This window comes from Pelophylax lessonae, assembly GCF_965119305.1.
Source record: "Pelophylax lessonae genome assembly, chromosome: 1".
NCBI classification, from domain to species: domain Eukaryota; kingdom Metazoa; phylum Chordata; class Amphibia; order Anura; family Ranidae; genus Pelophylax; species Pelophylax lessonae.
In genome coordinates this window covers 744,801,076-744,862,023 of record NC_138768.1, presented here as the reverse complement: position 1 = coordinate 744,862,023, position 60,948 = coordinate 744,801,076, and the positions used below count along the sequence as shown (strand labels likewise).

At 43.3% G+C, this 60,948-nt stretch overlaps 1 protein-coding gene across 1 annotated transcript; it reads right to left on the bottom strand.

The window, feature by feature from the left end:
* Positions 1-641: 641 nt before the first annotated feature.
* Positions 642-30,016, bottom strand: CNGA1 (cyclic nucleotide gated channel subunit alpha 1; the record flags this gene model as incomplete). Its single annotated transcript, XM_082243369.1, has 8 exons — positions 642-2,047; positions 8,928-9,034; positions 12,602-12,709; positions 20,919-21,116; positions 22,270-22,305; positions 24,009-24,071; positions 25,379-25,495; positions 29,913-30,016. 8 exons carry the CDS (start codon positions 30,014-30,016, stop codon positions 642-644), a joined length of 2,139 nt encoding a protein of 712 aa, XP_082099495.1.
* Between the last annotated feature and the right edge of the window lie 30,932 nt (positions 30,017-60,948).

Below are 60,948 nucleotides of genomic sequence, written 5' to 3'. Positions count from 1 at the left end.
CAAATGTATACTGTGAAAAGTGATATTGACAGATTACTGTCCACCATTGATCATCATGCATAACCCCTATTTGGTAGGAATAACCTACAACTGTTATATGCTGCCATCCGATACTGTGTTGACTGCATTCTGTTTCCCTCAAAGTTGTGTGAAGGTATCCAATGATGTTTCTGGAAATCTCAATAAAAGAACATGATTAGATTCTAACTTTTTGTTTAAATACAACTGTTTATTGACCATTTTTCATGTGTATTAAATATTCCCGATGATTACTATAGTGTGTGATGCTAAAGTATTAATTGAGATCATCATGCTAAAGTACCAGAAAATAAATTATGCAATTGTACACCAAATAATCATCCAAATATATCAGTTCAGTTCTATGTAACGTTTCCATTGCCAAAAAAACAATCTCAGCTGAGATGCTGATTAACTTAAAGATCACTGCTTGTCCATATTATACATATCCTAATATACTGTAGGATATATATTTTTTTGCAAACAAAAGCAGCCTTCTCCATTTCTATGTGACAGGTTGGTATTGTCTTTATGTGCCTCTTATAAACAAAGGATTGATAACAATCCACTATCAGATACCAGCAGAGTCAATAAGCTCAACTCCAAAATGTTAGTAAATTACTTTATTCTTTTGGCTCAGTTTCTTGCCTTGCTGCTTCTGGATCTGCAGCCTCCATAACTTCAGGCTCAGGCTTTAACGTGTTCTCAATTTTGGTAACTCTCTGTTTAAGTTTCTGTTGTGCAGAGTCATACTCTGCCAACAGTCTAGCAAATTTGGTTTGCAAGTTATCTACCAAACCTTCCATGTGGGCTACCTTCTCCTCGATGTCTTTGGGGTCAATGCCAGAGTTAGCAACATCTAAATCGAGAAGGCCATCCTTCATTAAAATTTGCCTTCCTTTTTCCTCTAGCAAGGCTTTTGCATCAGGATATTCTGTCAGAGCTTCCATAAGGTCATCTTTGGACAGGCAGAAGAGATCAGAATATCCAATACTTTTGATATTTGCTGTTCTTCTGTTACCAGCTTTGCTGCCTTTTATGTTAAGAATACTAATTTCTCCAAAGTAGCTGCCATCACTTAAAACCACAAATTGTGTAATACCATCATCTGCTACAACAGCAAGTTTACCCTCTTTGATGATGTACATTTCCCTCCCGATATCACCTTTCCTACAAATGTAATCTCCGGGGCTATATACTTGAGGTTGCAGCTTCAAGACCAATTCAATCAAGAGTCCAGCTTCACAATCTGCAAAGATACGTACTTTTTTCAATGTATCTAAATGGACATTGATGGCAATCTCTGCCCTTAATTTGTCTGGTAGGTATTTCAACACATCTCTTTCATCAACAGCTTTTTTGTTTGTCCACAAGTAGTCAAACCACTTAATTACTCTTTTTTCCAAATCTTTACTGACTTTACGGAAATGCATGTACTGTTTGATGGCATCAATTCTGCCTTGGAATTCTGCTCTGGCAGCATTCATGTTTGAAATCATAGAACCAACGTTACCGACAATAGTAGCGAAAATCAGTACTCCCACTAAGAAGTCAGCAACCACAAACCAGAATTCAGAATCTTGCACAGGTGGTGGTGTTTCACCGATTGTTGTTAGGGTTAGTGTTGACCAGTAGAGACTGTACACATATTTTCTAGCCAAGCGGCCATATTCTGGGTCTGAGGTGTTAGGGTAGACCCATGTGTCTTCTCCAAACCCTATAGCTTTTGAAATTGAGTAGTATACACAAGCATTCCAGTGGATAATGATTACGATGTACATGATGAGGTTAGATATTCTAAAGATGTTTGGATAATTGGTCCGTGTCTCAGTTCGTTGGAAAAACTCAAACATTCGAGCAATTCTGAGTAATTTATTCAGCCTGAGTTCTGGGTAGTTTAATCCAACTTTAAGATACAGTATGTCTGTTGGTATGATGGACAAAACATCCAGTTTAAATTGTAACGTCTTTTTGTATTTGTCTCTTAGTTTGCTTTCATCTTTTACCAATAGACCTTGTTCCAAATAACCTTAAAATAAAAAGAAAAAAATTAGATTAGTGAAAGTTTATGTGTAAATCGTCAGATATTATTGTGTTACAATATACCCTTAATATGCACAGAGCATTGCACTTATTTTTATTATATATTTGTGTGGATTGCTTCCCAGCACTGGAAAACATTTATGAAATCACCACTTCTTTCTTTAACCCAATTCCTCTAAATCCTCCTCACTGGGCTTAAAGTGTAAGACAAGGCTAATTGCAAAGTTTCTTAAAAGTATTGCCTCCCTTCATCCTACCTATGTTGTATAGCCTATATAAAAAAATCTGTGTAAATAATTTTTTTTTTCATTCCTCTCCAGTCCGGACATGTGATCCAGAAGCTCTGGCTTACCTGTGTCAGAGAGCAGCTCTGCTGAGTGCTGCCTGTGTGGGGGATGTAAACATTTAGCAGCAGACTTGGAAAACCTGCCTGCAACTTCTTTCATAGAACCTCTCATTGAACTTGAAGAGTGCAACAGAGTTGCAGCACCAGTGAGTAGAAGGAAAAGGGTTGCCATTTGGAGTGTAAAGGTGAACAGTGGAGAGTTAGGGTGCAAGGTTCAGCAAAGTAGGGGTGCTGAAGTAAACAGAGGGGAGGCTATCCTTTGGGGGGGAGTGAGCAAGGGGAATGGAATGCAAAGGTGAAAAAGTGGAGGGTGCACATATATGTAGAGAAGAGATTAACATTTGTGGTGTGAAGGTGATCAAAGAGGGTTTGTGCAGAGGTAATAAAGGGATGGGGTGCAAAAGTGAGTAGGGGGGGTTGGCATGTAAAGTTGAGCAAAGGGGCATGTGCAGTGGTAATTGGGGTTAGGGTGCAAAGTGAGCAGAGGGGGCATGAACAAGTAAGTGGGGGGGGGGGGGTTCGGATGCAGGGGTTAGCAGAGAGATTTAGAATGCAAAGGTGAACTGAGAGGAGGTGGATAAGATTGCAGAGATTAACGGGGGGGGGGGGACTGGAAGAAGGGGAGTCACTGTAAATACCCCTTTCACATTGTTGACCTGTGTAAATATCTAATTTACACAGGTGTTTCGTGTAAATACACCAATTATGTTGGGATCAGTGTAAATCTTCTCATTAGTGTAGAGTCCTTATAGTATACCAGTGGTCAGTGTTAATCCCCCCTTACATTGGTGGTTATTGGAGAAATCACCCCTTATACTAGTGGTCAGTGTAAATACCCCCTTACAATGGTGATCGGCATAAATGCCTTACTACACAGGCTGACAGTGTAAATTCCCCCTTACACTGGTGATTAGTGTAAACTCCTCCTTACTTTAGTGGTCAGCGTAAATTCCCCTCTTACTTTGGTGGTCACTGTAGAGATCCCTCTTATATTAGTGGTTGGGGTAAAATTTCTCATTACATGGTGGTCAGTGTAAATCCCCCATCGCATCGGTGGTCAGTAAAAAATTATTCATTACGTTTGTGGTCATTGTATACTCCCCATCACATTAGTGGTCAGCCTAGAATCCCTCATTACATGATTTTGGAATATGCCACAATGTAACTCCTAGTTAGTTTTATTACACAGGATTTTTACCACCTACAAAAACCTACCGCCTATCAGCAATCACAACAGGGGTCATAATAATACTCAGTATAAAGGTTAGTGGGGAAATGTTTCTGTAGTGCCATTAATGGTTGTCAATGTATTCTCTGAAACAGCTGTTGGATTGCAGCACTGGAAATAGATTGTACAGACTAAGGCTCCTTTCACACATATAGTCCGTCAAACGGACTCCGCTTTTCTCAGCGTGGGATCGATCCGCCGATCCCCTGCTGAGCAGGAGAATGACAGCTGTTCTCCGCGCTGTGTGCGGAGACACAGCTGTCACAGCCCCATAGATCTCTATGGGGGAATCGGATGAGAACGGACCGTCGGTCCGTTCTCATCCGATCCCATCCGATCCGCTGGACGGGTTGGAAAATAGGGTTTCCATCCATCCAGATTTGACGGATCGGATCGGGTGTCAGCGGACATGTCCCCGCTGACATCCGATGCCCCATAGAGATGCATGGGGGGACTGTTCAGATCCGCCAAAAAAACGGACAGGCGGATCTGAACGGTCCGCCTGTGTGAAAGGGGCCTTAGGCTAGCTATACACATGAAAATCTCTCTTTTCCAGCCCCAGATCAGAGAAATCACTTGATTCTGTTTAACATGGATGGGGGAATCTACTATGGTGGCTATTGTATTTAGACTGCCATGGCTGTCTGCATACCCAAACAATGACTGTATCTGATAGGATGCATTCACAGTTCAGCCAATAACTTTCCACCCAGTTCCTTTGACTAAAGCTGGCTTTTGTTGAGCTGGTTGGTGCTGACAGGACAACCCATGGCTCAACCTTTGGGTGATTTGACATGGGCGCTGTGTATGAGCAATTTAAAAGTTGTAGTTAGCTAAAGTAGTGAAATTCACAAACCCTTTTTACTAATGAAAAATAGCTTCTTAGCTGTTTCTGTCCCTATTATGATGAATCTTTCTCTATATACAGTGTTTGCTAGATGCACAGCAAAAACAAGGTGTTTCTGGAATTTGATTTGAAATGTTGGCAACTACAGTGCATTTGGAAAGTATTCACAGGGCTTCAGCCTTGTTCCAAAATGGATTAAATTCATTATTTTCCTCATAATTCTACAAACAATACCCCATAATGACAATGTGAAAGAAATTTGTTTGAAATCTTTGCAAATTCATTAAAAATATAAAATGAAAAAAATCTCATGTGCATAAGTATTCACAGACTTTGCTCAATACTTTGTTGAAGCACCTTTGGCACCAATTACAGCCTCAAGTCTTTTTGAATATGATGCTACAAGCTTGGCACATCTATTTTTGGGCAGTTTCTTTCATTCTTTGCAGGACCTCTCAAGCTCCTACAGGTTTGATGGGGAGAGTCAGTGCACAGCCATTTCCTGATCTCGCCAGAGATGTTAAATCGGGTTCAAGTCTGGGATCTGGCTGGGCCACTCAAGGACATTCACAGAGTTGTCCCGTAGCCACTCCTTTGTTATTGCTGCTGTGTGCTTAGGGTGTTGCCCTGTTGGAAGATGAACCTTTGCCCCAGTTTGAGGTCAAGGGTGCTCTGGAGCAGGTTTTTATCGAGGATGTCTCCGTACATTGCTGCATTCATTTTTCCCTCAATCCTGACTAGTCTTCCAGTTCCTGCCACTGAAAAACATCCCCACAGCATGATGCTGCCACCACCATGCCTTACTGTTGGGATGGTATTGGCCAGGTGATGAGCGGTTCCTGGTTTCTTCCAGACATAACACTTGCCATTCAGGCCAAGGAGTTCAATCTTTGTTTCATCAGACCAGATAATTTTGTTTCTCATGGTCTGAAAGTCCTTCAGATGCCTTCTGGCAAACTCCAGATGGGCTGTCATGTGCCTTTTACTGAGGAGTGGCTTCCGTCTGGCCACTCTACCATACAGCCCTGATTGGTGGAGTGTTCAAGAGATGGTTGTTCTTCTGGAAGGTCCTCTCTCCAAAGAGAAATGCTGGAGCTCTGTCAGAGTGACCATGAGGGGCTTGATCCCTGACTAAGGCCCTTCTCCACCAATCGCTAAGTTTGGCCCACTCTAGGAATAGTCCTGGTGAATCCAAACTTCTTCCATTTAGGGAGGATGGAGGCCACTGTGCTCATTGGGACCTTCAATGCTGCAGACATTTTTCTGTACCCTTCCCCAGATATGTGCCTTGATAGAACCCTTAAAACAATTCCTTGGACCTCATGGCTTGGTTTGTGCTCTGACATGCACTGTTAACTGTGGAATCTTATATAGACAGCTGTGTGCCTGTCCAAATCATGTCAAATCAACTAATTTTACCACAGATGGACTCCAAACAAGTTGTAGAAACATTTCAAGGATGATCAGTGGAAACAGGATGCACCTGAGCTCAATTTTGAGTGTCATGGCAATGGCTGTGAATACTTATGTACATATGTATGTGTGATTTTTTATTTTTAATGCATTTGCAAAGATTTCAAACAAACTCATTATGGGGTATTGTTTGTAGAATTTTGAGGAAAATAATGAAGTTAATCCATTTTGAAATAAGGCTGTAACATATCAAAATGTGGAAAAAGTGAAGCACTGTGAATACTTTCTGGATGCACTGTATGTCAGCAATGTATACAGTTTTCTTAAGCAAATAGTTTTTTTTTCTCAATCTGTTGCAATGTTTGGTATTGCAAATCCTGCCAATAACAGCACTTCCTGTTGTAGGCTGACAACACTAAAGCACTGCCTCACATTAAGCAGCAAAATTGTCAGCCTGCCATGTGGGCTCCTTTATTTGGTTGTTTGGCTTCCTATCTGATTGAGTTTAGATCTATAAAATGGGCATCTCAAAAGTCAACTGAAGAAGTGTGAGCGGCATGCTAACAAGGCTGCTGCTAATTGTGAGACAATGGATTAGAGTTGTCAGCCTGCAAGAGAAAATGATGTTAACGGAAGGATCCTCAGAAGAGAAGCTTTGAAACAGATTCACAAAAAATGGTTTGCTTAAGAAAACGTTATACAGTAAGGGCTCGTTTACACTTGCTTTGATTTTAACACACATTAAAGTGCCTACCGCTTCAACATGAATATTTAATGTGTTTTTGATGCTGATGTGATGCTTTTTTGAAGCTTTAATGAAGCCCATATTTTTTCAAACTGTGTATGTTGATTTTGTATTTGTTTTAAAGGGGCTTAATAGAATCCCAGCTCAGTAGTATCCCCAGTTCTGTAATACCCCTGCCCAGCAGATCACCAGCTCATTGGTACCCCTTTCAACAGGTATCCAGCTCATTAGTACACTTATTCAACAGATCCCTCACTCAGTATTACCCAGGGCTCTGCTGATCCCCCACTCAATAGTACCCTCAGCTTTGTAATACCCCTGCTGTGCTAATCGCCAGCTCATTAGTACCCCATTTAGCAGATACCCAGCTCATCTGTACCTTTTGTTCAACAGATCTCTCGCTCAGTAGTACTCACAGCCCTGCTGATGCCCCACTCAGTAGTACACTTAACTCTGCTGATTCCCCCACTCAGTAGCAACCCCCAGCTCTGCTGATCCTCTGGTTTGCTGATCCTCCTCTCTGTTCGGTACCTGCTCACTTTGCGTTATATTGCTCCAATGCTGCACATCAACATATGACATCTGCTAGTTTCCCCTGCTCAGGTCCCCCATCCCTGCAGATCCTCCGCTGCTCAGTCCTCTCTTTTTGGTCGCCACTCACCTTCCGCTATAGCGTTCACATGATTCAGAAGTGACTGCTGATGACATCTTTATGGTTTGCGTTTTGTTTCCCAGTGCATCCTGGGATATCTTTTACCTCCAATACCTCAAAAACAAAACAAAGCTACCTCTAAATAAATGCCCCTTAAATGCTGCAGGTGCTGTTAGTAAGCATTGTGTTAGACTTCTATGGAGGCTTTAACCTCCCTGGCGGTATGATTATGTCAGGAATTACATACCAAAAGCGGTACAATTCTTTTCATGGAAATTTGGCGTTATGTATTATAGGCCTACAAGTCTTAGTAATTACTGACTTAAACCTGACCAAAACAAGACTCTAGTAGACATCCCAGATGTGATAAATTTGAAACACAAACACGTGAATTATAATCGAATCAATAATATTATTTTATTATTTAATATATAATATATATAATAAAATTATATTATTGATTAGATTATAATTCATGCATTATATATTATATATAGATATATGTGTGTATATATATATATATATATATATATATATATATATATATATATATATAATATATAACGCATGAATTATAATTGAATCAATAATATAATTTTATATATATATATGTGTGTGTGTGCATATATATATATATATATATATATATATATATATATATATATATATATATATATATATATACGCATATATATATATATATATATATATATATATGTATATATATATATATATATATATATATATACCGGTATATATATATATGCGCATATATATATATATATATATATATATATATATATATATATGCATATATATATATATATATATATATATATATATATATACCGGTATATATATATGCGCATATATATATATATATATATATATATATATATATATATATATATATATATATATGCATATATATATGTATATGCATATATATATATATGCATATATGCATATATGCATATATATATATATATATATATATATAGTATAAAATGTGCTTTGTGCAACTTTTTTTTTTTTTTTTTTTTAATTTCCCTCCCTAGTTCCGCTCCCATGCAGCATTGCTGCTGCAGGGAATGGAACTAGGAAGTGATCATACCGACGGAGGGACGGAGGAGCGGCGGGACTTTCGGCTGGCGATCTCAGCAATGAGAGATCATCGCTGGATCGCCAGAATAAGGTAAGAGAACACCGCTGCGCTCTCTGCAATCCACCCCAAGCGTGACTCGGGGTTACCGTTCCTGATATGAAAAATCAACCCCGAGTCACGCTCGGGATTACCGCCAAGGAGGTTAAGGACACTTTGAAGCACCAAGAATGCAGTATGGGGTATAATTTTTAAAGCAAAGCAAACACAACCGTGTGAATAGGACTGTACGTTAATCATTTTATTTAGTGACAAGGGCTTTGATTGTCATTCAGAGTGCCTATAAAATGGATGTCAAATGCCACATTTTGAATGAAGTGTAAACGAGGCCTAAGTCGTGATGCCATACTGAAAAATGGTTTTAGGGTCTACATACACACTGCAAAAAACGTGTGTTTCTACCGATATCAAAGGCTACGTTACCGCAGTTAACTTCAAGTACTGTGCTTCATAGATTAACATAAAAAAAGTACCTGTTCTTGTTCTTACAAACATGTCTGCTATGTAGATAAAATCAGACAGGTAGTCTAGCACGAACCACACTTCCAAATAGTCTTGCTGAAGTTCATCAAAACATGCCCTGCAAAAAAAATAAAAAATGAGTGTTTAATACCTGGTTACTCTATATTGTGATCCTACAGCATTTCATACTAGTGCATCATAGATTAAAATTCAACATTATTGGGGCTGTAATTATATCATACAGATTGCTACTGAACACCCTTATACTAAACAAAGGGACTATGCTTCAGGAGGTTGTACTTACAGCATAAGACGATTGGCTAGGTCTATCTCAAAGGATATGATGCCACTTTTATCATTCTGTCAGTTAATATGCATTTCTTTCCAAAAAGTTTAATGAGGAAATGTGAAAGGTTTGTTTATGAGGTTAAAAAAAAGACACAGATGCATCCAGTTTAACCTATGCGTGTGTATGTGTGTGCAATGTTCATTCTCTAACAGTGCCCATAGTCCTGTATGTTCTGCTTCCTGAGGAAGTAAGGCTGGGTTCACACTATTGCAAAGTGAATGCGGGTTTCTCTCTCTCTCTCTCTGTTGCCGGTTCACATATCTCGGGGGCAAATTGCACAGGAGTCCTGTGCATCTTCTGATCCATTTCAGGTCCGAATTCAGCCAAAGGTTCGAACTGAAACCGAACCTGCAATGGTGAACAGGGAGGCACTGGACCCCTGCTGTGAGCCTTTCCATGGGGCAGTGTGAAACCAGCCTTAAGGTTTTTTGAAGTTGTCGGCACTCTCTAAGGTTAAACCCCCTTTCCTCTAACCTCAATTTGTGGCTTTGTGTCCTCTCCAGGGACCTTAGTGTAAACAGTTTAAATATAGAGTTCAGAAGTGTAATTATGTCCTGAAAGCCACTGGATTTAAGAGAGCTATTAAAGTGGTCATTTTTAAAAAATTATGACAAGTATATTTTTTTATGACAGAAGAGACCCTAGTAGTCTCTTCTTCCCTAAATGCTTCTCCCTGCCTGTCAGCTGTAATGTACATTATATTGAATAAAAATAATAATCTATATATGTGCAGCTCATTCTGAATTTACGGCACAGTTTGGTGCCATGATGTTGTACGTGCGTGGGAGTGACGTTATGGCAGCCCAGCCATTTGTTTAGCTGCAGAGAGTGAGCCCAGAAGGAAGACTGGGCAAAGATTGAAGTGCCTGTGCATACTAGCACATTATGGCATAAACCATCTGGGGGCCCATTTAAAGCAAAACTCCATGCTGCTTATCTCTGTATCCCCAACACCATTCCTGTCTTTGGGTGTCAATGGAAAAGCTCTATAGATACAGTCAGTGAGCATTGAGACCCTTTGACAGGAAGTGCATACTTCCCAACTTTTTGAGATTGGAGCATGGGACACCTATTAGCATGTATGTAGGCATAGGACACACCCCCTGTCATGGCCCTTAAAATATAATTATACAAAATGATTAGTTAAAACCACAAGTGCTTTTTTTACCACTACTATTCCTTTATACTGGCTTCTGAAATTCATAAATGCAGAAATTTAGAAATGTGATGAAAGGTTTAGCACTGGGAAACACTTTTTGAAAGATAAATAATGCATTTTATATACAACTATTCAGATCAGACCAAAATGAGGGACAAATGAGGACAGAGGGACTTTGTTCCAAATCAGAGACAGTCCCTCAAAATCAGGGACAGTTGGGAGCAATGAAAGTGTGTTGCTGGCATAATCACACGGTTAAAAGAGAATAAAAAATCCTATAAAAAATAAAACAAATGCCCCTTTAGTTTGAGTAAGCGCTGACTTTACCATAAAACGCGTTACCTTTTGTCAGGGAAATGGCCGTAGGAGAACTGGCAACATTGCCAGTAATAGCAATGGACATTCCTGACTCAACTGACACAACCCTCTGCTGGCCTGTGAGGGAAATGGCCTATAAAAGGTGGCCATAGGATCAGACTCATTGCTGGATTATCTCTCAGCTTCCTATGTTCCTGTGCTTCCTGTTTGCTGTTTGGATTTCCCATTGTGACCTCGAATTGTTCCTGATTGCGTTTGATCTCCTGCTCCTGGTTTGACCCTTGGTTTCTCCCACTGACCTTGCTTCCGTTACCTACCTGTATGACCCCGGCTTGCTTCAAGACCTCGGCTATTCTGGTTGTCTCCTGTGCATGACCTCGGCTTGTACCAAGGTTCCCGCTGCCTGCTCCAGTCCCAGACCTCGGCCAGTACCTGTCTCCGCTACTAGAGACTATTCCTCGGCACAAGGTAGCCCGGCTGCTTCAGAGCCCTTGAAAGACTCATACCCTGCTGTGATTCCAGCCTGTTCCAGTTCGCTCTCAGATTGCTCTTGGTTCTACCTACCTGCCTGCAGCTGGTAACCCGTGCCACTTGGGGCGCCATACCCTCTGTACCATCTCCAGGGGTGTGCCGCACTGAGCTGCAAGGGGAGCCCTCTCAGCACCTCGGCCTCGGATCAGGTAACCCTGACACCTTTTATGTTCCTGTCATACCTCTGATGTGATTTTAATACTTCAATAAAGTGTCACATTCCTGGTGTACAGGACTCCGGGAATGTGTCGTGGATGGCAGGTACGTTCCCCCGAGATTTGAATTGCGATCCCTTTATTGGGGACAGGTGCAGAGCTCAAGTGGTACTCAGGGGTTCTCCCCCATACAGGATGAGGTGTCCCAGGTTAAGTTTGGCTGGAGAGGACTGACTTCCAGGACTCTCTGGATTGCTACATTTATATCAGGGACCCGGGATTTTGAAGGTTAAAAGAGACTTTGGCGGGGGGGGACCCTTCAAAGCCTGACTACCAGGACTTTGGTCCCAAAGGGGTTAAGTCCCAGGTGAGGGAGGCTTGAAAGGCAACAGAGGGAAATCAGCACCAGAGCACGAGTGTCAATGAAGTGAGTGGAAGAGAGAGAGACTCCCAAACTGTGTAGCAAGTTGAAGCTCTCAGACAAGCTGAGACACAGGCTACTACCCCCCTGTGTGTCCTGCCTGGCACTCTTACTTTGGAGGAGCCTGACCACTGTATGGGACCAAACACTAGCGGTGAGCCTGCTGCTTTATTACCAATACCAGGATTTGGACTGTTTATATACTTCGGCTGAAGTAAGCTGTCTTTTTTGTTTTGCTGCGATTAAAATAAATGAAATCTTTTGATTTTACCAAACTGGCTGGCGGTCATTCCAGAGCTACCCCAGGTTACACATCTTTCATTCAAAAGTAGCTCAGATGTTAAGATGAGGGTCAAGGACCAGGAAAATTGTGCCCTAGGGTTTTGTAACCTACTTTGTAGTCCAGCTATAGGATTTTTGAAAATCATTTTATCTGAGGATATAACCAAAAGTAATTATGTGGGTTATATGTCCATATGTCCTGCCCCTGTAGGAAGTATGTAGTAAGGGGCCACCAATCGGCATAGTGAACCTAAAGATGTACTATTTTTTATGTATCTGCCCAGTGTTTTAAGGGTACATAGCAGAGTGTACAGATTATTTACAAAGGCTGACTGATACAAAGACATTTGAGAAAATTATTTTAACAGGAAATGTGCTTTGCAGATAAACTTAGGGTTTCCGATAAAAAGCATGGAATCTATTTTCTTAGCAGTGAGTAGAAAAGATTGAATAGAAAACTAGAAGGTCACCTTGCAATAACCATGGTCCAGTTGTACATTACTGGCATTGTAATGCAAAATAGCCAATTGTAATAAGCATTCCCTGATGGGTCAATAACATAGATTTCTTTCTTTGGTCTGGAGAGAAAAGAGAGAATTGATACAATTATTAAACATCCAAATATCTTCTGATCTTACCGTAAGTGAGCAAACAGGAAGTGGCGCATATTTTGTTAAAACTAAAAATGTAATTAACCCTAAAACTGACATTCAATCTGCTCATTTTATACTTTCTCTAGCTGTTCCCTCCCCCCTCATCTACATGCTAAATTGTTAAATACAATTTTTTTTATTTTTATTACATACCTTAGCTTAGACTCGTTTAGAGGCATAATCTCTGTGCTTCTCTATGCTTTAGAGCATATCTTCAGTACTGTTCTAAAGAGCCTTCAGCCCCCAGCCCTCATGCAAACAGTGGGCTGGCTTTTTAGGTTTTATGCAAATATCAGAAAGCATTAATTGATGGGTGTCAGTTTGGAGGAGTCACCATTCCTAGGTTGGCTTTATGTGCATGCTGAAAGCCGATAGGCATGCAGAAGGGTGTGCCAGGTGTGCCTGGGTAATTACTCTGTGAGGTGCCGATTCCCCCTACTCCCCCCCCTGTTGCGTGTACCCCCCCCCCCCCCCCACACCGCAGTGCTACTTGCTGCTAGCCTCTCTCCTTTTCCCCTGGCTACTGCAGGGGATATTTCAGGATAGAGAGTAGGGGAAGGGGCAAATTAATATGTAAACTATATATGTATGTATGTATGTATAAATATGGAACTGAAATCCAATAAATGCAAGGAGTGGGCCAGAAACAATAATGGTGGGGAAGAAAGTGCTGGATGATTCCTCCAGCCATAATGTGAGAAGCTTTTTCAGTAAAGAAACAGGAACCTGTGCAATTTGGCAAGACTGACAGTAAGGTCAGAGTTCAGCTTTACATTTTTCCTGAATCTGCAAAGCCTATACATGGTATTTAAATTAATATTTGTGGAAACAAAGAAACAGGTGCATCTAAAAAAAACTAGAACATCATCAAAAAGTTTATTTCAGTCATTTGATTAAAAAAGGGAAACTAATATATTATATAGATTCATTCCACACAGAGTGATACATTTCAAGCATTTCTTTCTTTTAATTGTGGGGTTTAGGTCAGACGAGTTTGCTGGCCAAACAAGCACAGTGATACCACAGTATCAAGCACAGTGATACATTGATCATTAAACCAGGTATTGGTACTTTTGGCAGTGTGGGCAGGTGCCAAGTCCTGCTGGAAAATTAAATTAACATCTCCATAAAGCTGGTCATCAGAGAGGAGCATGAAGTGCTCTAGAATTTCCTGATAGAGGGTTGCACTGACTTTGGACTTGATAAAACACAGTAGACCAACACCAGCAGATGACGTGGCTCCACAAATCATCATTGACTGTGGAAACTTCACAATGGACCTCATTCAACTTCTGTACCTCTCCACTCTTTCTCTGGACTCTGGGACCTTGATTTACAATTGAAATGCAAAATTTAGAGGAAAAGAGGATTTTGGACCACTGGCCAACAGTCCAGTCCTTTTTTTCCTTAGCCCAGGTAAGGCGCTTCTGACATTGTCTCAGGTTCAGGACTGGCTTGACACAAAGAATGTGACAGTTGTAGCCCATGTCCTGGATACATTTGTGTGTGGTGGCTCTTGAAGCATTGACACCAGCCTTAGTCCACTCCTTGTGAATCTCCCCCATATTCTTGAATAGCCTTTGCTTCATAATCCTCTCAAGGCTGCGGCTATCCCTGTTGCTTGTGCACCTTTTTCTACCACACTTTTTCCTTCCACTCAACTTTCCATGAGTATTCTTGGATACAGCACTCTGTGAACAGCCAGCTTCCTTTAGCAAAGACCTTTTGTAAATTACCCTACTTGTGGAGAGTGTCAAGTCAGCAGTCTTCCCCATGATTGTGTAAACTATTGAACAAGACTGAGAAACCATTTAAGGCTCAGGAAACCTTTAAAGGTATTTTGAGTTAATTAGCTTATTAGAGTGTGACACAATGAGTCTACAATATTGAACTTTTTCATAATATTCTAATTTTCTGAGATACTGCATTTTGGGTTTTAACTAGCTGTAAGCCATAATCATCAAAGTTAAAAAAAAGAAATGCGTGAAATATATCATTATGTGTGTAATGAATATATTTAATATACAAGCTTCACTTTTTGAATTGAATTACTGAAATAAATACATTTTTTGATGATATTGTAATTTTTGTAGATGCACCTGCATGTGGCTGGCAAAACAAGATCACACTGTCCATTAAAGCTGCACTCATTTACTGTATTTTATGTTTTTTTTGTTTGTTACTGTATATATATCTTTTATATACCCTCTACTCCCCTCCATTTTTGCCCCAGCTGATCCCATAACTGCTTTGAAGGAGACAGCTGATCAGTGGCGTCACTAGGGGGGGCCATGGCCCCACCAACATTATACTGTGCCCCCCAACAGGATCCCGGCCACCTCCTGCTCTGGGATCAGGGCCGGACTGACCATAGGGCAGACCGGGCAGATGCCCGGTGGGCCGGGGCCTCCGCTCTCAGTCCGTCAGACAGTGTCACTGTCTGTGTCCCGATGCCGGCCGCTGCTGGCCTCTCCGCGGCCGATTCCGCGGAGACTGAGGGCCGCCCGCCGCTGTCCCTGACTCCCCGCCAGTGGCCGCCACTCACTCTGAGTCCTAGCACTGCCTGGGCTCAGCTGGCAGCCGGCTGATGCTGAGCTGAGCCCAGCGCCGCTCACTGCGGCCGCCGGCCACTGTCACGTCGGATTGCAGCGGCATCCAATGTAGGCGCTCTGGACTGGAGGGGTGGACCGGCGTCAGGTGACTGAAGGCGAAGGGGTGGAGCTAGAGGCCGGGGACCGTCACCCCCTGGCCCCTGCTTGATTCAGGAAGAAGCGGGAATGAAGTCGCCGGCGCCGCACCGCAGACAGCTGAGCAGAGTGAGAGACAGGACGACGAGCCAAGGGCTGACTGCTGCAACAAGGTAAGGAAAGGGCAGCCGCAGGCAGCACAAAAACAGCAACAACAGCTGGGATTTGTGGTTCTGAGCTGGCCTCCATTGGCAGAGCAGTGTTCTGGTCAGACTGGTCTGGAACTGTCACTGCTAGAAAACATGTGCCATCATGCCAGTTTGCTTGTTACATGTGATGTGACAGCCAGGTGCACATTTTCAACTTGAAAATGTGCACCTGGCTGTCACATCACATGTAACAAGCAAACTGGCATGATGGCACATGTTTTCTAGCAGTGACAGTGTGTAGCTGACTGTTATCTGTTTTTTACGCCTGCCTGCTGCTAAGCCAGAAGTGAGCAATGCTCTGCCGGAGGCCAGAACCACAAATCCCAGCAGTGTTGTGTTTGTTTTTGTGCCCTTTCCTTACATGACACATGTTCTAGCAGTGAGTGTGTAGTTGTTTTGAAAACAGCTACACACACACTGTCAGAGCCGGTTCACACTGGGGCGACCTGTCAGGCGACCTGGTCGCCGTAGGTCGCCTGCCATAGAGAAGCTGCGGACCCGTTCTAATAGGAGCGACACAAGTCGCTCCGACTTAGAAAAAGGGTCCGGAGCTTCTTTGGGGCGACCTGGAGCGACCTGCATTGACTTCAATGATATGAAGTCTGTGTCGGCCGCTCCGAGGTCGCGGTGTGAGCTGCGCACCGTGACCTGTGAGGTCGCCCCGGCAAGTAGCGTCGCCCCAGTGTGAACGGAGTCTCACTGCTGCTAGAAAACATGTGCCATGTAAGGAAAGGGCACAAAAACAAACACAACACTGCTGGGATTTGTGGTTCTTGCCTCCGGCAGAGCATTGTTCACTTCTGGCTTAGCAGCAGGCAGGCCGCAGGCGTAAAAAACAGAAAACAGCTACACACTGTCACTGCTGCTAGAAAACATGTGCCATGCCAGTTTGCTTGATACATGTGATGTGACAGCCAGGTGCACATTTTCAAGTTGAAAATGTGCACCTGGCTGTCACATCACATGTAACAAGCAAACTGGCATGCCGCATGGCACATGTTTTCTAGCAGCAGTGATAGTGAGTGTGTAGCTGTTTTCAAAACAGCTACACACTTAGGGCTCTTTCACACGGTCCGCCTGCGTAGGATCCGCGATCCCCGCTGAGCCGGCGGATGACAGCTCCGTCTCCGCTTGCAGAGCGGAGAGGGAGGTGTCTCAGCCCCCGCTGCCCTCTATGGGGGATCAGATGAGAGCGGACCGCCTGTCCGCTCTCATCAGATCCCATCCGATCCGATTACTGAACGGATGGAAAAATAGGGTTTCCATCCGTCCAGATTTAACGGACAGGATCGGATACGGATGGCAGCGGGTGTCAGCGGAGGTGTCTCCGCTGACATCCACTGCCCCATAGAGCTGCATGGAGGATCCGATCAGATCCGCCTAAAAAACTGACAGGAACTGGATCTGATCGGATCGCCCGTGTGAAAGAGCCCTTACTGCTAGAACATGGGTCATGTAAGGAAAGGGCACAAAAACAAACACAACACTGCTGGGATTTGTGGTTCTGGCCTCCGGCAGAGCATTGCTCACTTCTGGCTTAGCAGCAGGCAGGCGTAAAAAACAGAAAACAGCTACACTCTGTCACTAGTGCTAGAAAACATGTGCCATGCCAGTTTGCTTGTTACATGTGATGTGACAGCCAGGTGCACATTTTCAACTTGGAAATGTGCACCTGGCTGTCACATCACATGTAACAAGCAAACTGGCATGCCGCATGGCACATGTTTTCTAGCAGTGACTGATCTGAAGTGTAACAGTGCAGGAATTGGGGTGATCTGAGGTGAGAAAGTGCAGCAATTGGGGTGATCTGAGGTGTGAAGGTGCAGGAATTGGGGTGATCTGAGGTGTGAAGGTGCAGGAATTGGGGTGATCTGAGGTGTGAAGGTGCAGGAATTGGGGTGATCTGAGGTGCGAAGGTGCAGGAATTGGGGTGATCTGAGGTGTGAAGGTGCAGGAATTGGGGTGATCTGAGGTGTGATAGTGCAGGAATTGGGGTGATCTGAGCTGTCAAGGTGCAGGAATTGGGGTGATCTGAGGTGTGATAGTGCAGGAATTGGGGTGATCTGAGGTGTGATAGTGCAGGAATTGGGGTGATCTGAGGTGTGAAGGTGCAGGAATTGGGGTGATCTGAGGTGTGATGGTGCAGGAATTGGGGTGATCTGAGGGGTGAAGGTGCAGGAATTGGGGTGATCTGAGGGGTGAAGGTGCAAAGCTCACTTGATTTCTTACTATTATTCAAGCGGTTTACAGCAGTTACTTTATATGAAGCTGTTTTTTATGTATCTGGCACTCCCAATTTCTTTGAAAACATTTTTCGGCACACTGTGCCCAAAAAGGTTGTCTACCCCTTGATTAGAGTAACCCTCATCTTGTGCTGCTTCATAATATTTTTAGGACTCAGTGATCAAAACAGGATTTAAAGTAAGACAAAAATAAACAGCATCATATGGCAGCTCTGATCTAAATTGGACCCAGTCTGTCAGATTAAACTAAAAAAAGGTACCGTAATCCAATCCACACATCCTGGAACAATAAATCCTGTCATCAACCATCCCGATGAACGCCCTGCCCCAGCCACGCCCCCGTCACGCCCCCCTCCTGGGCTGCTCAGTCCAAAATGCCCGGGCCTATTTTTTGTCCCAGTCCGGGCCTGTCTGGGATGGTGGGTCGGTGAGCCCAGATTGCGGGCTCCTGACCCTCCGTCCCCAAACATCACTGTGAAGAATAGAGCCAGCACTAGAGGAAGCGGAGTCGATGCTTCCTGTATAGTGCCGGCTCCTGTCACTGGCAGAATGCTATCAAATGCACTCTGCGTGTGACAGTCACAGGAGCGATACAGGAAGCAGTGACTCTGCTCTCTACTACAGCCGCATGCTTACTGTCACACTGATGCTCGGGGATGGTGGGTCGGGAACCAGCCAGCAATACCTACCAACAGTACCCGCCAACAGTACCTGCCAGCAGTACCAGTTAGCAGTACCAGCCAGCAGTACCCACCAGCAGTACCAGCCTTGGAGGACAGCCAGCAGCAGGCACAAGCCATACCCGCCTGGGGGACAGCAACAGCCAGTATTCCCTTCAGGAATCCTGAGGAAGAAGTGAAGATTGAGGTAATTTGAGGGGCAAGTAAACCGCAGTGCATCTGTGTGAAAGTAGCCTTAGGCCCCTTTCACACCATCAGCCCGATCAGGTCCGCCTCTGTTTTTCAGGTGGACCCAGTCGGACACTCTATTCACCTCTATAGAGCGGCATATGTGTTCGTTTACACCTGCCTTTCTCCAATCCGATCCACTTTAAAAAGCAGAAGGGGATCCGTCCCCTTCTGTCTGGGCTGATCGGATCGGAGGGTCGTGTCTGCTCTGCATACGCTGAGTGGACACAGACCTGTCATCTACCCGTTCCATTCATTGTGGCCCGCAACTGGATACCAAGTCGCTAAAGTGGCCCTCACTCCTAAAAAGGAGAGCACCCCTGCTGTAGGGGCATGAGTCCCGGATGGAGAGGTGTGCTGTAGCAGTTTTCTCCATTAGTTTTGCCACAGTGTGTGGCAGAGGTAAGGAGTCCCGGATGGAGAGGTGCGATTTACTGTAGCGCATCAGTAGACCCGCAGGGAAATCATAAAGATCCCCCATGAAGTTGATAAAAGTGTTTGTTTGGACTGCTGCCACTGTTGCGGCTTTTATCACTGTGGTTGGCAGGTCTCACTATTCTTCCCTACCTTCTCTGCACTGAGAGCATGGCATCAATACTAGGCTTTATTACTGCGAAAACTGGCACCAATACTAGGGGTTAGTACTTCGTAAACTGGCACCAATACTAGGGGTTAGTACTTCGTAAACTGGCACCAATACTAGGGGCTATTACCGTGTAAACTGGTAGCAATACTAGGCTTTACTACTGCATAAACTGGCGCCAATACTAGGGGCTATTACTGCATAAACTGGCACCATTAATAGGTGTTATTACTAAAAAACTGGCATTAATAGTTGTGGTTATTACTGTGTAAACTGGCGCCAATACTAGGGGTTATTACTGCGTAAAAATAGCATAAATACTAGGCTTTATTACTGCATAAACTGGCACCAATACTAGGGGCTATAACTGCATTAACTGGCAGCACCACTAGGCTTTATTACTACGTAAACTGAAAGTCTAATAAACTATGAAGAAAAGCTTTTAAGAGTTTTCCTCTTTCTCAGTTCTGAAGCAATACATGAGGAAAAAAGGAAAACTCTCGAAAGCTTGTCTTTTAGGTGTTTAGTTAGTACAATAAAAAGGTATCATTGCATACTGCATTACTCTCATATTTTATAACCGTATTTACATATACTCATTTCGTTTTTCAGTGGTATGATTTAGTGGTGAAAATTATGAGCTTTGACTGTGGTATCTTATGTGTGCCCCCCTATATACAGTATTGTTCCTAGAGTCGCCACAGTAGCTGATTCATAGATGCAACTTGTCTAGGCTGTGAGAACATACCCAAGAGAAGCAACCTCAATGCAGAGGAAGGGGAGAATGTATCAGCCCCTGCAATTCTTTTGCTGTTTCTTGTCTTGGAAAAGTGCTCACAACCAGGACAAGCTGCAGCCATCTTCTTCAAAGCGGATTTCAGATCATTCATGGTATAAGGGGAGCAGGTCAGCCCTCATAACTAATGCCTCGTACACACGCATCGATTATTGGCCGGGAATTTTCGGCCAACGTCCAATCGGCCGATTTTCGGCTTGTTAGTATGATGCTTTCGACAACCGACTCTGACTTTTCGGCCAAATAAAATCTGGTGTGCAGGCTATAAAATTTTTGTTGGCCGTCAACACAACGGCCGATTCTCAGTCAGTCAGTACAGATTTCGGCAGACAAAAATCTGAGGAGCAAGACTGGGCATGCTCAGAGAAGAAAAAACACACGGAAAGTAAACCAGCACATGACATCACTTCGGAAGTAGATTTTTGTTGGCCGAGAAAATTCGTGTGCAGTCTAGGCACATTCCAACCAACAAAACACAACTCTGGACAAAAGTCGGATGATAGGTCGGCCGATAATGGTTGCGTGTGTACGAGGCTTAGCTCTTAATGGAAAGCACCATTGGACAAAACACTGCACATGCTTTGTTCCGTAGGGGACTAAACTGTTATATATAAAAAAAAAAAAAAATAATAGATTGTCTTTAAAATCTCTATTATGATGATGAGGAGGTTATGTATGTTAGCATTTTCTAAATTAATAAGAACTTACTGGTCTTTTTTGTCTTTGTCTTTTTCCTTTTCTTTATCTTTGTCTTTATTAGTCTTTTCTTTCTCCTTCTCAGGTTCTTTTTTATCCTTTTCTTTTCCAATATCTTTATTTTCTTTTTCCTTTTTGTCTTTTGCACCCTTTTCTTTGTCTTTCTTCTTTTCTTTGTCCTTTTTTTTTTCCTTTTTGGGCTCAGATTTACTGTTACAGGAATTAAAGGAAAGAAAGTAGGATGTCAGCCTTTGTCTTTCCACCTGGAGTAACATAAGTTTATACATAGTGTGTAAAAATAACCGCGCTAGGCACAAACGTGAAAAATTGAATAAACCAAAATAATAACAAATTAAATGTGAAAAGCTGCAGCTATAGTGGGAAACACCAAAGAATAAATGCAAAAGAAGAGCCGCGCTAAATTGACATAATAATAATAATAATAAATCAAAGTGTAAATAGTGATAACAGTGAAATTGCGTTAGAAATTGGATAAATAGCAATGAACAATCTGTTAATGAATGTCCAAAAAAGGAACAGTAAAAGTCCAAAACTGGGTTTTACAGCAGCGGGAGCCAATGTCGCCGCTGCTGCGACTCAGCTAATCAGGAGGGAGAGTCCTGGATGGCCAAAGCACTCGTAATTACTACTAAATCGAACAAATACCGCATTCGGGATTCAACACAACATTCTTAGTGAATTGCACTTTCAAAACTGATTTACCGCAAGCGTTTTTTTACCGCATTTTTTGGCCGTTATTTAACTATTAGTGAATTGACCCCAATGTCTTTGAACACAAAATGCAAGGGACTGTTCTTTCAAAGTAAAAGATTCACTGATGTTTAAATACCTAATATCTGTCTTTTTATTGTTTTTCTATAATCCACTGAATACAAGAATTGCGTGACAATCAGACTGTAGTCTAATGCATTGAGTATTGTTTTCGTAAGGCAGGATTATATAAGTGGAGATCACAGGAGGACTTCACTATGGTGGAGATGGCCATAGTGATGGAGAAGGCTTAGGAAGGTTAGATGACACAGGAGCACAGAAAATCAATGTTACCCCCTGGCTTTATAGCTAGTGGCAGGTAGCAAAACCTAAGACTGGCTAAAAAGATATGCAGAAAATGTACATAGGAAGTAAAAGCACTTCAAGTGTCCACATTTTTACAGGTTCAAATTGTATGGTTATACACACGCTATAATATAAAAAAATGGACTTTCGTAAACATTCTGACTCTAAAATCACATGTATACAGATATAATATTGTTATACGTTTGTATGCCAAAAGTTGATCATTTCTGTGACAACTATCTTTTCTGATGACAACTTAGAGACATCAAAATATTTTTATACATACCTCTTTTTTTCTTTTTTCTTTTTTTTTTTTTCCTCTCTGAAAAATATTAAGATTTGTAAGAATTCTCTGTCTTTAATGTAACAGTGGAATCTCATACTGTGCATGCTACAATATTTTAAACATTATAAGCACATAAGCAAAAGTATGATTGCAATACTCACAATCATACAGAAATTACACATTTTTGCAAGCTTTCTAGAAATATGTGTTTTTTAAGTGCTTTTATGCTCAAAGTTCATAGTGATATACTCTAGAGAAAGTGAAGGAATTAGTAAGGGACATTTCTGGTTTATCATTTACCAAAATATGCATGTACTACACATACAGCAGCAATTTTAAAATTAAAAAATAAGAGTTTTTCTAGGTAGTTGAGTGAGGAGTCTGGTCAGAATTTACTCTGCAGGTTACCGGTAGCCTATTTGTAGGGGTAATGTCCATTTTGGAACATGGGTTCCCCTCCCATCCATGTTCTGGACAAGCATACATCCCTCACCAGTCTTCAGTGGGATGCAGTCACCAATTGAATGGACCTGTAAGGCAGGACTTACACACTGCAAATCTTTCCTGCAACCATGGGTTGCAGAAAAAAAAATCATACAATTCCCCCATCAATACTGACGGGAATCTGCTAAGCTATTGTCAGCTTCCGGCGAGGGGGGGGGGGGGGGCAGGGCCAGGTGGGGAAAGCCGTTTCTGCCGGGAGAAGATAATTATTATCGCTAGCGGATATAGCAGCAGCTAGCAATAATCGTAAGATAATCCAGAAGGCTGGTTGTACCCAAGTTGATTGATCGGTCAACTTGGTACATTTAGCCTACCCATTAACGATTCAAATCGATCCATGTATGACCAGCCTAAGTATGCACTTCTTTATCGATATGCCATGTCATCATGACTTACAGTATACAGAGTATGTAAACTCTAAAATTGAACATCTACAATTTATTCCCTTTTGGCCTGTTAAATATATCACAGAAAATATGTTATGTCTGTTCAGTAAGAACAGAGCTGTCCTGTGTAGCCTTTCCGTGTTAGCTCAAGGAGAGTAGTTAGCCCTCCTAGTTCTTATTCCAGGACTACGGAATGTTTATTCTCTATGTTAAAAAGATCTAAAAGTGGGAGGATTTAAGAAGTTTAGCAAAAACTGGGCAGGGCCAGCACCACTCAGTCCACAAAATGCCTGCATGATGTCAGCCTACAACAGGCCTCCTGGGCTGAATGTATTTCTGACACATCAAGGGGTATTTTTCTGAACTTGAAGGGTCTTTAAAGGTATTAACTATGGAGTAACGTTCATATACTGCAAAGACAGTATATTTTCCCTGACATATGCTTTCACTACCTTTATTTGGACTTTACCAAATACGAATTAGTAGGTAGGGCAATGCAGCCACACGACCAAAACAATATACCAAAATAAAAATGAATAATTGTAAGGAATATTGTTTTCTAATAATTTGGATCATTTTGGATTGTAACTGCTCTCTCCTATAAACAATTTATGTACTAATTGTCTACATAAATTATTGCACAAGTTGGAATATAGGCTCAGCTGATTGTCCCTTTTCTGTTGGTCACCAATGACCATTTTACGTAGAATATTACACTTGTCAATCGATTCATTGCACCTTCAATTTCTTTTGAATTCTGTGAAGATTTGGCCTTTGTATGGACAGCCTGAGATTGTTAAAATTCCTACATTCATTGTCACCTTTCAAAAAGCACATCAGGATACTCACTCATCTTTGTTGTTGTTGTTGTTGGAATTGCAGGCTGCAGTAGTACCAGGAAGATGCTGCTCCCTATGGAAAATACAGTATTTGGGATTAACGTACTTACTGTTAGTATATGCCGTACCTTCTTCTCTCTCTCTCTCATTTAGTACACATGCTGTGACCCCTTTGGTTCAACATTAAGTTGGTGCATTCTATCAGAGGGTACTGTCAGTCCCCCCCACTGCCACCCAAACAGAAATACATTTACATAGAGTTTGACTACTGGAGCCTCATCAAAAATTTGGGACCATCAGGTCCAGTTATACCAGATTTTTGATGGGAAATATAAGCCCAATTGGGTCCATTTTGAGGCGCAGGCTAGCCCAACCCTCCCCCTGGACCTCCTTATGTGGCTACCTGCGAAAGAGCAGAGGGCGGTGTATGTATCATATCTGGTGGTCCTGTCTGAGGAACCGGAGGGGACCAATGGGTTGTCCGGGTGTGGGGGACATTACTCTAACTGATAGGTGAACATCAATAATATGCCTTTGTATGCATAAGTTAATAAAGAAATCTGTTCCATGTATCATTAATAGCCCATGTGATGTTCAATTGCACATCAGACTTGTTCAGCTTTACAACCTTTTATGTTTTATGCATTCATTTTACGCATTGAAGATTGAAAACTTTGGGACCATGGGCATTTGCCCAGTTTGTTTTCCCTGACACTGGCCTTGTCTAGTAATTTAAAAAAGAATAGCGCACACATGCAAAAGAAATTATTACCAAATTTGAAGACAATCCATAAATAAAAATGGGGATTTGGTCCCACCATATGGCCATATAGTGCTCAAGCCCACCACTGCGTCAAAGTACCCCATTATCTTATTATTTTTTGCTTGTCTAGTAATTGGCTGTTCTTTTTCTCATACCTTCATCTACCTAAAGATGTAAACATGGCTCTTGCTTCTGGATAATAATGAAGGAACAAAACCATCTGTGCTTTCATGTCAATCATTACACTTAAATGAAACATATCGAATTATTACACAAACCATTTTGTAATAGAATGTTATTAAAATTGCTTTTCAATTACAGTCTGCAGCTACTATGCCTTTCTAAAACTGTCACAACATTATGTCATTGGCTCATTCGTTTTTCAGAATTCTGCACAGAGTTTATAGACATCTCCTGCTATAGGCATTTATTTTGGGTAGTTTTTAAAATGTTTTTAATGGTGGGGTTGCAGTTTTTTCAAGTACAATACTGATTGATCGTGTGATGATAATATATATAGATACTTCCACTTAGCAATGTGTTTGGGTGCCAGCTAGACAATAATGTGTAAAGGACAATAAAGTAAGAATTTGTAATAAAGTCCTAATTACACATACCTGTGTAGTGCTGCAGTCACTGCATGTACTCGGTTCTTGGTTGAATATATACTGTAGCATTTTGTATGTCCTTCTGAATGTAAGCCATCGTTGTCCACTTCTTGATTATTTACTAATCTGTATTTAAACCAGACAAATAATAGAAATCAATGTTGCATCAATTATTTTGTGCTCAAGCAATGTTTGACTGTTTTCCTTCATGTGAGGCAGGGTTTGAATAAATGAATTTAGATAACAGTGGACCAAATCTGATCTGTGCTAATTTCAGCCATGCTGGAGCAGCAAGGAGCACTCATTAGAGCTTAATATCATTAGGTCACCAGAACACCCAAACAAGGTTTTTTTTCTTTCACTGGTGTTTATACATAACCATTGCTGACATTAAAGGCCAACTCCAACCAAAAAAATTGGATAGAGCAGGGAAGGGTTAAAGCTATGTCAAGCTTTTATTGCCCTCTGTTAAAGCTGAATTTCAGGCACAAAAACTCTTACTGAAATATATTCCTCAGTTGCCACTAAGGATATACAATATCTCAAAAAGTGAGTACACCCCCTCACATTTTTGTAAATATTTTATTATATCTTTTCATGTGACAACACTGAAGAAATTACACTTTGCTACAATGTAAAGTAGTGAGTGTACAGCTTGTATAACAGTGTAAATTTGCTGTCCCCTCAAAATAACTCAACACACAGCCATTAATGTCTAAACTGCTGGCAACAAAAAGTGAGTACACCCCTAAGTAAATATCTCCAAATTGGGCCCAAAGTGTACATTTTTTATATGGCCTCTATTATTTTCCAGCATTGCCTTAACCCTCTTGGGCATGGAGTTCACCAGAGCTTCACAGGTTGCAACTGGAGTCCTCTTCCACTCTTCCATGACGACATCACCGAGCTGGTGGATGTTAGAGACCTTGCCCTCATCCACCTTCTGTTTGAGGATGCTCAATAGGGTTTAGGTCTGGAAACATGCTTGGCCAGTCCATCACCTTTACTCTCAGTTTCTTTAGCAAGGCAGTAGTCATCTTGGAGGTGTGTTTGGGGTCATTATCATGTTGAAATACTGCCCTGTGGCCCAGTCTCCGAAGAGAGGGGATCATGCTCTGCTTCAGTATGTCACAGTACATGTTGGCATTCATGGTTCCCTCAATGAACTGTAGCTCCCCAGTGCTGGCAGCACTCATGCAGCCCCAGACCATGACACTCCCACCACCACCATGCTTGACTGTAGGCAAGACACACCTGTCTTTGTACTCCTCACCTGGTTGCCGCCACACAGGCTTGACATCCTCTGAACCAAATAACTTTATCTTGGTCTCATCAGACCACAGGACATGGTTCCATTAATCAATGTCCTTAAATTGCTTGTCCTCAGCAAACTATTTGCGGGCTTTCTTGTGCATCATCTTTAGAAGAGGCTTCCTTCTGGGACGACAGCCATGCAGACCAAATTGATGCAGGGTGCGGTGTATGGTCTGAGCACTGACAGGCTGACCCCCCACCCCTTCAACCTCTGCAGCAATGATAGCAGCACTCATACGTCTATTTCCAATCAATAGTTTTTATTAAGATTCAAATATAGATGAGAAACAAAAAAAAAACACATTAACAGAATGTGAAATAAGTAAAGAAAATGACTACAACAAGGTAGAATATTATCCAAAAGTAGATGGTACAGTGTTCAAGAATCAATATAAACTTTGTACAAGTGCATATACATTATGCATATAAATGTCAATACAGTTTGCATTGATTCATAGAGAAGATGAGAGGCGTTGAACCACCCCGACTCAGAACCCCTAGGGGAACAATGTCACCCAGTCATGGATCGTCCCCACCTCCCGACCTCCCCAAGATCAACACAAATAAAGATGAGTTCAAAACAAGTGGAACTAAGCTAAGTAAAGGGTTAGATTATAAACTTCTAGTTTCAGGTGCCAAATAGGGCTACTCCGACCAAGCTTTTTCTATTTCCCAAAGACGACCTCTGGATCTTTTTTTCAGATCCTCAGAGAGTTCTTTGCCATGAGGTGCCATGTTGAACTTCCAGTGACCAGTATGAGAGAGTGAGAGTGATAACACCAAATTTAACACACGTGCTGCCCATTCACACCTGAGACCTTGTAAAAACGAATGAGTCACATGACAGCGGGGAGGGAAAATGGCTAATTGGGCCCAATTTGAACATTTTCACTTAGGGGTGTACTCAATTTTGTTGCCAGCGGTTTAGACATTAATGGCTGTGTGTTGAGTTATTTTGAGGGGACAGCAAATTTACACTGTTATACAAGCTCTACATGCACTACTTTACATTGTAGCAAAGCGTCGTTTCTTCAGTGTTGTCACATGAAAGATATAATAAAATATTTACAAAAATGTAAGGGGTGTACTCACTTTTGTGAGATACTGTAAATCCACATTGTGTGCACCAACAGATCTCTCTCTACAGAGAACAGAACTGTGGAAGGGGCCCAGCCCCCCCTCACCGCCAGAAGCCGGCCGATGTCGCCTGACACTCGGACCATGTGAACTAGGCTTTAGACTCATTAATTGCTTGGGTGTTATTTATTTAATTGGTCTGACAAATAATTTGTTTTGGCCATTGAAATCAATCAACGGTCAATCACTAAATGCGCCTAGCATTAACGCATTTACACGCATTACCAGGCGTCAAGCATATTTTCTGCCAAAACGCAGTTGCCCCTGGATGCACTGGCAGTGGGTTTTCCTGTCTCTAAAGTCTCCTGCCTCTAAACTCCTCTAAAAGTCTATGGGGGAAATTTACCAAAACTGGTATGTTCAAAACTGGTACAGCTGTGCATGGTAGCCAATCAGCTTCAACTTGCTTAATTAAGCTTTAACAATAAAACCTGGAAGCTGATTGGTTTCTATGTAGGGCTGATTTTGCATGCTCCAGTTTTAGTAAATCTCCCCCTATGTGTGCATGCGTTTAGAGGCAGATACTTTGGTAATGAAATGACTGATCTGATAAATGTATGCAGCTTTAACCTAAAGCTTAACTCCCCTTTTTAGAGCTGATTCACACCAGAATCCCACAGGAACACAGTACACATTCCTGTGGGATTCCCTGCTATCTGATTTTCAGCTCATTCATTTGAATAGGCTGAAATTTCACTGGATAGCACAAAAACGAATGCATGTCCTACTTTTGAAAAATGCTTTGCACCAAATCTCACTGTACTGCAGGGCAATGCTATCTGGTGCCCACAAACGCACTTCATTTGCAGTCTGAATTTGGGGTGTTAACAATGTATCGGGGCCTGCAGCAGATTGCAAAGGCAGTGCATTTTGAAAGAGGTGCCAGAAACATGCACTGAATGCGCCTTTCCTGCACTATGTTCTGGCGTGAACCGACCCCATTGTGTGCCTTTAAAAAGTTTATTTGGGCCAAGCTGGCCCAAACAAACTATGTACTGCACTAACAAGTGCACTTGCTAGGTTTACTATATTAACTGTAGGTAGCTTCATATATACAATATATATAACACTGTGTTCCAGCAGTGGGATAGAAACTTATCGTTCCACTTTCAGAACAAAATAGAGTCTGGCAGAATGCTGCTCAGCTGTTCACAAGGAGCTTTGTATTCTATGAATAAATATAAAGCTTCCACTAATAGAGGCGAAAAAGTAGGCTGATGAGGTCACAATCTTTGCCTCAGCCAATCAGAGGTAACTTTGCAGTCATTCATAGAATAGAAAGCTTCCCATGAATGGCTGAGCAGAGTTCAGCAGGACAGTACTTTGTTCCAGGAGTGGGAAGGAAGTCTCTGTCTGACTGCCAGAACGCATTGCTGTATACTGTATGTAGCTGAGGCTGCATGCAGTTAATACAGCGCATCCAGCAAGCGCACCTGTTAGGGCAGTAAATTGTTTCTTTTGGCCAGCTTAGCCCAAAGGAACTATTTAAAGGAACAATAAACAGGGAGGTAGACTTTAAAGACTAAGTTGACCTAAAAGAAGAAAAATAAATGCACATATTCCCGTCCCCTCCCCCCCCCCCAAAAAAAAAGTGCATTTATTATTTTTTTTCCACAGGAGTATGCAAAGCAATCAGGTGCAATGCCAAGCTCCAGCACACTCTTCTTCCAGCTTTCTGCCCAATCCTCTGTACGGACTTTCAGTTAGAAAGCTAAAGGAAGTGTCAACAGACTGTAAGTGTACTAATTACCACAATCGTAGTCCATTGAGGACTACAAGACCATTCGTTTTTACTTCCTACAATTCAAATCTTACAATCTTACATTTTTATTAGGTTTCCGTTTTCTGATTAGCCAAAATGAATACTAAACAATGTTTTGTTCCACATTTGCATCTCCTGCTGATTTCAAATGTATTGGGCTACTATTTACTTTTGTCATTGTCATATTAGTACTCAGACAGTACTGTGCACAACATCCCACCATCTCATTGCTTGAGAAAAGCCTGGCATACAAAAAAAATGATTTGTTATTAAGCACTTCCTAACTTTTAAGAATTCAATATGTAGAAATAAATTTCATATGGACTGTACCTGCATTCACCATTTTCCATACGTATAATCTCTTCATCTGTATCTTGTATTGATACTTTTGGTACTGGGCCGTAAGTATGCTGAGTATTAATTACCTTGGCCATTGTAATTTTCTTTCTAATAAATAAAAAAAATAGTACTTAGAATAATAAATAATCTAATAAATACAAAAAAAGAGCCAGAAAGGGCAATTTTTGGTTAAAGTAATTCAATATTAGCTTGGCAAAAAAAAGAAACGTTAGTAAAAAAGGGTGAGGCGTTGAGTTAAGAAAAGAAGACAAAAGGGAAACATGAAATAGTTTGCAGTGTATATGCATATATTTTAATATAGTCAGAAATAAAAAACATTTTCTTTTAAGTCAAGTAAATTATAAATAATCCACATTAAAGGAGAAGCTCGGGCAAAACCTACCTAACGCTAAACCTGCTTTGTGCCACATTCTAACCCTAATCTATCTAACCCTGTAAAGCAAAAATCACTGTACTTACCTATTCTGCAGCTGATCCGGTCCGGTCTCCAGCGGCGGAAGCTCTGTGTAAGAGAGGACTGAAAACGGCTGTGAAATGCTTGGGAAGTGACGTCACCCATAGACTTACTAGACTTACTATAGGGATTCCGTTGTCGGATGCCTCTCCTGTACCTGCCTCCACGCTGAAGCCACCGCTGACACCTGATGCTGGGACCGGACATGCTGCAGAATAGGTAAGTACAGTGATTTTTAGATAGATTATTAGATGGTGGCACAGAGCAGGCTTAGCATTAGTTAGGTTTTTGCCTGGACTGCTACTTTAATATTTTGCATTCTTCTTTTTAGCTTGCAGGTGGAGCTTTTGCTCTCATTGTTTACAGTGCTCAGTGGCTCAAGCTGAAATTTACAAACAGAAGTGGATAAGGAGTGGCTCAATCCAACTTAAATGCTTCAGTTGGTTTCCTTTAGGCAAGTGGCTTCCCCAAGCAGGCAGCTACTGCTATGCTCACTTTTTAGCTAACCCCAGTGCACTTTAAAAAAATAAAAATAACCAAAAACATTATAGTTTTTTTTAAATGGGCAGTAACTGATATGAAACATAGAATGGAATCTAAAGTGAGTACTTTAAGTAGTAAGTGGTACTAGTAAGTAAATGGGCTAGAATGAGCTAGAAAATAAATCAATATATGACCATTCAACACAGCGCATACTGTATATAGGGGATTTATAAATGGCTTATACGCTATCTAGACCTAGAAGGATATGTTGAGAAGGTAATCCTCCAAGGATCCAGTCTGTGTAGCACAATAAAGCTTTCTTAAAACAGAAGGTATTCATATTTGTCTTTACATCACATATTTAAAAAAAATAAGAGTATTAGTCCTCATCTTTTATATTTGGAATATGTGAAGGAATGAGACATGTGGATTCCTTCTGTTCTAAAAAGGCTCTTCTGTGCTATAGAAGTGATTTATAAATAGATGCATTTAATGCATATACTAAATGTAATAAAAATGTTTGAAACCATAACTTGTGCAATTTTAGTTGTAACCAGGAAAGAAGCAGCAGCCCCTTTGCCTCTCAGTCACATTCCAAGAAAAAGAACAATTGGACACTTGCTTCTGACTATGCACATCACCTATGCCTCCAAACTGTATACTGTGAATTAATATTTTGTCTTTTAAAGAAATACTGTATTGAGCAAATATGGAGGCTGCCTTTGCAGGCCTCCACTTCTAAAACATGCTAGCTGTCATTGTATTCCAGTGGTTTTAGTTTTCTGAGTCAATGACTGAAAACACATTTGTAGATAAGGGATTCTGGGATTCTGTTTGTTTCAGGTCAGTGACTCGATGTATTAAAGCCAGAGACAGCAGGCAACTAGTATTCTAATAACACAGGTAATCAACCGAATGATCAGAGACAGAGAGTAACTGTAACCTATGAAACAGGGTCAGATTGGAAAAAGCATACATACATTGCAGAATATTACATTACAAAAAATTATGAAAGCTGCATAAACATGGACACTTCACAGCAATTTCACTGTGTCTCCATCAGGGTAACATGCGACTGCATGGCATAGTCTCTGTAAGACTCTATAGTAACAGAGCATCAGACTGAGAATCATTCAGCCCAGGGTATCTTTGGTAACACATACAAACAGCTGGAGGGATCAAGGGACAAAGGGCCACTCCACCAGAATTTTCCCTATATGGGGAGTGCGGCTTCAGCTGTCCAGCCGGATCCCATTCCGTATTTGGGATTCCACCTACAGCAGGGTCGCCTACTTCTGGCCTCCTCGCCTGCTGATCACAGTGTGGTTAGCAGGGAGGCCGCTGCAGCGTCCAGGACAGTTCTTTAAGTGGGACACACAGCCAGGGAAGGACAGCTCCTCTCCCCTTTCTGGTTTTTAAGATAATTTCCAGCTCACTGTGACAAACCACGGAGACACAGCTCATCACACTGTGGAGACAGATCAGGCAGATCACTTCCTGCCTTCCTTTTGGTGTTTGGGTTTCTGATATGTGTAGTCCTATGGTGATCATTGTTCAGGGTGATGGTTCATGAACAATTATTTTTTACTACACATTGCCTACAGCTGTTCACAGCTTCTTTGGAACTCTTATTTCTATTTGAATTACAATAAATCTTTTATCTTTATCATTATCATCCATGGTGACTGTTTCCATTTTGTGGAACTACAAATAACAGCCCACTTATAACAGCCAGCGAGTGTGAGCACATGTACTATGATTGGGCTGGACATACTTACATTCCCCAACGCTTTACATAGAGGTTCTTTTGTTGTTTATTCTGAGTGTTGGGACCGTTAAGGTACCTAGGTGTTCCTCTCAGCTGCGGGTGGATACTCAATCAATGGTTTTAATGGTCCACTATAGATTTGTTTTTGTATCAAAACTTTTTTAAGGTACACCCACCCAGATACATCTGGTTGGAGTCTATTTAGAACTCTTCACGCATATCTGGGTGGAAAAGGTCTACAATGTTTGGACAACTGCTAATTCAAATAAAAAACACCGTCGGCCGCTTTTAAGAGACATCAGTTCCATCGACATACAAACATTAAAAAAATTCTGTTCCAATATTTAAAAGAACCATTGCATAATAAAGTAATCATGGAAGGTCTGAATGCTTAAAGGCATCAGGCTTTTGCTTCACATTCTTTTTGGTAAAAAAAAAAAAGAAGCTGGGGCACCCTACGTCTAAGACCATAATATTAAGAGAAGTTTTATATGCACTGTGTTTTTTATAGATGGTATAGTATATGTACGTAGCACCCTCCTAGGTAGGTGCTAGAGAGAGAGTATGGTTTTTGGCTCTGTCTGCCCATTAGAGGAGCAACAGGCAAAATGTAAGAAGAGGTTTTCTGTTCAGAGTTGTGTTTCTGTTCAATCCCGCCGGGACTTGGCGAATGTGCATGCGCGAATGCACGAACGCGCGCACGCAAGCACGCAAACACGCAACGTGACAGATGCTGGCGCCAAATGGACTATTTAAACTCAGCCCTTGCTCAGCTCCAGTGCTGCTTTGTCTTCAGCCTTGTTGACCTGAACCTGCTACCTGTATCCTGTTTACCAGACCCGGCTTGTCCTGACTATCCTCTGTTCTCCGCCTGCACCGACCTCGGCTTGTCCCTTGACCTCCGCTCCAGTCTGCTCCTTCTTGCTCCTGTATAACCGTTTGGCTTCTGACCCGGCTTGTCTCACTACGCTCCTGCCACCAGCACCTGTTGCCTGCATACCTGCTCTGGACTTACCCGGCTATCCCTGTCTGTGGACTTCAGCCTGCTTCCAGCTACATCAGGCACTCGTGCTACTCTTTTCCCTCGCACCTCCTGTCTGCACTATCAGGGGTCCCGAGTCAGAGGCGTAAGAGAGGCCTTCCTCACCATTCAGGCTCACCTCCAGGTACGTGATACAAATCTACAGTATATTGCTTTCTGCCTACCAGGGAGCAGGATCTGAGCTCAGTGCTCAGTATGTGATTCATTGAGTCTAGAGAGTGTTTCACACTGGTCCAATAGGGAGGCATGTTGGACAGTGGAAGGAAACCTGACCAATGGATACATGGGCTTTGATACAGTCCTGGTGATTATCAGAGACGGGCTATCTCGGTGCATTTTGGGATACTGTAAAAAAGCCAGGAGCACATGTGATGTGGGGTCTTTGGCTGGTAAACAGAGTCCCGAAGGGAGGGTGGCGGTTGCCTCCTCCTCTGTAGCAGTGGCACGTGGCATCAGGAGGTCGTCCTGAGGGCCAGTAGGAACAGAGCTGAATCCAGAGGTCCAGGAAAGCTGACTGAGGGGAGAGACACTGGAGAGCCTAGAAAAACAGTATCGTGAGTACAGGGGATCGTGTCAAGGGGCCTGACCTGAGGGGGGCCACCCCGGAGTAGGATAGTCAGTGGACGGGTGTCAGTGGTCAAGAAAGAGGATACTAGGAGAGTGTCCTGAAGATATCTTTAGTTCATAAAGTCACCTGGAAAGAGACTTAATCCTGAATCCACCTAAGTGGCAAGGTGGATCAACAGCCTGGCTGTATCAACAGATAGACGTCCTCCAAACTTTGTGCATAGTTAATCTGGAGTATCCCCCTATTCCCTTCTCCCATCCCTAATTTATAAAATAAACACAAAACAACAACATACCCCTGGACTAATTATTGACTGAGCCAAGAAGTAAAGAAGTAAAGTGATAGACTGTGAATGTCAAGGTTGCTAACGGTAACCCGGGGGGGGACCCGAAAGTGTAAGAATCAGCAGTCCTTAAGGAGGCAGTGCTACATGTATATATGTACTTTAGTCTGGGTTTGTTCTGATCCCAGATTAAATGACATACCCTACCCCCTTATTAGTGTTTATACTCATAGGTTCGACATCCTTGATACCACAATATTTTTTATTTTTTTATTTATGTGGAAGTTTGGTTTTGATCTTGACATTGATATAATACATAGTTGGAAGTTTTGGAGTAAAATTCACAGAGAAATGTATGGCAGTAATGGAATTTCCTCCAATACGTTTACATTGTTTAATAGTGTGCACATTTATATAGATCAATAGATATGTAATTGTGAAGTATTGAATTTAATATATGTGTGAATCTTCCCAATTGACGAAGGTCGTTCCGTCTGTGGAGACTGCTTTTTGGGGGGGGGGGGTTAATGATAGTGTTCTGTCTTGTACCCTGCTGTTTCCAGGCGGTTGTCCCGTGCTTTTGCTGGATCATTTATTTTATGCTAGAAACACTATGGTTTGATTTCATTCATTTGTATCAATGATTTGTTTATTTTTATGCATACAAGGGTTTTATCATTATTTGCTTTTTTGTTTATGTATTTGTATTTGAGAGATTCTGTTTTTTCTTTTTTCACAGGGTTATGTAATCACGTTTTATTATTACGATGAGTAGTTTTGTAAGTTTACCTGATTTCTAATGGGACAGTAGTCAGGATCTTGATATACCCTCTTAAATTTAGTATAAAATCTTATATAAATACTTCTATCTTATAAAGAAAGACAATGACCCAGAAAACTTGGCTTAAAATTGGCCGTGGCCGTTTATTACTGGTTAAAAAATCAATAAATAACGAATTAAAATATTTTATTAAAACTCCAGACAACCCAGCCATTACAGCTCAGGCTGCATCAATAAATAAAACAATTATTTTTCAAAAGACAACTCCCATACGTCAATAACATACTAGTCCCCCCTTGCATAGTAGCAAGAGTGACCTTCCACATAACAAACAGCCGCGACATAAGGGGAGGGGGGGGGGTTGGGAAACTCCAATGTTGAGTGCTCTGAGGTGAATGAGCCCCTCAGGTAATGCAAGATCCTTATATAACCTACTGGAATGTTCTAGAAATTCCTGAGATACCTACCCACCTTCTTAGCTAACTGACCTATCACCTGACAGACTGCCTAAACTCCACCCTTAACCACAATATCTCCAGGCAGGTTCCCTGAGGTAAATTCCACCTGCTATTTACCCGCCTAAATCTGACGGGAAATATTCTGACCTGCCACTTATCCCATGAGAAAAAGGGGGGCATATAAAATGCCCCTTTTTCTTTCATTCTTTTTTTTATTGTTATTATTTCACAATTGCATGTTACTTATGCATGGATGCACTTGCTGACCTGTGGGTGAGAATTATCATGAGAGATGTACCTCACCTGAAGCTTCACAGATATAAGTCAGTGCAGAATCCTGATCTAACCAGCAATGACTAAGAACAGATGTGTGAAACGTGTTTGCTGAAGCCTATATGAGATGTGTGTGCATATTGTGTCCTCGATTTTAATGGAATTCAAATAAAGCAATATTTTTAACGCTGGAAGTGCCACCACCTTTTTTTGTCCCCTGCTCGTAGGAGCTTACAATCTAAGAGGGAGAGTCAAGTGGTACAAAAGGTAATATTTGTGGGGATGGGCTGATGAAGAAACTGAAAGTACAGTTGTTAGGTGCAGGCAGGATTGGCTTCTCTGAAGAGAAGTGTTCAAGGATCGCTTAAAAGTGGATAGAGTTAGAGATAGACGGACAGATTGGAGTAGGGAATTCTAAAGAATGGGAGAGGCTTAGGAGAAGTGCTGGAGGCGAGTATGAGAGGAGGTGACGGAGGAGCAGAGATGTATAAAGTACTAGAGACCCAGACTTGAGTAAAAGTACAAGTGCTCTATCAAAAAAGTGACTTGAGTAGAAGTTGAAATGCTCTTTAAGCACCACACTTAAGTAGAAGTACTAAAATATTCAAAATATTTTGTACTTAAGTATTGCAAGTAGTTTATTTTAAAATTTACTACTCAAGTACTGAAAGTAAAAGTACAAGTATTGTGTTATGCAGTTATTAAAGAAAGTAGTCAAAAGGCAAGGGCCCCCTCCCATTTTAGATCCCCCCTTAGAGCAGGCCAGGATCCCCCTCCCATTATAGATCCCCTTAGAGCAGGCCAGGGTCCCCCTCCCATTACAGATTCCCCTTAGAGTAGGCCAGGGTCCCCCTCCCATTATAGATCCCACTTAGAGCAGACCAGGGTCCCCCTCCCATTATAGATCCCCCTTAGAGCAGGCTAGGGCCCCCCTCCCATTATAGATCCCACTTAGAGCAGGCCAGGGCCCCCCCTCCCATTATAGATCCCACTTAGAGCAGGCCAGGGTCCCCCTCCCATTATAGATTCCCTTAGAGTAGGCCAGGGTCCCCCTCCCATTATAGATTCTCCTTAGAGCAGGCCAGGGTCACCCTCCCATTATAGAGCCCTCTTAAAGCAGGCCAGGGTCCCCTTCCCATTATAGATTCCCCTTAGAGCAGGCCAGGGTCCCCCTCCCATTATAGATTCTCCTTACAGCAGGCCAGGGTCACCCTCCCATTATAGAGCCCTCTTAAAGCAGGCCAGGGTCCCCCTCCCATTATAGATTCCCCTTAGAGCAGGCCAGGGTCCCCCTCCCATTATAGAGCCCCCTTAGAGCAAGCCAGGGTCCCCCTCCAATTATAGATCCCCCTTAGAGTAGGGCAGGCCAGGGCAGGTCCCTCCCCCCATTGAATAGATCCGATCCCCTTAGTGAGTGACTTGACTTCAAGACAGTTCTAGTAGTCTAGACTCTAGTACCTCAAAGTCCCTCCCCCCAGCCAGGGCCCAGAGAGATCACTCCGCAGGCAGGTGTCTCTCCTCTCTCGCCACCACCACTTCACTTGAGAGCCGAGCGGGAGGCGGGACTTGGGCCGAGCCAAGGGAGGGCAGAGGCGGCGAGGCTCTGCCCCTGAGCCATCGTGACTTGTGAGTCTCATAGACAGTGGGACTCGAGTAAAAAAAGTCAGCGGCGGAGCGTGTTTGGAATGGAATGATTTGTAACATTTTTATAATTGCAATGAGTAACTATGCAGCACATAAAAAAAGAATATTGGAGTAGAAGTATTAAACTCATCGAAAAAATGTAGTGTAGTAAAAGTGGAAGTAGGAGAAAAAAATTCTACTCTAGTAAAGTACAGATACCGCCTTTTAGTACTTAAGTACAGTAGTGAAGTAGTTCTACTTCGTTACTATACATCTCTGCGGAGGAGCTAGAGAGCAGGATGTCTTGGAATAAGAAGAATGATTTGGTTGGTATTTTGAGACTAGGTTATTGATGTAGCTGGGGGCCAAGATGTGGATGGCTTTGTAAGTGATTTTGAGTGGCAGCCAATGGAGGGATTAGCAGAGAGGGGTAGCAGTGGATGAGTCTGGCAGCAGCATTTATGATGTTCCCATTTTGCCCATATCCTAACAGTCCCTGAAAGGACTGTCCCCTCTTCTTGAACCAACTCCCTCTGTTTCAATACCCTCATTCACACTGATTTGTGACACTTCTGATCTGTGGTGAATCCTTTTTCAAAGGCAGATACCAGGTAGCTTGGAGGTGATTTGCCACCTCCTGGACATGGGTCCACCTCCTATGGTCCCATTCACTTGAGTGAGGTATGTTTGGCAGTACTGCCTGCCAAAAGGTGCATGTTGTTTACAGTTTGCTGCAACGTGGCCACGGCAAACATGCCGGTGAGCAATCAGGAGTTGTAACAATGTGGAATGACTGTTTTCATTGCCCCTCTGCTGCTTATCTAAACGAGACCTAAATGATTACATTTGTTATTTTGAAAGACCAGTATAAAGGAAAAAATGGTGGTGAAAAAAGCACTTGGGTTTAAGCAATCATTGTTTGCATATTCATTTTTCTTGAGGTATGGCGGGAGTATGCCCTCTACCTACATACTTTAACCTAAAAGATGTCCCTCTTTCTCAGCTCAGAACGTGGGGAAGTATGATACTGGAGTTTTATAAGTGTGTTACATTAGGCCAAGTGATCACATGGGCACCTGTCAGGGAAGCCAGCAGTCATCCCCTGACCAGATTTAAAGGCATGTCTGACAGTGATCTGGCTAGACTTTAATTGGATTAGCTTTACGGGGCCATTTAGATTGTTATATGCAGGTCAATTCACAGAAGCATAACACACGCATGTTTGAAATATTGTGTACTATCAAAATGTTGTATGGAAACTAATATATATATATATATACAGTATACACCTGTTCAATTGCTTGGTAACACAAATTGCTAATCAGCCAATCACATAACAGCAACTTGATGCATTTAGGCATCTAGATGTGGTGAAGACAACTTGCTGAAGTTCAAACCGAGCATCAGAATGGGGAAGAAAGAGGATTTAGGTGACTTTGAACATGGCATGGTTGTTGGTGCCAGATGGGCTGGTCTGAGTATTTAAAAAACGACTGATCTACTGGAATTTTCACGCACAACCACCTTTAGAGTTCACAGAGAAGGGTCCGAAAAAAAGAAAATATCCAGTGAGCGTCAGTTATGTGGTTGAAAATGCCTTGTTGATGTCAGAGGTCAAAGGGAAATGGGCAGACTGGTTGAGGTGATAGAAAGGCAACAGTAACTCAAATAACCACTCGTTACAACCAAGGTATGAAGAATACCGCCTCTGACTGCACAACTTATTGAACTTAGTAGAAGATGGGCTACAGCAGCAGAGGAACACACTGGGTGCCGCTCCTGTCAGCTAAGAACAGGAAACTGAAGCTACAATTGGCACAGGCTCACCAAAATTGGACATTAGAAGATCGGAAAAACATTGCCTGATGAGTCTCGATTTCAGCTGCAACATTCAGATGGTATCCATCCTGCCTTGTATAAGCGGTTCAGGCTGGTGGTGTAATGGTGTGGGGGATATTTTCTTGGTAAACTTTGGGCCCCTTACTACCAACAGAGCATTGTTCAACCACTTAAGCCCCGGAGGATTTGGCTGCTCAAAGACCAGGGGGTATTTTGCGATTCAGCGTGACTTTAACGGACAATTGCGCGGTCGTGCGACGCTGTACCCAAATGAAATTGACGTCCTTTTTTTTCCCACAAACAGAGCTTTCTTTGGTGGTATTTGATCACCTGTGCGATTTTTATTTTTTGCACTATAAACAAAAAAGAGCGTCAATTTAAAAAAAATAACAATATTTTTCAAATTTTTTTATATGAAATTCCCCCCAAAAAATTTAAAAATCAAAATTTTTTAACATTTTAGGCCAATTTGTTTTCTGCTACATATTTTTGGTAAAGAAAATCGCAATAAGCGTATTTTGATTGGTTTGCGCAAAAGTTATTGCGTTTACTAACTAGTTTAACTCGTTTTTTTAAATAGTAATTTTTTTTTGCGGGACTGCGACATTGCGGCAGACAGATCGGACCCCTGACTAACATTTATGACACTTTTGGGGTTACCAGTGACATTACTACAGTAATCAGTGCTATACATATGCACTGTTACTGTAAAAATAACACTGGCAGGGAAGGGGTTAACTTTATTAGTGATCAAGGGGTTAAGTGTGCCCTAGGGGCGTGATTCTAACTGTCAAGGGGCGTGGCTTGTGATGTAACCACAGAGACATGCGATCCTACATAGCAGGATCCTATAGTCTCTGCAGTTACACCAGGGAGAATGACAGGCGGCTTTGTTTACATTAGCCACCTGCCTTTCTCCCTCTCCAGCGGGAGATCGCGAGTGGCCGGCGGATATCGGAGCCCCCTCGTACATAACGGAATCATTAAAACACATACTGTAGGTGGACAGGCAAATATGCCATGTTTTTGAATAATTTGAATTCACTTGTAATGAAAACTTTAGGTCAACACATCCAGAATGCCCCCTGCTGCTTCTCCACAAAGTTCTTAGTCACTCCAGGACTCCGTTACTCTGTAGCTTTAAGTTGGTACTTGGAAGAAGGTTGTGACAACTGCTAAGTTTGTCTAAAACACGCAGTATGAATTTGTGCCCAGTCGCTTGGTTGGCAGGTGGTGCATTGGAGCATGGAATGCTAAATGCTATTAGCAGTGTTCAAGCTACAGCTGCCTACTACTTTCTAAAGTATCTTCATCTGCTCTATAAAGCCTCACTTATTAGCTGTAAATTACATCATTTTTGTTCACAATTGTGCGGAATGTTCAGATTAATTTTTTTTTTTTTTGGTCATCTGTAGGCACATCTGTGTCTTTATAAAGTTGTCTTCGACTATGTTGACAGCAGTTTTGACCAACCTTTCTCAACTTTTTCACCACAGAGGAACCTTGAGGTCTTGCGGAACCCCTAAAGGAATCCTCAGATCTACCATTCATGGTACGTTAGTGTGATCGGAGAGTTGTAGATATTATAATAGGCAAAAAATGAATCATAAAATGAACTTTTAGAAGAAGAGATTTGGCTTGTGTTTTGCTGAACAAATATTTAGTTCAGTGGAAAAAACACACCAGCATTTGTGTTTAGTGACAAGAATGCATTTTCCTGTTCAATCTTTGTTTATTGTTGTTATTATAAAACTGATCACAAAATATACTTAAGATACAAAAAAAAAAAAAAAAACTAAATGTATTCATTCAAATGTGAACATTGAAACGTTGTCCGTTCCAGGTCATGACAGATAGGCAACATATATATAACGAGGAGGATGGTATGAGACCTTCAAAACATAAAGTAAACAACAGTAGCACCAACATTGAAGCTGATACAAATAATCCAAAACTGAAGAAGGATAGGAGGAGTGTAGGAACGCATTCCATAAAATCAAAATTCAATAGTTTAGGATCATGAAAGGCAAGAAAGAGTAGAAAAGGAGGAAAATAAGGAGAAAGGATAGAAGAAGGGAGACGAGGGAGGTCGGCCGCTCCAGGTGGGCCCAGGATTCGTTGCATTACAAACATGAGAAGTAAGAGCTCAAGGCTCCAGGAGGGACTCATCAAACCCGGGTGGAAGGAAATTATCCACCCAAGGTTGCCATACTTTGAAGTGTTTAGGAAATTTTGTCTGGGGTATTTGCTTTAATTTTGCCAAGAATGCATTTTGAATTGAGGTACAGTGCAAAGAAACACATTAGCATTGATGTTTAGCGACTAAAATTACTTTTGTGTACTCTGTACTGCACTGCAGAATATGTTGGCACTATAGAAGTGCAGGAGAATAATAGAGATCCCAGACTGTTTATTTTTCCTACTGTGATGATGATAATAATAAAGAGGTTTTGTGAGGTTATTTATTTATTTATTTATTTTTTTATGAGAAGGTGTGATTCAGGACCAATATATGGACAGCCAAAGGACTAGGATGACAATAATAGTTGACAGTTTGAAGATTTTTCTAGCGGGAAGATGGTGATGGTCAGCAAGCAGTGCTCATTTTGGCAGCACATTTCAATGTAGTTTTAGTCTTAGTCTTAGGACTAAAATGGCATTTTAGTTTTAGTCCCATTTAAGTCTTCTGCAAGTGTTTTAGTTTTAGTCGTATTTAGTCGACTAAAACTCCAGTACATTTTAGTCGACTAAAACTCATTTTAGTCATCTATAATCGAATGGGTGTAGTTCAATTGTAATTTGTAATGCAATATTTAAGCATTTCTCTACAATTTCCAAGCTCATTATATATACTACTGCTGGTCCTGGAGTAAAAATCGAATATGTCATTATTTATGGTATTTAATGTGCTAATTTTACAGGCTCTGGGTGGAATTGTGTTGCCGATTTAGAAATGGCCAGCAGAGGAGTGTTAATTTTGATGATGTCAATTTTCAATTTAGTTTTAGTTATAGTCTTATGACTAAAATGCCATTTTAGTTTTAGTCGTATTTTAGTCTTATGACTAAAATGCCATTTTAGTTTTAGTCGTATTTTAGTCATCTGAATTGTTTTAGTCGTATTTTAGTTGACTAAAATTGTGTTAATTTAATCGACGAAAACATTTTAGTCGTTTTAGTCGACGAAATTAACACTGTCAGCAAGTTACTTCCATCATTGTTTGTATTATAAGTATTGTAATAGTGTCACTATCCCCCTCACAGGAGCACTGCCTTGCATCACAGATGCCCCACAGCTAAATACCCTGATTGCTGTCCCAACACGTGTTCAATGAAGAAAAAAGCACCCAGGAGAAGCTGGGACTTTAATGTGCGTTTATACAAAGTAGTGCGAGGACAAAAACTTTTGAAGCGCTCATTGATAAAAGAGTCCAAACTCATTTATTAGTTGGTTATTAAAAAACATCCAATGCATTTCGGGGATCAGAAAAACTCCTCCTTCATCAGGGCTCCAGTTAAAATTAGAACCTTGAATGGACCCAAAATAGAGCTTTCCTGTGTGAATCTGTGTGGGGAGGCTAATTGCTGGATCAGGAGAGTTATCGGTCAGCAATATCTGAGTGAGCAATCAAGACCTTAGTAAAGCATGTATAAATTAATTTGGACTCTTATCCTTTAGTCTGGTGCTTCTTCTATTTGTGCATGTTTTTTTTCCATCAGCATGTGTTTAAGGCAGTCCCTCTAACCTTCTTACTCCATGCTGATTAGTTCTTCTTCTGAGGATCCACCACCAGGCAAAGTCACTGTTTTCACTGTGTCTGAGCAGCCACCTGCACATACATCTAGGTTTTACACTACCTGTGTCCAGAACCTCTCTGTCAGCCCGGCTAGTGCCCCCTCATTCCTCCGAGGCACAAGGCATCCTCTTCTCATCCTGCTCTGTCACCCTTCATCAGCGAAACCCCTAGGGACACCTAGGGATGTTGCTAAACTGTGGTATCTTTATAATTATTATTTTTTTTTAAACTAATGGCTACAAATTTGGTTTAATGCATCTAAACATTGAGTTACCAAGCTGTTCAGTCACTTCAGCCAATAATCTGTCAATTTACATGGTATCTTGTAAATTTCTGAGCCGGATTTCTGATCATGCATGCCATTATATTTCAATCTGTTTATGTAAATATTTCAAGATACAATATAAAAAAGAGTAAGAAACATCTCCCTTTTCATAGAACAACAAGTTAGGGTTTTTTTAATAAAAAATAAAGGAAAGTCAAAGCAATAGCAGATATATACTGAATTTTGTTGTAATTCTAAAAGGCTCTTTTCATGGTCCCTACTCTCCATTTAATTTTTTGTAAACTTGGTTATAATGTAAAGTACAAAAGTACATAACTTTAAATAGTTTGCTAAACAAAAATAATATACATAACCAAAATACTGTATATGGCAAAAGCTTTGTAGACACACTAATATGAGCTTGTTGCATTTACTATGCCATACCATTGGCCCCCCTTGGCAGCTATAAAAGTATCTTTTCTTCTGGAAAGGCTTTTTATTTTGGAATGTGTCTGTGGGACTGCAATGCCCATTTAACCAAATAGAGCATTTGTCTGGTTAGGTAGCTATGTTGGACGGGAAGATTTGGCTCCTAATTGTTGGCCTCAAAGGTCTCAAACCAGGTTTGGGTCAGGGCTACGGTGGACACACCAGATCAAGGTGCTTAGTACCCAGCCGCTGTGAACAATCATAGCGATCATGTGATGAAATGTAAGCAAAACTGTTATGAATGTCTTCCATTCATTACAGCTTACTTACTATTGTAATGCTCTGATTGGCCCACAGCTATCACATGGTAACTGGGCCAGTCACAGCACCCTATACCATGTGATTAACTGTAGCCAATCACAGCATCACAATAGTAAGCAAGCTGTCATGATTGAAAGCCATTTGTGACAGTTATAATGTTTGCTTATTACAGTGATCATCACTGTTATAAGCAATAGCAGTAAAAAAAAATCCCTAATCACCCCCCAGAGTAGTACAGTGTCACTATGGTGATACAGAACTACTCTGATGACAGTATGTAAAAGAAAAAAAAAATTACATTTTTTTTTTTACATGCTGTCCCTAGTCAGTATGCCTGATCACCATCACACCAGTCATATGATGATGCTGTACTGCACTGGTGACAGTACATAAAAAAAAAAAAATAGTGGGAAAAAAAAATTAATTTAGCATTTTCCAAAAAATTGTGAGAAGAAATCACAACTTCAAAGAACTTGTCATCCCTTTTACTAAATACCTTGGACTATTTGCTTTAAAAAAAAATAGGTTATTTGGAGGCTGTTAGTACTGTCTTGGTATTTTGGGGTCTCATGAAATCGGATCAATTTAAAAAAAAAAAACATATACCATAATTTGTAAACTTTATAACTGTCATACTAAATAACATACACTGATTTGGGTTATTTTTTTAACCAAAGAAATCTAGCAGACTACAGCTGGCCTAAATTTATGAAGAAAGATAATTTGTTTGCAAAATGTTATAACAGAAATGAAGAAAAATGTGTTTAACCACTTCCATAACGGGCCATTATAAAATGACGCCGGCAGGAAGTCTTTGTCGATCCGGGTGGCCATCATATGACGTCTGCCCGCTCTCACCTCTACTGCGCGCCCTTGGGGGTGAGGCTTGTCCCTCGGACTGAGCCCATCCCCGATCAAGGTAAACAGCCAATGAAATTGGCTGTTTACCACGTGATCGGCTATGTCAATCACAGCCGATCACATGAGCAGCTCTAGCGCGAGCAGCTCGTTCCCTCTTTAATGCGTGCCCCCGGGGGGGGGGGGGCACGCAGTGTGGCGATCGGAGACGAGGCTCGTCCCTCAGACAGAGCCCATCCCCGATCTAGGTAAAGAGCCAATGAAATTTGCTTTTTACCACGTGACCGGCTGTCAATCACAGCCGGTCACAGAATGTCAACAGAAAACACAGTAACTAGCTGTCACCGTGTTCTCCTCCTCACACACTGATCCTGTGTGAGGAGGAGATTGTGGTAACAGCTAGTTACCCATCATAGTGCACCCCAAAACACACTGATAGCCCCCCCACATAAAGAGGACCTGTCACTAGCCCATCAAAGTACCTGTCATTTGCCCATCAAAGTACCTGTAACTAGCCCATCAAAGTACCCGAGTACCTGTCACCAGCCCATCAGAGTACCCAAGTACCTGTCACCAGCCCATCAGAGTACTCGAGTACCTGTCACCTGCCCATCAGGTACTCTGATGACAGGTACTCGGGTACTCTGATGGGCTGGTGACAGGTATTCGGGTACTCTGATGGGCTGGTGACAGGTATTCAGGTACTCTGATGACAGGTACCCGGGTACTTTGAGTACCTGTCATCAGAGTACCCGAGTACCTGTCATTGGAGTACCCTATTACCTGTCATTAGCCCATCAGGTACTCTGATGACAGGTACTCGGGTACTCTGATGGGCTGGTGACAGGTACTCGGGTACTCCGATGACAGGTACTTGGGTACTTTGAGTACCTGTCATTGGAGTACCCGAGTACATGTCATCGGAGTACCCGAGTACCTGTAATCAGAGTACCCGAGTACCTGTCTCTTGCCCAGAGTGCCCGAGTACCTATCTGCACCCCATCAGAATACCCAAGTACCTCTCTGAAGCCGATCAGTGTACCTGAGTACCTGTCTGCAGCCCATCAGAGTACCTGAGTACCTATCTGCAGCCCATGCCTCCTAGATTATGTGTTGGGGTGTTTGCTTTCCAAAATGGGGTCATTTTGTGAGCCCAGTCTTGCAAATCTGCTGTCTGTCGGCCGAATTCTGTATTGACTGGCGAACAATCGGCCATTCTGGTGTCGGCATACAAAAATTTTAATGCTTGCATGACAGATTCTGTTCGGCCGAAAGTGCGCTGTCGGCTGTCGGAAGCATCATACTAACAAGCCAAAAATCGGCCGATCGGTCGTCGGCCAAATATTTTCGGCCGACAATCTGCACGTGTGTACGGGCCTTAAGAAGGGAAATAATTTGTCTGTAGCTGTGCTGATCAATCTGTTTGGCTGTCTTTTCTACAACTTTTATTTATAATATTTCTATCTGAGAAAGACTTTTGTATATTAGAAATGTTAATGCAGCACTCCCTTTCAATATTCAGTAAATTACGTGAATAAATATCTATGTATGAGCTCAATAATTAATTTATTCATGTCATTTACAGAATATTGAAAGGGAGCTTTGCATTGTCTGTTAATATTTATCATTATCTTCATGTGTGGGAACCCATTTAAATGTCAGCAGCACCCTAAGCACAGTTGTATGTACATTAGACACTATTGTTAATGGTAGTGCGGGAGTAATCACATTATATATATACAGTAAACCCCCCTCCATTGCGGGGGTTACGTTCCAGACCCAGCCGCGAAAAGTGAAAATCAGCAAAATAGAAAAACCCTATTAAAATACATTGTAGGCATGTTTTTTTTTACTGTCACTGTACTTTTAAAAGCATTTTAAGGTCTTTAAACACACTTTTAAAACAATAGAAACTCATTTAAACACATAAAAGATACTGAGAGACATAGCAAGAGCTATGAAAAATACAAAAATATTTAATTTGTAATGATTTATATAGTAAAATAACATTACAGAAAAAAACGCAATATACCGGGACCGCAAAAACTGAACCGCAATGGAGCGGGGGTTTACTGTATATTATAAATGTGTTTTTAATCATATGGCAAACATTAAAAATGGATTTTTGTAAAATCTTACCGTAAAATCCTTTTCTCTTAGCTCATTGACAGACGTAGTCCTCGGTGATACAGCACCTTCGGGTTATGTTGCCTCCACAGGAGTAGGACTAGACAGGAAATAAAAAATGCTCTGGCCACACCCTAGGGGCAGTCCCAGAGGGTATATCCTCTCTCTCTTCGCCACAGCAAATCAGTTATGTCATAAAAGCAGTCTTTAGAGAATTTAACCCAACCCAACTCAAAAAAACAGAGGGGCGGGTACTACGTCTGTCAATGAGCTAAGAGAAAAGGATTTTACGGTAAGATTTTACAAAAATCCATTTTTCTCTATCGCTCATTGACAGACGTAGTCCTCAGTGATACAGCACCTTCGGGAAGTCCCAGAGCAGTATCACAAATGAGGGGTGGGAAAATGGAAATCAAATCCAATCTAGAAGGCCCAACCGGTGCCAACTAGAAGTTTACAATGCTCATCCTTAATGATGAGACTCAACAAAAAAATTTTCAAACAGAAAAAAACCCTCGAGGTAGACCACCGGTCTCTTCAAATAGCGGCCTGCAAAATCTTGCGGCCAAATGAGGCATCCGCCGATGCCATCACATCAATTTTATAAAATTTTGTAAAGGTATGTACCGACGACCAGGTGGCCGCCTTACATACCTGGACCACTGACGCCTGATGGCGAAAGGCCCAGGAAGTACTGAGCGCTCGAGTGGAGTGCGCCCTAACAGGGAACGGAGGACTCTGACCCTTAATAGAATAAGCCTGTACCACCGTCTGTCTAATCCATTTGGCAATAGTCGCGGCAGATGCAGGCAACCCCTTTCTGGGGCCATCCGTGATCACAAAAAGTGAATCCGTCTTACGGAACGATTCCGTAGCTTTCAGGTATACCCTGATTGCCCGAACCACATCCAAGGAATGCAACGCATGTTCCCGATGATGATTGGGCTGAGGACACAAGGAAGGTAGTACAATATCTTCATTCAGATGAAAATCTGAAACCACCTTTGGAAGAAAGGATGGCTAAGGATGAAGCACTACCTTATCCCTATGAATCACCAAGTATGGGGACTGGCATGATAAAGCAGCCAGTTCTGACACCCTGCGTGCAGAAGTGATAGCCACCAAGAAGGCCACCTTCTGGGATAATGTAAGCAAGGGAATCTCCCTGATGTTTTCAAAAGGAGGTTTCTGTAGAACCGACAAAACCAAATTAAGATCCCAGGGCGGTAAGGGCGCGCGGACTGGAGGAGCCAGGTGCCGCACCCCCTGGATGAAATTCCTCACCAAGGACTTGGTAGCTAAAGGTTTCTGAAAGAAGATTGCTAATGCTGAAACTTGACCCTTGATGGTGCTCAAGGCTAGCTTCTGCTCAACCCCTTTTTTGCAAAAAGGCCAATATTCGAGTCACCGAATAGGTACGTGGAGGAAATCCTAAAGATTCGCACCACGCGATATAAGTCTTCCATGTGTGATAATAGACCTTGCTGGAAGTCGCTTTCCTTGCTTTAATAAGGGTAGGAATGACTGAAGCTGACAACCCTCTGTCCTTCAGTACTTGGGTCTCAATGGCCAGGCCATTAAAACCAGCGACTGTAAAGCACAATGGTAGATTGGTCCTCGAGACCGCAGATACTCCCTGAGACGCAGTTCCCACGGAACGTCCGCGACTAGCAAGTCCAAGTCGGCCAGGCCGGCTTGACGAGGCCAGCCTAGAATTTCTAGGACCACTGGCACTGACGGGATTTGAACCAGGCGTCCCTAGAGCTATCTGGCCCCGACCATCCGAGAAAGTCTGGTCGTTCTCTGTTCCCACACATTTATCCGACACCTGATTCCTATCAGGAACGGTGATCTCTCCTGGTTGAATCTCAGGGACCGAAGTCACCCGGCTAGAGGCTTCTTGGTCTGTCTGGTCAACCAGATCCGATTCCTGTGGGGAATTGAGACTAATCTTAGGAAAAGGTAAAGTAAAAGATCTGCTAAGGGAACGGTGACTACCGCTCCCTGTAGCACTTAAATGTTGGAAGGGAAGAATCGCACTGGTAGTAGTAGTCGATACTCGATCTAATGTCCTGAATACCGGTGAAAACGTCCCCCCACCCTCAAACCGGGTGGGGGCGCACCTTCAGGCTGTGTAATCCTTTGCTTCGGGTTTGGCTGAGTCGGTCCTCTGTTTGTCCGACCAGCCTTTCTTGAACCCTCCTGGAGGAGTCTTGCCTTTCCCGCTTGTTCCAGCCGGGCGTGCGAACCCTTTATGGGCGGTAAAGAAAGGTCCTCGCTTGTTGCGAGGTCCCTTAGCTTTTGCAGCCTGTGGCAAGAAAGTGCTCTTGCCCCCAGTGGCATCTTTGATGATTTCATCTAGGGTGGCCCCAAATAGGCGATTCCCCTGAAAAGGGGGATTCGTCAAGGTCTTTTTGGAACCTAGGTCTGCTGACTAGCATTTTAACCACAGCACACATCTGAGGATTACCGCTGACATAGATGCATGCCCTAATAGGGGAGTAGTGTCCAAGGCTGCGTCACAGATAAACTGTAGCCCTTGTATAATCTGTTCCATCAAATCAGATGTTTCCTGGGGAATATCTTTTCCCCTAAGGTCTTGGCGTACCAATCTCGCCCATTCCGTAAGTGTCTGGGAAACTAGACCAATAACAATTACTGGTCTAAATGCTGACCCCATCAGAGAGAAGATAGTGCGGGACTCTGCTTCCATCTTCCGATCCACCGGATCCTTAAAGGACGAAGTGTCCTCCACTGGGATAACCATGGCTTTATTCAGCCTGGAAATAGGTGGATCCACCACTGGTGGTACCGTCCATTTCTTAATGAGGGATTCCTCAAACGGATAGCGTCTAGCAATACGCTTGGAAATAGTAAAGGTACGTTTAGAATGCTCCCATTCTCCTTTAATTTTATTACCAAAACACTTGGGTACAGGAAAAACCTTCACCGTTTTGATGGGCTTGTTAGTACCAAAGGGAATCTCTGTTTCAGTTGCCTCTGCCGGTAAAACCTCAAGTCTTAAGGTTTCCCGCACCGCCACAACTAGTGCGTCCACCAATGCTTCTTCCTGAATTATGGCGGAAGAATGCACGTCCTCCTCACTATCTGAGGGAGCTTTACCTGAGATCACAGCCCTTGCAGAGGGACCTGCAGCTGCAGTGACCATCTCTGAATCTGAGTCAGAGGTGTCAGATATTATAGGGGTAGGCGGGGGTCGCTTTCTTGACCCCCGTCCCTGACAGGCCGCCTCCGACCGAGCCACCATAGACTCCAAAACTGCTGTAAATGCATCCATGCTCTGTGCACCGGCGGGTCCCGAGGCCCCCTCGAGGGAAACAGGTGGGGGTACTTGTGTGGCAGGGTCCATGATTATTTCAGTAACTACCCGGAAACTTCAATCCAACTTAAATAAAAAACTTTTTTTTTTTTTTTTTTCCAGACCCCCAGCGCCACAAAAGTCCCTCAGTGTTACCTGCTAGGGATCCCTATCGAGCGAGAGAGAGAGAGAGATAGACCCCCAGGCTCACCACTTGATGCTCAGAGTTCACTGCAACAGGTTACAGCGCTGTCTTCACAAACAGGAAGTCTTTTGGCTGGCTGCCCAGGAAGAAAGGAGGCGGCTCCGCCCCTCTGCACGCCTTCCGGCGCCTCCCCTAGCTCCACAAGGTGTTGGAGTCACCTCAAACATGGCCGCCCCCATGCTGCAGACACGAGGCTACGCCAAAATGGCGGCCTCGTGCGATCTACGGCGGTTTGCACAGCATAGCGGCGTCCTGCAGTAACTAGGCATCGCAAAACCTCTCTCTCATGGAGATCAGCTTGACCGGCGGTACCGAACTCTGGCGGAACCGCATGGCCATCGGGAGCCTGCTTCAGCTGGAGAAATGACCTGGCAAGCCGCATCCCTGTCCTGTGACTTCTGACAGGTAAGATACTTCTTGTAACACAGTAAGCTTCCAGTGCTGCCACATATTACAATCATTTAAACATATTTTGTAATTAGATTGTCAGCTCCCAAACCAAGCCTGCTGGCTTTTTGTACACAAAAATCACACTCAATTAGGGGGATCTGTGACATGTTATAGGATAGAGGGGAACCCATCCTTACCATTACAGAGAGGGGCCCGCGTTCACCACAAGACCCGTCAGGGGGAAAAGGGGAACATACTACTCACCATACCGGAACCAGGCGGGCGCCATTCCTGACAGTACCCCTCTCCACCGAAGTTGGAGGGCTGTCGACCAATACGGACGCCGTGACTCATGGTCTTTGGCGTTTCAGCGAGACGTTTAACTCGCAGGGTCAGTCCCTCCAGTGGGACAATGTCGCGGCCAACCCAGCGCGGAGCTATGGCCTGCACGCGCTCGTAGGCTGAACTGGGGTGACCACTGGATCTCAACATCCCGCCCGTCGCCCAGTTCAGCTTTCTTGCTTGAAGATCTCACAGGAACACTGGAGAAAAAAAGCTGTCTAAAAAAATCTTTTCTAAGAAAGCAAGGTATCTAGGTCCTTACTCCTAACTAGACAGAAAAAAACTGATTTGCTGAGGCAGAGAGAGAGAGGATATACCCTCTGGGACTGCCCCTAGGGTGTGGCCAGAGCATTTTATTTCCTGTCTAGTCCTACTCCTGTGGAGGCAACATAACCCGAAGGTGCTGTATCACCCAGGACTACGTCTGTCAATGAGCGATCGAGAAAAACATTTAGGACTGATGTACGAAAGGAGACTGGAGAAAACTGGACTTTAAAGAGCTGCCATAGTGATGTTTAAAACAATGGATATAAATGTGATTCTGTTGAACAAGACCACACACAAACGTCTGCCAAAAGACCTCATCAAGAATCACACTATTTAGAAAAAGGGGGATCTTCCAATGGAGTTTTGGATAAAATGAAATCTAATTTGGCTACATAAACACACAATTTCTTGTGTTATTGTAGCCATCCTGGGTCCAGGCAATTATACAAGCAGAACAGGTAAATATTTTTGGATGCACCTTGTATACCCAAGGTCTTTTATTGTTTAGAATAAACCTTTTACACACCTGTATAGTTCAAGCAAACAAGATGTATGCTGAAGGTTCTTTAGTCAGCATAGCTCTTCAAAAGAGCAAAGATATGAGGCAGGGGTAGAGGGACATGCACTAAACTTTTTTTACATTGGATAGATTTTTTACATTGGATAGATTAAGGCTCGGTTCACACTGCTGTGACGGCAAAGTCGTACGACTTTGCCTGCGACTTTGCCCTGCGACTTCCCTCTGACTTGATCCAACTTGGATGTTATTTAGGAGCCTGTACAAGGGCTGAAATTGTACCCAAGTCTGACCAAAGTAGTACAGGAACCTTTTCTAAAACTGGAGCAACTTGTGTAGTATCAGTTAAAGGTTAACACCATCCGGATCTTATGCTGTGTCCTATTTAAATCCATCAAAAATGAATGAATCCCTAATTATCACCAGGTCCTCCTGAGCTAGTGTCCTTGTGTGAAGATTTCCCCTCTGTTCCTAGTCCTTTCTATTCCTTTTGGGGATTTCTTTCACTCTCACTCTTGGTGATAACACAGGACAAAACAGTCATGGGGACACAGACAATAATAAAAATCTAACTGGTGTTCTAAACCCTCTCCCCTCTATCCAAAACTAAAAAAAGTTTAACCTTGTGTTAGATCCTTTTTAAATTGTTTTTTTAGTTAACAGAGTCACTTTAAAATGGCTAAAAATGGGAGCAGGAATACTGAAACATGGTAATCTCCTAGAATTCCATGCTTATGTTACTACTGTGGATACTTGTGAGATTGATTCAGACTGCATATGAAAAACGTAAAGAGACAGAGGGGTTGATTTACTAAACCTGGGGAGTGCAAAATCTGGTGCAGTTCTGCAGATAAACCAATCAACTTCCAGTTTTTTTTTTTTTAAAATCTTAATTGGACAAGCTCACTGGCTACCATGCACATCTGCACCAAATTTTACACTCTCCACTGTTAGGCCCCTTTCACACAGGCCCCACATGCAGCAGATCGGACCAGATGGGAATGGATGAGAACGGACAGATGGTCCGTTCCCATCCGATTCCCCCATAGAGATGCGTGGGGACCTGACAGCTGTGTCTCCGCACACAGCGCAGAGACAGAGCTGTCATCCTCCTGCTCAGCGGGGGATCGGTGGATTGATCGTCCCCTGAGAAAAACAGTGTCCGTCTGACGGACTCCGTGTGTGAAAGGGCCCTTAGGCCCCTTTCACACAGGCGGACCGTTCAGATCCACCTGTCCGTTTTTTTGGCGGATCTGAACGGTCCCCCCATGTATCCCTATGGGGCATCGGATGTCAGCGGAGACATGTCCGCTGACATCCGATCCGATCCGTCAAATCTGGACTGATGGAAACCCTATTTTCCATCCGTCCAGCGGATCGGATCGGATGGGATCAGATGAGAACGGACCGGTGGTCGGTTCCCATCTGATTCCCCCATAGGGATGTATGGGGAACTGACAGCTGTGTCTCCTCACACAGCGCAGAGACACAGTGTCATCCGCCTGCTCAGCGGGGGATCGGCGGGTCGATCCTCCACTGAGATAAACGCAGCCCGTCCGACGGACTGACTGTGTGAAAGGGGCCTTAGGGTTCTTCCACACATGCTTTCTGATCAGGTCCACCTGTCAGTTTTTCAGGCGGACCTGATCGGACCCTCCAGTCTCCCCTATGGAGCAGCTGATGTTAGCAGACACATGTCCACTGACACCCCCCCTCCTCCCCCCCGCCATCTGAGCCCATGCTGCCTGAAGAATCCAGACAGATGATGGTCCTATTTTCCATCCATCTGGCGGATTAGATTGAATAGAATCAGATGAAAATGGACAGGTGGTCCGTTTCCACCCGATTTCCACCTGCTCAATGGGGATCTGCGGAAAGCTGTCTCTAATAAACCTTCAATATCTTAAAAGAGTGGAGTCAAGTGTCTGTTGAACCTGATAAAACAACATAGTTCTGATTGTACGTTTAATTAAGACTTAAGTGCCCCTCTCTCCCTCACACCCCCCATCCCAAGTTGCTGAAGGGGTTAAAACCCCTTCAGTGACTTACCTCGGCGCTGGGTCAGACTCTCCTACTTTCCTTTGTCACCCATGCGCATTCGGTCTGGCCACCCTCTATGCCACCCTAATAAGTCCGCCTGACTACTTTCCCACGTTTCTAATGAGATGGGAAGCCGACTTATTCATCAAATTCACAGACTCCCAAAAAGAGAAAATCCTTCACTTCGCTCAAAAATCATCCATAGCTACGAAAATACAGGAAACAAACTTCAAAATACTCACAAGGTGGTATAGGGTGCCCTCAACCCTCCACCGCTTCTTTCCGCAAGTTCCCGACAAATACTGGCGCTGTGACATGGGCCCCGGAACCATCTTCCCCATCTTTTGGGACTGCCCCAAAACGAAACCCTCCTGGCAAGCTGTGACTGACATTATACATCAGCTGACAAATGTAGACCTCTCAGGCGACCCTGCGGCATGCCTGCTCCATCTTACCCGGAGGCCCATTAAAAAAATATAAGGCATCCCTCACCATCCACCTATTAAATGCGGCCAAAGCCTGCATTCCCCTATGTTGGAGATCGTCTTCTGCGCCCCCCAAGTCCCTTTGGTTTTCCAAGGTCAATGAACTGAGAGACATGGAGGATCTTACAGCCACGCTTTATGACAGGGGGGGGCCTTCTGGGACAAATGAAGGCCCTGGCAGCACTTTGTCTTTACAGATACTTACCTGCAGGAATTCCCACAGCATGATTGAGGTTGGGGACCGTAGGCTGGAGAGGCCCCGCCCAATGCCTTTCTCACTCTCCCTTTCCCAGGCTTTCCTTTCTCCCCCTTCCTTTCTTTCTTCCTCTATCCCCCATACCATTTCCTATCTCAGGTTATCATTCCATTGATCATATCACTTACCCTCCGATGAACCGCAGGCACAGGACATCATCGTTTACATCCAAAAAGAGGTTGTTATTTACAGGACCAATTTTCCTTTAACATATGCGGTCAATCAGAATGTTGGAAAACTGTTGTAAAACAATTATTCCTGCTGCTCTCATTTGCTGTGCTGCGACACTGGTAACCGCTCAGTTGTACCTTGTTTTTCCTTTTATTCTACTAACCGTTTGCAATGTACTGTAACCATTTATTAAATATAAAGATAGCCCCCCCAAGCCAGCAGTTTATGATTTCTCCTGTTCATAAACGTCTATGGAACAGGAGAAGCTGTTTGTAAATGTAGGGGTGGCTGGCTGCAGCTGTCTTGGCTCAATGTGATTATTACAGTGTCACATAGCACAGTTCCCCTGCACAAATGGAAGAGGAGAGAGGCTGGATTGGCTCTGCCCATTCCCTTCCCTCTACCTCTGTGCCCGCCCCTCTCCCTCTTTGCTCTCCCACACTTTGTGAAGTCCGTGCAGTGAAGTGAAGGACCCGTGTGGGTGGGAATTTATACACAGAGCAGGGGACAGATACAAAATAAACAGGATATGTGTGAGTGATACACCTTCAGGGACCATCCATATGTGAGCTCATTGACTGGACTCCTCCCCCTGCCTCCTTTCCTTTCCCGTCCCCCTCTTTTTTAACTTTTCCCTCCAGCTTTAGCGGTTAAACAGCCAAAGTGTTTAGAATTGTGTCATCAGCCTATAGTAGTACTTGGTCCTTTGTGCTTTTAAGTGGGTTCACACTGGTTTGCTATGGTTTGTCCCATTGCATATGTATCCGCAGTTTTCCGGCGTTTTAACCGCAGTGCTATTGATTTCTATTAGGTTGCATGTTTTTTTCTGTATTTTCTGAAAGCGCAACAAAATTCCTGCATATTGCATCTTGGCACACTTTCAGAAAATGCTGCCAAAACTTGCAACCTAATAGAAATCAATAGGACTGCAGCTAAAACTGCAGGGAAAACACAGGAAAACTGCAGATACATAAGCAACGTGGCAAAACTGCAGAACACTAGTGTGAACTTAAAGACTTCTACACACTTGCAGCAGGCATTGTCACTAAAGTGAAAAGTGACAGGCAGTGAGGAGTCGATATCATACCTCTTCACTGCATGTTTTAACCTCCTAAATGCTAATTCCTGCAGGTAATAGTATGGTTCACTTTGAACTCCACCTTATTTCTATCGCTCTCTTTAGGTATTCGATGTGCTCTCACCTTATTTTCTACACATGCAATGCCTAAAAAAAGCTATTGAAATAAGGTGGAGTGCAAAGTGATTTTCTACACTTAAGGGGAGCACTTCACAGAACATTTTTTTTTAAAATAAATTTCTGTTTATTGTTTCAAAACAAGAAAAGACAAAACATAAACTCAGTCGCCTCGCAGGGTGAGTACATTGTACAAGAAAACAGAGTACAAAAAGAACTAGCTAACACAAGAAACCCCCCCCTCAAAAACCTAGGCTCTTACCAGCAGGCCCATCACAAGGAACGGATGAGCCTCATAAAGAGGCTATAACACCTCAATATAGTCCAACACATTCACAGTTGCACAATATTATTACTGGGACGTAAAGAACAGTTAGCAGCACACACGCAGCATCAACCTATACAACCAGTACCAAAGGATATACGTCACCATTTAGCAGGCGGTCGAGGCCGGGCTATCCAGCCACAACTTCCAGACCTTGTCAATTTTTTTCGGACAACCCCTACTTAAATATGTAGCCTTATAGAGCAGAGTCACCTTGTTTACTAGACCCTTCCAAAAAAGGGTAGTCGGAGCCACCGGCTTCTTCCATTGAAGGAGCAGGGCCTTACGGGCATAAAAGAGCAACAGGCTCAATAGTGTACGGAGGGCCTGGGTTGGCACCAAATTATCAACCAGCCCCAGCAGGCAAATGTCCACAGACCTAGGAACCTGCACAGTCATCACCTCCTCAATACAGCGCAGCACAGCAGTCCAGAAATTTTGAACCACCGGGCATTGCCAGAAGATATGGCCAAAGTCCGCCTGAGCATGGGAGCAATGCCAGCATTCAGCCGAAGCTCCCGGATAAATGCGATCAAGCCTGGCGGGCGTATAGTAAATCCTGTGCAAGAATTTAAAGTGAATCAAGCGATCCCTAGCAGAAAGTAGGTGAGTAAATGGGATACATCATTCCAGTCATCTCCACCCAAGTCCAGCACCTCTTCCACCCACCTCTCCTTACACCTGCGGACCGCCAACGGGGAGGCAGCGAACAGTTCTTTATAGAGCTCCAACAGCGGCTTCTTCATGTCCTCAGCCTGCACGATAGCCTCCAATGCAGACAGCTCGACCTCCAGGCGAGAGGAACCAAACTGCGCATAAAAGGCATTGCGCAGCTGCAGATACCTGAAAAAATAAGGATTAGGCAGGTTAAACCTGCTCTTCAAATTGTCAAAGGAACACAGTTCCCCGTTGGACGTAATATCCCACAACGTCTTGACACCCTTAGAGGCCCATATGACAGGGTCAGGTATAGAAAGTAAATGGGCAAACCGAGGAATTAGCCACAGGGGGGAGGCCGGGAAAAACCCAGTCGCTCCAGGTGCCAGCAGTGCCTGCATCTGGTCCCACGCCTTGATAGTGGCGTGCATCATCCTCATTAAGGGAAAATCGGCCCCAGGACCACGATGCAGAAGGAGACGGAGAATCTCATAGGAGCCAAAAACGGCCGCCTCCAATACTGTGGTGGAATCCCCATCGTCACCGCAAGGCCACCTACGTGCAAACACCCCTTGTCCCGCCAAAAAATACTTATACAAATCCGTCAGAGCGAGTCCCCCCTGTCCCCAGGGTTCCTGAAGCAGCTTCAGGCCTATTCTGGGCGGGGAGTTGCCCCAGACAAAGTTGCTGATCAGGCCATTCACTGTACGAAAGAAGGAACGAGGGACCCATACCGGAGAATTGCGGAGAAAATACAAGAAGGCTGGAAGTATTTTAATTTTAATAAGTTTTATATGTCCCAGAACTGACAGCAGCAAATTCCGCCACACCTCCGTCCTCCATTTTAGGACATCCAACAGGGGTAGTAGATTCATACCAAGGTAGTCCACCACTCTAGCGGAGACACGAACTCCCATATACGTAAAGCTGGTCACCCACTGAAGCGGCAAGGTCGCATCAGCCGCGGTCTGAGTGCCAGGGTCAAGAGGCAGAATTGTGGATTTGTCCCAGTTCACCCGAAGACCCGAAAATTTGGCAAACGTGTCCAGAATTTTAAAAAAACTGCCTGCAAAGACCGGCCAGGGTCACTCAAAAACAATAACATGTTATCAGCGTAGAGCGCCAGGCACTCCCTAACAGAACCAACCTCTAACGCACCCACCTCCGGCAACGTGCACAACTCAATGGCCAGTGGTTCTATCATCAGGGAGAACAGAAAGGGCGACAGTGGGCAGCCCTGTCTGGTCCCCCTACCCACCGCAAAGAAAGGGGAGATCGAGGACCCAATCTTCAACGCCATTTGTGGCTCGGAGTAGAGAAGGGAAATCCATTTGCAAAACTTCGGGCCAAACCCCATGCGCCCCAACACCATCCCCATGTAGGTTCAATCCACCAAATCAAAGGCCTTGGCTATGTCTAGCGATACCACCGCCCTGGTGCCCAGCAAAGAATGTTTGGTTTGCAAATGGGTAAACAGGCGGCGGAGGTTCGTGTCCGTGGACTTGCCCGGCATAAAGCCTGCCTGATGTATGTCCACAAGGGAGGGCAGCACCACAGCCAGCCTGGTAGCCAAGACCTTTGTAAGGACTTCCAAATCCGCATTGAGCAGGGCTATAGGATGGTAGGACGAGCAGAGAGTATGACCCTTGCCTGGTTTGGGCAGGAGAACCACATACGCCTCCAACATGGACCTCGGCAATGCCCCCCTTTCAAAACACCCGGCATACAGGGACCGAAGCCGCGGTGCCAGTGAATCCGAGTACTGCCGATACCATTCCACTGGAAACCCGTTCGGGCCCGGGGACTTGTTAGGGGGAAAGAAGAGAATGGCCGTCTCAATCTCTCGCAGCGTGATATCATTCTCCAGCCAATCTCTATCATCCTCCTCCAAAACTGGAATAGGAAGAGCCGAAAGAAGCTGCGTCAGCTCCCCCTGGTCATACACCGGCAAGGGCGAGTACACCTCAGAATAATACTTCACAAACATCTGCATGATCGCCTCAGCATCCCTGATCAAGTCTCCAGTGCGTGATTTGATACAAGGGACACTGACCGGTGCCCATTGGTCCGCCACTAGAAGAGCTAGCAGCTTACCATTTTTATTTCCTTTCTCGAAAAGGGACTCCGCTCTATGTCATATGTTGGTGTGTGCAAAATTAGTATCCAGTAAAGCTAGTTGACATCTGGCCAACTCCAGAGCCGAGTAAGCCTCGGCCCCAGGGGCAGATGTGTACTCCTCCAGCCTGCACACCTCAAGTTGTAAAGCAGCCCTCTCTGCATTAGCCTCCCTACGGGCCGCCTTAATGGCAGAAATGTAGTGCCCCCGTATGACAGCTTTAAAAGCATCCCACACCACCTCCCCACCGGCAGAGGAGACGTTATCAGTCCAATATTTAGACATCTGCGACTCCACCAGCTGTACCACCCGCTCGACCTTTAACTAGCTTGAGGACAGGCTTCATGCACCCCCCCGCCCCTGTTGGCTAACGAGAGGGTCACTAGTAAGGGGTTGTGATCCGACAAATATACGGCAGTCTGCACCAACCGCAGGCAACTCCCATTCGCGAAAGCCAGGTCTATCCTGGATGCTGTCCTGTGGACCCCAGACCAGCAGGAGTAACCCCGCACCTCGGGGCTTTTCCACCGCCATAGATCCGTTAGTTGGGCCGCAGCGACCCAAGACACAAATTCCGGAGTAGCCAGTCTCCGCGGATTAGAGGTGTCCAGTCCGCTATCCAGGATAGCATTAAAGTCCCCAGCCATGAGCAGGGGGAGGTGCATAAAAGGGGCCAATGTCACCAGGAGGTCAGTCAGAAGCTGCAGCTGAAAAGGAGGTGGCAGGTAGATACTCACTATTACCATCGTGTATTGATGAATATCCAACACTACAATAGCATACCGTCCTCCAGGATCAGTAAGCACCTTCTGAACGGAGCAGGGTACCCCCTTGCCAAGTAGCACAGACACCCCCTGGCATAGGTAGAGTACGTAGTGTGGAACATGCGCTGAATCCACTGCCTTTTCAAGGAGAGCACCCTGCCCGCATCCAAATGAGTCTCCCGGAGGAGGATAATATGTGGCCTAGCATTTTTATATAGTTATGTACTGCCGTCCTCTTCACTTTATCGTTAAGACCCCGTACATTCCAGGACATGATATTAAGAGACCCCGCCATAACACAGTAACATGGCACAACAGTCAGGTGAGCAGGAAAGCAGAGACAGGCACAAGGCACTGTCCTCACTCTCCAGCAAAGCCATGACTGAAAGTAAAACATTGAGGTGAAAATACATAATGATACCACTAGATGGAGCCTGGAGCCTGCAAAAAAAACAACCCTGCTGCAATACCCATAACAAAACAAACACACAAAACCCGGTATTCAGCCTATTCCCAAAACCCATAACAATGACGTAAAGCTGTGGCTAGGTCAAACTGACAGCCAACATAGAATATAGTCCAAAAAAGA